This window comes from Protopterus annectens, chromosome 1.part1, assembly GCF_019279795.1.
Source record: "Protopterus annectens isolate FY-2018-M chromosome 1.part1, PAN1.0, whole genome shotgun sequence".
In the NCBI taxonomy this organism is placed as follows: Eukaryota; Metazoa; Chordata; order Ceratodontiformes; family Protopteridae; genus Protopterus; species Protopterus annectens.
This window is the reverse complement of record NC_056726.1, coordinates 94,551,013-94,623,101: the sequence shown is the minus strand read 5'-3', so window position 1 is coordinate 94,623,101 and position 72,089 is coordinate 94,551,013.

Genomic DNA, 72,089 nt, shown 5'->3' with positions numbered 1-72,089 from the left:
TCACTCAAAGAGTTTGGAAGTGTCCCAGGTTTATGGTAAAGGTTGGGCTCTGAGGTGAGGATCCAGTCGGATCAGTAGGCTTGTTTTTCCACACTGTCAGCTTTGTGGCTGAACTGCTTTTCCTCAATTTACCTTGGGCATTGTATCCATACCCACTTCCCAAATCCAGTTGCCATGAATAATCTGCACAGTATCACAGCAGTACACTTCCATCTACTGTATTATCTCTGCGAGGCTGAAGAAGGTACAGAAAATGTGATTACAAATGTGATATATTTCAGCACAACTTGCTGATGACATCCTTTATTTGTCAAACATGTTGTTTGAGTCCCACTTCATTGGTGCTACAGTTCCTTTTAGTGTAACAAGGAATCTACTGATTTAACCCATGTAGGAATTGTCTATGTTCACATCTTGATGGTATACTCATTACGTTAACAGTCATAGGTTGATGGAATTTGAAACAGTTGGGGAATCCCACGATCCCTCTCTGAATAATATCTAAAGATTAAAGCTATAAAGCATATTGCATTTACTTTGTACATATCTCATTGCTGGCTGCATATGATGAAGTATTCTGTGGCCAGGATTGCCCCTTTTGTTAGTTGTCATTCAGGTGCAAGTAATATATTTTTTTCAAACTACTTGTATGCCATGAGCTGAGCAGTGAGAGAGTGACCAAACAACGTGTGTATTCTCATAGAGTTAGTATTCTGCAAAATGTAAAAGAGGCAGGTGTATTCATATGCCAAGAAACACTGTATTCATCTGCATTGACTAAAATACAGTGGTTGTCTGCTTTACTGACATCAGATAGCATGTGCTCACTATAGCAGTTTGCTTCATATCTTGACTACATACACACAATGGAAACCTGATAGCCTGCAATGAAGTATCCCAGTAATTTGTGCCCCCTTAGTAGGACTGCCAGAATAATGACTGTGAGATGTGCATTTTCTAAATCATGTGTGTCAAGCAAAGCACATGAGCCAGAGTTCAGCAGTGAATCATGGCAGTTTGCACCACAGACAATTTGTTGCCTGAGCATTGTTGTAAATCATGAGACTGTAACACAAAAACAGTAGTTCATATGTACAAAATGATATTTTGTGAGAGTACACCATCAAACACAGTGATCATCTGTGCAATGCCATGACTTGTAAGTGTATACCACCAGACTCAGTGATTCACTTGTACAACATGATGGCTTGCTGGACTATACCACCAGATACAGTGGTTCATCTGTATAATGTGATGGCTTGTGGGAGCACACCAACAGACACAGTGACCCATCTGTACAATGTGATGGCTTGTGAGACTACACCAACAGACACAGTGGCCTATCTGTACAATATGATGGCTTGTGAGAGTACACCAACAGACACAGTGGCCCATCTGTACAATGTGATGGCTTGTGAGACTATACCAACAGACACAGTGGCCCATCTGTACAATGTGATGGCTTGTGATACTACACCAACAGACACAGTGGCCCATCTGTACAATGTGATGGCTTGTGAGAGCTCATCAGCAGCAGGCACAATGGATCATATGTGCCATGTGATGACTTGTGACAGTACATAACCAGACACAGTGGCTCATTGATATGATATGATGACTTGTGAGAGCACACTTTTTCTTTATCACTGCTTCTTTTACATGGTAGCAACAGCTATGTCATCTTCCTTGTCAGCTTCATTCTCATTAAGTCCTATAGTGAATTCTACCTCCACATCATAGGCAGGGAATACCATCATCTCTGCCATTATTTAACAGCTGGTCATTTAAAAGGCTTGCATGTCTTCAACTTCTTGAATGCCTAATGATGAGCATATAAATACACCTTTGTCATCTGTGCAATTATGTGTCTGTATTTTACATATCTTCCATTTTCAGAAATGACTGGCTCTCCAATCTTTATTTCAGCACAAAATAAGTTGCATTATATTCCGAAATAGTACAAAGATTTGCAAACTTATAAAATACATTGTTATGTAAGTTACATGGTGCTACATGAAAATGGAACAGAAGGGGAAATAGTTGTCATAATCCTCAACTGTCACTTATTTTGCCTTTAGTTGTGTCCTTTGTAAACTTTGTGATGTTATGGACATTACTGAAGATTATATTTGTTGTTGTGTCTTTCGGCTTTTCCCGGTTAGGGGTCGCCACAGCGGAATTCCGGTCCGTTAATGATTGACAGTAGATTTTTACGTGCTGAGTTGCCAGCTCTGATGCACAACCTTCAACGAAGGTACGCTCATTCACGCCTGTCTCCACATAGAAGACGCTTTACCTGAGAATCGAACAGGACAATGTCTTACTGTGAGACGACAATGCTACCGCAGCACCACCACCACCACAGTACTTAAGATTATATTTGTTAAATAGTGCTAAAGTTTAGAGTTGTAGACTTCTTATTCTTTAAGCTAGTTAAGCAAGTTAATACAAACCCTATTATTCTACTACTTTTTAAGTATATTTAAAAAGTGTCCCTGATTTACAACATTTATCCCTTACTATATTTTTCAGTGGTTTTATTTTATTTTATTTTATGTTATTTTATTTTATTCGATTTATTTTGAGATAAGAGGATGGGAACTATGCTGGTTGTGCTTCAGTCTTCAGTACCTGAGATATAGAGTTTGAGCCTTACACTCTGTTGTGAAAAACATTGTGACTTAGTGGCCAAAATCTTTGTCTTATGACCCAAAGGTATGAAGTCAGGTCCTAACATCCATTTATTGTCTGTGTGGAGTTTGTATGTTCCACCCATGTCTGTGTGGGCACTCTGGTAACTTCCCCCTCTCAAAAGCATACTGACGGGATCCTCTATACTATCTATCTGTGTTATATTGCCCACTGTCATCATGGTTAAAAAGAATATGGTAACTAGTTTAGGTATCTTCTTAACAAAAGGAATTTAAAAGAAAGGATCAGGTGTACTAAAGAGCAATAGTGACAGTAACATGCCATCCAAGTGTGGTCTCAACCACCGAAGACTAATGCATACCATATGTTACCTAGAGAAAGCATTGAATTATGCACCTAACGCATGTGTAGTATGTCCAGCCACCACCAACCTCAATAAAAGCACTCTGAAGACTATAAGCACAGTTCACAAATAAGGTACGCAGATAACATGCCAGCACAAATCAGGGCTAGCACAAAAGTAACAAATGTAAAATCATACCCAACTAAGACCATGACTATTCCAGTTTCACAAGCACCAGAGAAGTTACCATTAGATCTTGATAATGCAGATATGTCATTATTCTCCAGAACAAATGCCCACAGCAGTACAAAGATGTATTAGTAAGCAATGTCTTCATAAATCATTACCAGCTCAAAACTAAATGGCCTTTGATATAGGTTGCACCCCAAATTCTATCACACAAAATACTACACTCAGATGGAGGTAAAACCTGTACCAGCTTCAAGCATACGTACTTCCAGCTATGGATGAAATGGTACATGCCTGCTTAAATAAATACAGTATATCTGCTGCATATTCAATTTCATATATAGAAAATAAATTCCTGTATGTTGTAGTGTGTGTGTGTGTGTGTGTGTGTGTGTGTGTGTGTGTGTGTGTGTGTGTGTGTGTGCGCGTGTGCATGTGTGTGTGTTTGTATTTTGGGGTTGTAGAACTGTTTTGGTTGCAGAAATGACATATCTCTACTTAAAGGCCTGGGGAGGACCAAAATCATAGCCACATCTATAAATCATACACATACCCTTGCACTAAGCTATGCAATTATAGTGAATTTCAAAGTATATCAAAGCTAATACAAATGCTATTATTTCCTAAAAAAATGTTAAGAGCATGTCACTGGTCAGGTTACAAGCAAGAATAAGCAGAACATACTAGTAAACAATAAGTGGACTGCATAATGCAAAGCAAGTGTGTTATCTGTAATGAAATTGAAGCAAGCATAAGCAGAACATGCTAGTAAACAATAAGCAGACATAATGCAAAGCAATAGCATTATTTGTAATGAAATTGAAGCAAGCATAAGCAGAACATGCTAGTAATTAATAAGCATCTCAAGAACTGTTATCTGTAATGAAATGAAATAGATGTTGAAGTAGTCTCCCCTTCACACACATGTACAGCACAAAGCAAATCAAAGGTGATACCGGCTGCAGAAAGTCATATTTCTTAGTAAGGAAAGGGATTATAACAAAATGGCACTGAATAGTGTTGCTTCTTAGTTCAGAATAAATGCAGTGTAATGTAATATATCTGATGCATATTGCTGGTTTGAGAGAGGAAGCAGAAGACATCTGGTGTACAAATAACACACTCGTCTGTAAGCAAATAGGCAGTCACATTACATAACAGGTGTAAACAGAGGCATAATTAAGACATAACATACACTTTTTCAAAAGTCACAGACACAACACTGCAGCAAGCACAGCCTATGGTTCATCATCTGCCACCTCCAGGCAACACAGCAAAAATAAATGCTCTCTGTCCTTTATTAAAGGTCATCCAAGACACCTGATTATTAATGCACCTGCAGATTAACAAGGATGCTAACACAGTTGAGTAGGTATAACTGCTAATGCATTGCAGGTCTGTGTTAATGGAAAAATTAGCAGTACTTAAAGTCATTATCAAATCCCCTCCTGTGTCAGTAGCCAAGCATTGTTATCAGCTGAGTACATTTTTTCTGCCCACCTGTCACAAACATTATGTCTAACGGAGGCTAAATTAAGTTTGCAACTGGCTGAACAAATGCAAGCAACACTGATTTTTTTCATTACCTGTGTTGAAATATGACCTTAATCATGGTTAAACTGTATCACAGCTTTCAAAGCAGCATCTGAAAAAAGGTGTACAGATTGAAGTATATTTTATAGTTGTTGCACAGCTGTCTGACTTGGCATCTCATATAACAGGCATATTAAACTGTCAATAAATGGGAGGCTTGAATGCTATGGAATGAAAAATCATAAGTCAAATCAACAAAGAAAAGTTAAACCTCATATAATGGCTGGATAATGCAGTTAAGTAAAATAGAAAAAATATTGGAATTTAAAGGTAATGAAAAATACTGAAAATTCAGACTATAGTATTTCAAATAGACCAGATTTGTAAAGTTCACATTTTAAACTCACAATTTAGTAAAGCAAAAGTATACAGAAAGAAGAAAATTACTTCCCCATAACACAAGAAAATATATATGATTTAAAATTATTTACTGCAGGTATTAATTCTCCCCGGGATTCATGAAGCTTGCGCCAGGCGCAGGCATAGCGTTGGTGATCTAACGCCAAATATAGCCACCGAGTGATTCAGGTATGAGCTATTTCCACGTGCACTACCAGCGTACGCCACAGCTGCGCAGCTCCCAGCACACGTATGCTAATTACCCCATGTGCAGCAGTGTGGCATGCAAATGAAGGTATATAGTGATTCATGAAGTGGTGCAGGCGTAGCGTAAGCATGCAGAAATGTAAACCAAACAAAACAGTTTACATTTTTTCAAACATAAAATTGGAGCCATGCCAGTGGACCAAACTCACGTATTATAATGTTAATATATGCCAATGACTAAATATATAGCCAGTGGCATAAAAAAACATGCGCAACACATAAAAAAGAACATTTAATGTCATGACCACACTAACACAAAGTAAAATCAAGTATATCGGTGTGCAAATGGGATTACAATGAAAATATATTTATATGTAATAAAACTGCAATGTAACACATTTCATGAATTCCCCATAATAGTCAATGGCACGCATGCTACACCACAACCATGGTGCAAGGGTTGCTAAGGGTCTGTGACAGTGTTCTGCGTGGTAACTAGGAATTAGTAGTCAATGTCATGCAAATGAGTCAAGTAATACTGAATTGCAAAATCCCCGCCGGTGTAAGGATGTACCTCACAGCATATCAGTACAACACTGAGGTGTGGCCTGGAGATAAAGATGACATCAAGAGAGGGGTGCTCCACCTTAGCTGTAAGCACATTGGAACATTGCTAATCCGGGTTGCCTGTTGCTAAGCAAAGCTGCAGGATAGGGGTGTGGAAGTAGCCATAGCTTTGCTTAGCTGAGAGCACACAAGGTAACTGAAAGTGCATGTGAATGTGGATGAAAATACGCTCGAAACCCGGTAAATGGGCACTGTCCTCACCACAGCTGAAACAGGAAGGATACGGGAAGACAATAAGGAAATGCTGCAGCATGGTAATTGGAGTACAAATGAATAATTAACACCTAGTAACTCACAGTGGGCCATTGACAACAGCTAACAAGGCTGCTAGCAGCTACCTGCAGAACAGGAAAGGGGAGGTGCCGTACTGCAAAGAAAAGAGAACTGTCACAGCAGAACAAAGCAAACTTGCAGCAGATCAGCTATATAACACATTTTGCTACACAATCCTGGGTTGGGAAAGTACAAAATAAGAAAGCAGGCAGCTGAATGCATGCTTGACAATGGGAGGGGAATCGGGTTGAAAAGTGAAGTAAAGGGCAATAGATGAATCAAGGCAGCCAGCGTAAGGTAACACCGAAGGCCCCACAATAGCAGTAGCTGCTGTAAACCCCATAATTAAGATACCCTGCAGCTGGAATTGCACATATACACCCAATTACACCAGCAGCATCCATTGCACAATAGTATAAAGTGTGAAAGCACCTCACACACATTTGTGTATTCCCAGACACTCTGCACCATTGGTGTATACAAACGGGGAACTTTTAATATGTACATGTTAGGGGCTGCCATAGCTTTCATTCACCAGCATGTGTTGGAGACTGATGGTGGTGTGGAGGATGATGCTGACAACCATCTCAGGCACTGGAGGAGGAGAAGAGTGTTCAGACCCAGGGTAACCTGCCAGGGGCTACATGATCTGGAGATAGTAGAGCGTTACAGGGTGGACAGGGACACCATACAGCAACTTGTTGAGCTGTGCCAGCCATAGCTCAGAGCCAGAAATAACAGAGGGGAACCCATCCCAGTGGACACAAAGGTATGTGTAAGCTTCAGAATACTAGCCACAGTTACCTTTCAAAGGCCAACTGGGGATATCATGGGGATTTCACAGGCATCAGCATCCAAGGTACTCCACCACTTCCTGGATGCCATGTTACCACATGCCAATGAGCACATATACTTCCCCCAAATGCAGGAGGAGTTGGCCAGCTATATGCGTCTCTTCCACTGTGTGGCAGACTACCCGGAGGTACTGGGTGCAATAGACTACACGCACATACACATCAAGACACCATCCGGTGAGCAGGGTAGGCACTACATAAACTGCAAGGGATACCCCTCCATCAACTTCTAGGTCATGTGCAATGCCCAGGGCATTATCATGGATGTGTGTGCTGGCAGCCCTGGAAGCTAGCACAACTCCCACATCTGGCATGCCTCACAGCTGTATCAGGTATTTGCCAGGGGGTACATCCCATATGGCCACCTGGTGGGGGCTGCTGGCTATGCACTGGAACAGTGGATGATGACTCCCATCAGAAATGCACACACACCCATGCAAGAACGCCATAATGAGGCACATGCAGAAACTAGAATCATCATAGAGCATGTGTTTTGGATGCTGAAATCACTGTTCTGTTGCTTGGACATATCTGGTGGAGCCTTGCAGTACTCTCCAGGCACATGTGCCCACATATTCATAGTATGTGCCATGCTACACAATATGATCCTGCGGAAACAGCTGCAGCAGGGACAGAATGGTGAAGGCCCTCACAGCCCACCACCATTGCCAAGGGCCCCACAGGCACAGAGGGACTCAGACCACAAACACCCTGTGCCAGCCGCAGTAGGCAGACAGAGGCATGCCCAGTATGCCCATGCCTTGGCAAAGAGGGAACATATAGCACACACACTGACAGTGTAGACACATATGGACTGACACCCTTCTCCACCTGCATACACAGCAAACATGGATGGCACACACACACACATGACCACCTGTAAAGTGTCATGTATAGGTGGTCTACTGTGTGCATCCTACACAGGTAGCCCTCAACTATTGTACATACAACTGTCATTGGCACAAGGTAACTCAATACTTGAACAGTAAATTAAGCTATCAGCATGTGTCGATACTATATGTATAGGTTCATAGGTACCTAGGTAGGTACATGCTTAACTGCCCGAGGCCATTCATAAGCATAGCCAAAATGTGTCTGCTGTCGCCACCCCATTGATTAACTAACTGTCCCTCTGTGGAGCAGACCCAATTGTGGGATCCCTGGGGTGTATCCACTGTTCCCCACCCACTCTGCAATGATTCCCTGGAGCGTTAGTGAGGGGCTCCATATAATGTAATCAGGGATGTAATTCCAAATCATGGGGAGTATCCGTGACAGGAATCTGTCACCCCAGCATCTTCCAGTTATGGTTGTGCAAGGTGTAGCTCGTTACAATGTGTGGCTCACTGTGACATGGAGTCCCATAGGTGGAGCATGTCCATTAAGCCTGACTTGGACACGGCTTTGTTGGCCAGCAATTATCTCTGAGTAAATGAGATACCACTGAGTAATGCAAGCATTTATGCAGTCTGGCAGCATAGGACACATGTATGAGGGCATTATCCCTCTATACGAGGTATGTTCGTGGCCCTTCCAGCTGTCAGATGTGTCTTCTGAGGTAAATCCAACATGGGTTATCATACTCGATGATGGGATTGATGACTGATGAGTAAAGGGGCACAATAACCTAAGTCTGTTTAGATGCGAACCCTTAAGTAATCAGATTGCCTACATAGATGGATGTCCTAACTACTTTGCAGATATGACTGTCAAAGGAGAGATCACTATGTAATGTAGTCTCCACATACCCATTACGTCATTTGAATTATAGTGTCTGCCACTCATGTGTAAATATGTGTGTGTGTGCAGTTTCCCAAAATGGAATTTTCATGCAGTATGTGGCCTTTAGCTGGAGGCCATCACTCTGACACTCAGTGTTGGTCTATGTGAGGCCGCTTGAAGGACTTCTGTGACAGCTGGACTGTCAGTTATGGATCCCAGTCTGCAGTAATTGCCAAACACGGCCTGCTGTAGTCCACCTGTGTTAGCCTGTACCTATGAGAAGTATATGGCAAACAGTAGGGGTCCCAGGACTGAGTCTTGTGGGACACCAGTTGTGACTGGTTAAGAGTTGGACCTGGAGGCTGCTAGGCTTACCATGTGGGTTGTGTGTGTAAGCCTGTTGGCAAACCAACCTGTGATGTATGGGTGTATGTACTGGCTGGTGAGTGTAGAAATAATACCTGAGTGGGGAATGGTGTCAAAACCCTTGGCGATGTCCAGGTAGTATGTGTGAACTACCACACCCCACACCTAAAGTCTAGGTGACTGTAAGATGTCAAACTGGTTCAGTAGACATGATCTGCACTCAATCAAGTTGACCTGGGTTGGATCAAGTGTCTGGAGGTTACCATTGTCTGTGTTAATGAGTGCCATGAGGATGTGCTCCATAGCCATGCAGATCAGGCTACTCAGGCTTATGGGTTGGTAGTTACCATGGTCAGTTATGTCACCACCTTGGTGGAGTGGAATAGCTGTTGCCATGCACCAGTGAATGGCCATGTAACCTGTGTAGAGACTGATGCTGAATTGCTATATTAGGCGGGGGGGTCACATTGTCTTGTAGTATCTGCAGGATGCAGTCTGGGACACCATCTGCCTCTATTGACGCTCTATCATGCTGTTTGAAAGGGCCATTACCACCTGTGTGTCTCAGATGTCTGGGATACTGTACATTTTGGGTATTGTTGTGGGCCCAGTAGGGGGTGAAGCTTGCTCCAAATGTATCATCAAGTGTGTTGGTGATATCAGTAGGGTCAGTATATTCAGTGCAATATTGCATCAGCACAGTGCAAATCTGTGTGTTACTGCTGACATCCTTGACATAGCCAAAGAAGCCTTTGTGGTCATATTCCAAATCCATGCCTATTTACCTGTGGATGTCAGCCTTGGATGATTACATGAGTAACATAAGTATCTTGCTAATACTGGTCACGGACGTCTGCATGTCTTGAGATTTGTTGTTGTTCTGGACTACTGTCTTACTTCTGTTGTATAGCCTGTATAATACAGGGGTTCAGCAGACTGGTGCCCTTCTGTAGGAGTAGCGAGTCCTGGTTTACCATTGATGGCACAACCCATACATCTTTGTAGGTGCTTATAGAGTGCATTCATAATTCTGTCTGTATCTTGACCAGTGTCATCCCTGAGCATAGGGACTGTGAACCCTCCCACCTCTGTCATTAGTACTGTGAGTTTAGCTGTAGGAAAGTTATTTACTGTGTGTTCCTTGGGTGGAGGAGATGGTTGGGAGTGGAAATCATCAGTGAATAGTTCATGGTCATATCTAAACAGTGACCGGTTTACCTCTGCTGTAGTCCACCTGTTGCACATGTCAGTGATTACCACTTCTAGTATGTTTTCACCTCTCATTAGTCCATCTACCAACTGATACAGGCCATATGAGGTGATAAATTCCAGGAAGTGCCAGGTCTGTAAGTGAATACTTGAGTAGGTTCTCCAGTTAAGTGCAGGGTTGCCGACATTGACCAAAAACAGGGTGTCTGGTAGGACTGTCATGTTTACCACTGTCTCCAGATAGTTGTAGTGGTACTCCTGAGTCATGGAGGGTTATCTGTAGCAGCTCACAATTTGCATTGCAGTTGTGGCTGTTGTTAGCTGCACATGGATGATCACAGAGGTATCATGCTGCCCCACTAACTTGGAGGTGCAGGTATCCCCGATGAATATGGATACACCCCCTCCATGTCTGTGCCAGTCCATGTTCATTGGCTAAAATGTGTGTTATGGGTTGTAGTCTGGTAGTGCCGGTGTGCTCACAGGAGCCTTATACAGGTCCCAGTCACAGAACAGATGTAGATGTTGTCCATATTGAGGAGTGCTGTGAGTGCATGCATGTTGTGAGTACTACCCTTGGTGTTGAGTAGCCTAACCCTCATTGGTTCCGCTATTGTGCAGTTCATGGAGGTGAGATTCACCTCTGAGACCTGCCTAAAAACAGCACCTTGGGGATGCCAATAGCCTTGCCCATCATTCCAAAGCCTTGGGCTGACACATACAAGTTGGTATGGCATTGTTGCAGGCATGTATCCCATCTGTGCTTGTGTCCCATCTTTCCTGTAGGTAACCTACTGGTAAGCAATACAAAGCCTGAAACCTATACATGTCCACTAACTTCCAAGATAGGCTTTTGGAGTGATTATGTATCAGTAGTATGTATGCTATTGCTGTACTTAACTGTTGTCTGACTACATGGTGATTTTACACTGTATATTGTGATCAGAAAACTCTGTATAATCACATATGATGTTGGAGATAGCCTGCACTGTAGAGGTTCATAGATAGGTAGTAGGCTATCTGCCCAAGGGCATTTAGAAGCATAGCTACAGTGTGGTGGCTTTACCTGCACCATTGATGAAGTAAATGAGCCTCTGTCAAGCATAGCCAATAAAGTGATTCCAGGCAGATTTGCTGGAAGCTGTTGAAGACTGGGGTGCTGTAGGGTGATAGGGGCATATAGTGATCTCAAAAGGGCATGTTAACATGACAACCCAACAGCATTCAATTTCCCCAACAGGTCTTGCAGCTGTAAAACTGGAGTGGCTCCCCCACACACTGGCTGTATGTTTCTGGGACACATGATCCCAGGGGTGTATGTACTGTTGGCCAGTCACACATCAAGGTTTCCCCTGAAGTGTGTCAGTGAGGGGCTATGCCAAATATAGTTAGGATGTTAATGTACAGTCTCTCAATTCATGTCTCATGTCAGTATTTCGAGAAGCTCACTGGGTGTGGGTGGCTCCGCCTGTTTTGTAGCTAAGCTTACACATAGGATTCATAGGTAGAAGGAACCTTAATGTCAATAGTGTAATGGCTACAGCATTTGCATAATATCTGTGCAGTCCTGGTTCAAATCCCAGTAAAGTCAGAGATGATTTACATGTTACATAGTATACCTTAACTAAAGCTTGCATATATAGGCAGTATTCCACAGAATAATAAACATTTGGAACACACAACCGCTGAAATGTGCGTTAATCACCCTTGCACTATCAGTGCCTGCTCTGAGAGGTAAAATGACCACTGCCAGGATCAATACATGCAACCATGTACTCAATCTCACATTAACCTACCACTAAGCTACCTGAGATGTACCAACGGCAGTTGTGTATTCTGACAGGTTAAAACACAAAAGGGAGGAATGTGTGGAAATAGAACAAATCGCCATGTACCCAATGAAAGGTGTATGCTCTATAGATATATATAGATATATATATATAGATATATATATATATATACATACATATATATATATATATATATATATATATATATATATATATATATATATATATATATATATCTATATATATATATATATAGAGAGAGAGATATGTCGATATACGGGGATATACATATATATGTAGATATATAGATAGGTTAACATCTATATAACCATGGAGGTACATATAAATGGGATACCTACCAAATACCGAATGCTTGACATGCCGACGCACGTAATCATGAGGCTTAAAGACCGAAAGACCACAGTACCGAAACACCAGAAGCACGAGTTTTAAAATCCTGATGTTAGGGGACATTTAGTTAGTGCTTCTGGTGTTGTGGTTCAGGTAGGTTACTGTGTGTAAGTGTGTTTCTGAGGGCTGTAGTGTGTGCAAGTATGTGTTCTGAGTGTTGTGTGTGTTCCTGGGGACTGTAATGTGTGGGTGTGGGCGTGGGTTTGCTTTGTACGTCTGTTTGTGCGATATCGGAGGTAGAATATTAAAGTAGGGGGTGTGTGAGGGGGTGCAGCCACCCACATGGGGGTGTAGGGGGGCTTGCCCACCTGCTCATATGTAGTGTAGGATAGTTTGTTTGGATGTGGTGGGTAGCAGTGTGTCTGTGTGTGTGTGTGTGTGTGTGTGTGTGTGTGTGTGTGTGTGTGTGTGTGTGTGTGTGTGCGTGTGTGTGTGTATTCCATGTTTGTGTTACTTTCGCGAGTTTGACTGTCACTGTCGGTAATGTGGGTTATGGGAGTCTGGGCCCGGTACTGTGGGTGTCAGAATTGTGTGCATTCGGGATTCCGTAGGTATCCCGTATACAGCGGTTGAAGTGTTCATATATGAGTATAACATGGACCATAGCAATCACACATCCAGCCACGACCAAACTTTATGAACAAAGGATATGGAGAGTATATGCCTATACACTATTACAAATATGTCCTATGGACATGAGCCAAAGATAGGGTTACCACCTGTCCCACTTTGCGAGGGACAGTCCCTCTTTGGGCGGTTGTGTCCTGACCAAAAATATTAAAAATGGCAAATGTCCTGAGATTGTAGGACATAATTATGTCTCATATGTAATGTAATAGTTGCATAAAATAGTTATTTCTGTATCTAAAATACCTATATGTTACAAGAAACAGGATAAGCAACTAAACTGCTACAAGAATAAGTTTATATTTAGGCAAAAAAGGAAAGTTCTATCCTTTGTACTGACCATGGGTTTGTGTCGGCCTGTAAAATCTGATGTGTGTCCCGAAAATGTCCCACTATGGCCATTTGAAAAGGTGACAACCCTAGCCAAAGAGGGTCAGTCACCAACACAACTCCATTGACTGCAAATACCGATGACAGAAATACACAGACAGCTTTCATGTAGCAACACTTTATTACATTCCAATGTATTGCTGAAAGGATTCAAGGACTAACATCACCTGCATACTATACAGGAGCCAATTAACAGTGCCTTAATGAATCAGCCTGCAATTACCATAGTGTTAGTCCACTAAAAGATAGGTGTTCAAATAGGGAAGGAACCCTCACACACATATCTATTATGTATAAAAGCAGTTCCTACACACCTGCATCTGCTACGTACACCCACCAACATCTCCCCCACACCCAAACCAATTACATTACAAACTGTAATAACATCACAAATCATTCACTCACTGTACGACATCTGCAGAAGCCTTAACATACCTTGTCAGAGACATACTAACATGGCCCTTTGTGAAATAGTTGCTGTTATACAATGGAACAGCTGCTGATATTACCGGGTTTGTTTGCACTAATCCTATTTCAGAGGGTTGTGTGTACACCAGGAAGTGTTACCAATTACTGATTAACAGCACAGTATGATACACATGTACACCAAATCAAAGATGTCTGGTGAGCACACTGTAAACCACCTAACATTTCATGCATAGCCATACAGCCTTGAGCTGCCCAAACATCCTTGCCAGACTGAAACATCTGCAGAAGTATCAGGTATAAACAAACCCTGCATAGATAGCAATGTTCTGAAATATAACAGCTGTACTCACATGTAGAACAACATCTTCTAGCCATTACACACAATCCACAGGAGTCATGAAGCTAATATATCTCTGTCTGTCTCCATATAGCTGTTGAAATACATCACTAACAACACATCCAGGCCATCTTCCTCGAAAGTAAGGCAAAGGGAAAACATCCAAGTGGAGTACTCAGTTATACACCATTGTTGCCATGATATCAGCTAATGGAGTAGCTGCACAGCTGATGTGCATCTAATTAAATATTTTGGAACACCAATTGGTGGTCAGGATAGCACATGTTACCGATATTTAACTATAAAAGGATGGCTTATCAGACATTCAAACCATCTGTACATACCAGCAGAACATTACAAAGAAGACTGAAACATAAACTGAAAAGGATTGAAATAACAGTCAATGACACCTCGGGTTGCTAATAAGGTATGTAGAACACTCAGTATGTCTGTGTATGTAGTACCTGTTCTGTAATAATTATAAGTGTATGCAATGCATATAGAGGAAACAGTTATCTTGTAGTGATGTATTGTTGAGCATAGTAACGCTTGTAGTATTTATGTGTGTACTGCTGTAGGTCACAAGGCAAACACCGCATACACCACAAGGGATGCTATATAAGGGCCTTGAACCCAACAATTCCTCACCAGTCACTGTCAGTGGCAGGGTTGGTCCAACAAGTACATGCTATAACAAGGGATAGTATATGTTGATATATTGTAACAGTAGGCATATGTATGGGTGTATAACTGAGAATAACATGTTGAAGGTTGGTCTACTGTGCAATTATGATTTGCATTGTGGGATATTGTGCCAATAACTGTGCAATGCACAGTATTGTAGGCAGATATGTATTACATTTTACATTGCATTACTGTTATGTTAGGCAAACATTAGTTATGTCTATTGGCATTTACAATACACAATAACAGGATACATATGACTTGTAGTCACCCGACAGTTTATCAGCATGATAACAAAGTAAAATGGAGGAGCTAGTTAACTATCCATGCACATAAGACATGTAATAAGTTCAAAGGTAGGTACTAGGCTGTCTGCCCAAGGGTATTTATAAGCCTAGCAAGAGTGTGTTGGCTTTCGCCACCCCCTTAGGTTAGTTCCCTGTGCCTCTGAACAGCAGAGCCATTAGCTGAACAGCAGAGCCATTAGTTCCCTGTGCCTCTGTCCAGCAGAGCCACTGCAGTGATCCCTGGGGTACATGTCTGTCTCCCATCCACCCGTCAAGGTTTCTCTTGCAGTGTGCTAGTGATGGGCCCTGCATGATGTACATTGGAATCATGTTCCAAAGCATGGGGAGTCTCCGGGTCAGGAATCTATCCCTCCAGCACGTCCTAGTTATCGTTGTGGTTAGGTGTATATCCCTAGAACATGTGGCTCTCAGGGGCTTTTGTTTAGGTGGAGAATATCCAGCAATACTGGGTTGGACATGGGCCTTGTATGTCAAGCAGAGATCACCTGTGAGTATGCGGTATGCAACTGAGTACAGCTGGAGTTTCTTTAGTTGGGCTGCATAGGTCATCTGTTTGAGGTCAGTAATCCTCTTGGTGTGGTACTGTTGTGGTCTTTTAAGTTGTTGCAGTTGTCTTGTAAGGTACATCCCAAATGGGGGTGTTATGTCCTTTAATGGGTCTAATAAGTCATGACTAGAGAGGCACAATGGCCTCCTTTGTTCTGGATGTGAACCCATTTAAGATTAATGGGGTTACATAGAAGGATATTCTAACCACCTTGGCATTATGGTTATCCAAGGTGAGATTGCTATCTACTTGGGTTCCCAGATCCCTTATTACATTTTCTGTATGTAGGGGACTAGCACCTATGTGGTAGTTCATGGGTAATTAGTTTTATCCAAAGGGGATGACTGTGCACTTTTTGGCATTCAGCTTGAGGCCATGATATTGACACCAGGTATCCGTCTCAGTGTGACCCTTCTGGAGGGTGTCTGTATCAGCTGGGGAAACAGTTATGGCCCTAAGTTTGCAGTCGTCTGCAAACCTTTTCAGCCAAAGTACTCCTGTGCTTGCCTGTATCTCAGAGAAGTATATACCAAACATGAGGGGTCCTAGGACTGAGCCCTGGGGGACGCCACTTGTAACTGGTTTACAGTCGGACCTAGGGTATGCAACTCCCACTGTGTGGGTTCTGTCCGTGAACCACTTTGCCAGCCATCTCATGATGTAGGGGTTAATGTTCAGGTGGATGGGTATGTAGATAATACCAGAATCCGGAATGGTGTTGAAAGCCTTTGAGAGATCAAGGTAGGCTGTGTGGACCTCCTTACCCTCATCTAATGCCTTGGTAACTGTCTCAAAGAAGTCCACCAGGTTTAGGAGGCATGGTCTGCACTTAACAAAGCCAAACTGGGAGGGGTCAAAGGTATAGAGGTACCCAATGTCTCTGTGAATAAGATCCATGATGATGTGCTCCATAGCCTTGCAGACCAGACTAGTCAGGCTTATAGGGCAATAGGTCCCATGGTCCGTTGTGGCGCCACCTTTGTAGAGTGGGATAACTGTTGCTGTGCACCATTCAGGGGGCACAAAGTCTGATGTGAGGCTATTATTGAACATGGTGTGTAAATGGGGAGCCAGTTCATTCTGAAGTTCATGTAAAATACAGCCTGGGATGTTGTTTGGTCCCATGGATGCTGTGATATTGGCTTTAGAGAGTGCAGCTTTTACCTGCGTAGTTGTGATTACAGGGACACTGCATTCTTCCTGTATAGATATGGGCCCTTTAGGGGGTGAGAGGGGGGAAAGGTAGCACTGAACCTATCTGCCAGGATGTTGGCAATATCAGTTGGTTCTGTAATGTTCATGCCTTTGTGCTGTAACTCAGAGCAAATCTGGGTGTTGGCATTGAGATATTTGACATAGCTATAGAATGCTTTGTGGTTGTCCTTGGAAATAGTGGCAGTTTTGTTTCCGTAGCTAGCTTTGGAGGATCTTATAAAGCATCTCAGCTTCTTACTGAGGCTGACCAGGGAGCTCCTCCACTCATGGGATTGTACTCTCTTTTGCAACAGTTTCTTCCATCTGTTGTACAGTTTGTTTATGGCAGGGGGCCACCAGATTGACTTCCTTATTTTGGAGGATAGTATCTTGGTTCTGTTTGGGATAGCATGATCCATGTACTTGTGTAAGTGCTTATAGAGTGCATTTGTGTTGGATTCAGCAGTTGTAACTGTATTGTCCATCTGCATGGGTGTCATGAAGTTCACCACTTCTGTCTTAAGAAGCATGAAGTTGGCTTTGTAGCATTATTATACTGTGGTTTCCTTAATGGGGGGGGGGGGCAGGATGTGGATATCAAAGGTGTTTAGCTTATGGTCGGATCGGACCAACGAGGAGTTGACTTCAGGTGTGGAACACCGGTCACCATGTTGGTAATGCCTAGGTCTAGGATATTGTTGCCCCTGGTGGGTGTGTGGATAAGTTGATCCAGGGCATTAGATTTTATGAATTCCAGAAACGTTGATCTAATGAGTTAGAACATGAGTAGATTTCCCAGTTAATGGTGGGGTAGTTGAAGTCGCCCATTAGTAGGGTGTTTGGTTGAACCCTAATAATTTCCAGTACATCAAGAAAAGAGGAGTGGGAATCTTGGAGCATGGTGGGGGATCTGTAGCAAGCTATGATTTGGATTGCAGTTTAGCCTAAAGGTAGTTGCACTTGGATAACCATGGATGCATTGTGCTAAGCAACTAGCCTGGAGGGGTGAATATCCTTAATGAATATGGACACACCTCCGCCTTGTGTGTTTCAGTCCAGGTTACATGGCCAAAATGTGTGGTATGAGTTATAGCCTGGTAGTGCAGGGGTGCTCTCTGGAGCCTTGAACCAGGTTTCAGTCACTGCACAGATATCGATGTTCTCCATTACAAGGAGTGCCTCGAGTGAGTGCATTTTGAGATTTAGACTTCCAGCATTGAGTAGCATTACCCTCAGTTTGTTCTTGCCTGTTCCTGTTATGGTGGTGAATATGTTATTTGAACCTTGCCTAAAGAAGGCACTATAGGGGCAGCAAGAGCCTTAACCAGTATCCGGAATCTCAGGGGTGACAGGTGCAGGCCATCTATGGCAAAGCATCGTGGTCTGTTGACCATGTCATCCCAAGCAGACAGATACTGGATCCCCTTAGAATGACACCAGAAGCTTAGCCAATTGTTGAAGTCAATCATTTTGTCCTCGTACTGCGGTATCATTATGGGTGATGGCAAAATGCTACTCAGGGCTACGGTCATACCTGCCTGGGCTACAAGATCAGAGAGCTCTTCCATGTCTCTTTTCATGTAATCCTGGGAGGTACATCTCAGGTCATTCACACCAACATGGACAATGACAGAGTCATATTTGTACTTGTTGTGGAGTGATCTGAGTGTGTGGGTTATGTGGCGGATCCTGGTACCCGACAGGCAGCTGACAGTAGCCTTCTCCTTGTTTAGCCTGGTGAGTGGGACATCAGTGTGCCTGACTATAGAGTCACCTATGACTAGTGTGTTGAGTACGTTGATTTGCCTTATTGGTTGAGTGGCACACTGAGTCTGTGGGGTATGTGCCATTGGAGTTGTGTTGGGGGATTGAGGTTGCTTGCGTTTCCACTTTGGAGGTCTCTGTTGCTTAGACAGATTATTATTGAGAGCCTCCGCGAATGTTTTTGTGTTACTATGTGTGGATTATGGTGGTGTAGATTTAGTGAGACTATGTGATGAGTGTGGTGTGGTGCAAATGTTTACCTTCTCCACATGACTGTCAGGTTCATTCTTAGTTGGAGAGAGCTTTACCTCCAGTTTGGCTGGATAAGTGCATCTTTCACAGGTTGTAGTGTTGGGTGGTAGGCAGATAGGGTTGTCTGTGTACATGAGGTAATTTCTACATTGCCTCAAGGTGTCCAGAGTCATCAGATAGACAGGAGAGAACACTGGGAGCTGACACTTGGACATGCCTGAATATAAAACTATTTTCCCCTAGATAAGTGAGGAAAGTGAGTACAAGAGCTGTTTTACTCTAAGCAAGTGAGAAAAGTATGTACAAAAACTGTTAACCTTTAGGTAATGAGGAAGATTGAGTGCTATAGTAATTAGTAGCTTACATAGTGCTTACAAGTTCTGAACAAGTGCTGAGTATGAATAAGCAATCCAGATAGGGTCTTAGATAATGTAAACACATTGTCCCCCCAACAGGTACACAATCATATATCCATGTATTATACAGAGCCCCTGTAACTACAACTATGCAGGTACAAGCTGCACTCAGGCTGCATGGGACCTGTCCACAACCCAGGTTGTATCATACACATATGGCAAAACAAGTTGCTCTCCACATACACATCATGTAAAACATAGCTTCATGTCAGGCTGTGTACACACTGAATGATGCACACCAACAGGTATCACAACCCACAAAGGGGGAGACACCACTGATAATGGGAAGTACTGCACTACTACCCTGCTGAGTCTGGTCTGAAAGGCCATGAACCTTGATCAACTTGTTTAATGTCAGCAGTACAGATGTAGATGACAGTAAGGTTGATTTCACACTGCATATCATAACCTTGCCAGGTCATAGGACATCATCACCCATACTGTGTTCCACCTACACTCAGTATACTAGATGTACATTCCTATGTCACAGGAGTGTTTTGCAATGGGACTGCTGGCAGAAACAACACTACAGAAGGTGTCTGACTAATACATGCACATCACACCAGTGCCAGCTACAGTAAGACAGGGTTAATTCATTGTACTCCCCCTCATTGTAGTCTATACCATGCAGACTAACAGAAGGCATCTGCCTATTGAAGTATGCAAATGACTATGACCTAGGAGCAATAGCTGACTCAGAGTGTTGTGGACAACATACTGAAGGGGCTTTGTGGGTGAAGTGTGTGACATATGGGCACAATCTGACAGCTACATATTGCATTGTCACCCCTATGTTAATAACCCTGTACCCATGAACTACCACCTAGCAGTGGTCAACATAATGGACACTGTGTGTAAGGGATGCAGCTGGGCAGTTGTCTTTCCTGTGATAGTTACATTGCCACACATGTCAGGTAGTCATATGTGGCAACCCTAATCATGACAGGGTGAGAGGGGGTCAATGTGCAGCTTTGCTGGGCAGGAATGCATAGTATGGATATAGAGATCATTGTCCAGCCATACTCAACACTCAAGTAACCCATATCAGATCACATATTTCCTTTAAGGGGTATTGGCTATGTTTATATGGCCTACACCAGCCTTCCCAATCCCCATCTTCACTATGTAGCATGATGCCTACCCTGAATAAAGCCATGTCCCACCCAGTGATGTTGGACATGCTACACATACACATCCTGATCTCAAACACATTCTTCATGGACATCCACCTTCCTAGTACTGGGATCACCACATGCTGGACAGATCCTTGTCCCATACACTTTACATACTCCTGCCATACTATGCATTCCTGTCCAGCAAAGCTGCACATTGTCCCCCTCTCAGACATGGTGTGATGACCGCATGTTAAATGTATCATTAACCCTGTGGATCAGTTATATGGCACTGCCCCACCTGGCCCCAGAAACCCGCCTGTTGGCTACAGCTAGGTAACCTTTCACCTAGATTCACACATGACCCAAGGCATATAGCCTACTAGTTGACTTTGACTGTACATGCTATAGTTGATATCCAGCCCTGCAAATACCATCTGGCTAGCCAGTGTCCCATGTGTATCACATGTGCAACACAGGTGATACATGGCAGGATGTTGAACTGCTGTACAGTGCCGTGTAGATGTATATGGCAAAACACATACATGTAAAACCTTCCATGAGCAAGTCTGCAGGGTCACAGGTCATGTCTGTTAAGGCAGTGTAAGTCTTTATATGTGACATATACACAGCATCAAGGTCGACTGCATTAATGTGGACACATCCAGCCATGTGCTGATAGGTAAGAACACCAGTACAGGCAAACAGACATGCCCACATCAAGTCAGCATCCACATGGAGTATGAGCAACGTAATCAGGTGACATGCACACACATATATGGTGATAACATCCAATCAACATTGAGTGTCAAATGTGTGTGACACAAACATGTCAGTGGTGTCAGTGTCATGTAGATTTGCAAAGACAACTATTTAATCGTAATAAATGTGATATACATGTATGTTCAGCTGTAGCTCTGTACATCTCTGTGAGTTACTGTGACCTATCTCCATCATTATGTCTTCCCGGTATTCTGCGTACAAGGCTATCACCTTATACCCGCTTGGAGGATGAGGCCCTCATCCCATACCTACATGACGATCATGATGTCTTGTTCAGCCATGTGCCACAGAATGCACAGCAGCGGGATGCCCTGTGGAAGGAACTTCGCAGGAGGGTTAATGATGTGGGTGGCCACAACCACACATACCAGCAGGTGTGCAGACACTGTACAGACCTCATTAGACAGGCAAAACAGTGTGTGAATGCAATTGCCAGGTAACAAGGTGCAACAAGTGGTGGGCCACCAACCCAGCCCCAACTCACATGTACCGAGGAGCTACTGACCAACCTGGGGACACCTGAAGAACAACATCCACAAGCCTTAGCCAATATCATGGAGGTGGGTGTCTCTCAAGCACCAAGCCTGGAGTTGTCTGATAAGTCACTACTGCACCTATAACAACTATATTCCATATAGTTACTTGTCACTGTACAATATGTAATGTAACATCATATGCAAGGCATGTATACACACATGCCGCATACTATAGTATGCTACTCTGTGTATGCACACATGTGCATACTCCATAGTATAGTCTATTGCACTGGCGTATGTGTTAACATGCACATTTCACCCTGTAGCTATCATACAGGCATGGATAATGATCATACTGCTGTGTTACTCATATTTAGGTACCTCTGGCATTCCGCTGCAACAGCAGCCCATTGCAGGTGAGACTGTTATTATTTATCAGGCATGTTACTGCACAGATCTATCTGCCATGTGGACATTTACCACATGTACACATAATGTATGGTCCTGTCACAATATACAGGTCGGACCTGCAATGCATCACAATGGCTACCCATGTGCAATACTTGCAAACTATGTGAAACACCGACATGAAACCTCACAAACTGTCATTGCCAGATGTGTGGAAAGCTGTGCATACAATGGTGGAGGTGCTGTTCACTGTAGGGACATGTACTACAGATCAGAACTACACATGTGGGGAATACAAACAGTACTACACAGTGAGCTGGAGTATGGCCAGCCCACAGGATTCACCAGTGTGGATCATACCCCTGCTATGAATGTCACACAATGTGATGTGCTATCTGACATGTCCATGACATCTAGTGGGCTGGCTGCAACACTGCCTAAATATCCTGAAAAACATATCCCACATACCGAACATACCAGCCTTTGTCTGCATAACCCTGTCGTCAGTGGAGCATATGACATCTATGGGTGTATGCCATATGGGACAACACAGACATGTGAAATAGATGCCCGTCACAATCATTTGGCCAATACATGTGCACACATGGCCATGGAGGATGGCCAGAGACATGAAGCAACACACACAGTAGACGTGATGTGCTTGTGTGTATACCCTGTTGTACATTGGCTGCACATGGTCCAACTATGGCCTTTGTGTAATAGTTATATTGCAGATGTGGAACACTAGACATCCTACAGGCCTGTGCACATCTTGTGTAGGAGTGACATCAATCCACCACATAAGATGTGTTGAACATCCTGAGTGTATCACAACATGACATCAGTCACCTGTACAGTATCCACATCAGCCACAGATACAGTACATTCCCCTTGCTGGTGTCAGACATCAATGTCATCCTTGCTTTTCATGTGTGTGTGTGTGTGTGTGTGTGTGTGTGTGGGTGTGTGTGTGTGTGTGTGTGTGTGTGTGCGCAGTACACAGATGTCATGTGGGACATGGTGTACTGATGAGTTTGCCATGTCTGGCCATAGTTGCCAGGCAGCAGCAATATGGTTGCAGTTGTGCAGGGGTGTAATCCGTATAACCTTCAGTGACCTGTGTCACAAATTTCACATCATGGTTTAGTGTGTATACACCTCAGTGATGTGGGTCACATTCTACAGTATATATATATTGTACCTGAACACAGTCATGTCTATGAACTGTGTCTGTAACTCACACTGTATAGCAATAGAGACGCCTCATGATTCCCTGCAATGGCCATGCACATCAGCTAAATGTGCAGTATATCTATAGGGTAGACAGACAACACTGCATTGGGACACCATTACCCCACTGTATATTTGACAGGACACCATTGTGTTAAACATGTATGCATGTCATTGCACATGTCAGCAGATCACATGTCATACTACATGTGATTGTCAAGGTCATATGCCACACATCAGGCAGGTGTACTGTTAACCTGTGCTGGTCTACATGGTGTAACACAGGGATGTATGCTAACTACTACTATGATTGGGTAATTTGCATGCCTTCTGCTATGACACATGCATGCTGTTGTGTGCAACCCAGGGATGTATGATAACTACCACTATTATTGTCTGAGTTGCATGTTGTCTGCCATATCACATGCATGTTGCATGCCTTCTGTCATATCACATGCATGTTGGGTGCCATAGTGTATGTCAGTGTGTGTGTCTGTGTCTATTGTATAGATTGTAATGTACAGTTCTTGTCTGCCCCTCACAGGTGATGTAGGTGCATTCCCCTTCTGCGGTCCATCTGATGTTAGTGTGCCCACAGACTCTAGCAATGATGATGAACGTATGATTGAGGCATAGACAGGGTTGCCAGGGGCTGAATCTGTGCCATTGGTTGCCATTCCACCTATATTCCCTCATCCCTGCACACAGTTCTCATGCCTACACATACCCCATCACCAGTGGCCATAGAGGAAGGACAGTTGGCATGTGGTAGTTTGGAACAGGAAAGTGTGGGGGCTATGGAAGATGTGCCTGCACACCATGGTCTCAGCCAACTGACTAGTGATGCCCCACACAGGCACGTGGCCAGTGCTACTCATAGGAGGACCTCTTGCCAACATGCCCCTGCAAGACAGAGCGTAGCAGCTGGTGTCACCAGACGCATGTTTCAGGCTGTAATGAAGGCACAGACACATGCTGAACAGCACAACAGAGAAGATCAGAGGCTTCAGAGGGCTGCTGTCCATTCTTTAAACAACAACATCCAGGCAATGGTAAATGCTCAACAGCAGATTGGTGAAGCATTGGATAAACGATTGGGTGACATGGTTGGAGTCCTTCATAGTGGCATGACAATCCATGAGCATGAGCTGTCTGTGTTGGAACATCTGGTAGGAGTGAGGCATCGGGCATGTGGATGTAGGCCTGCTACATCACCTGTTTCAGGTCTACGTGAATGAGCTACATCACATGCTCGCTTCCATAGTGGCAGTAGCAGAAGCAGTGCAGCTGGTGCTGTGCTGTCCACACCATGACACAGCAGGCCACGTGCACGTGGCCCTGGACGGTCCCATCAAGGACACGGTTCCAGTCGACATGTGTCATCAGACAGTACCCAATCTGCACCTCTGCCTGGTAGTGCCCGTGCAACCCCTGGCAGGCACAGGTCACGTAGCCATGGCTGGACACCGTAAACTGTAAAGCCTGGCCTGTACAGTCTGCAGCTGTCAATAATACCCCAATGTAGGCCAGACACATGCCAGAACTGTGTGCATAGGTACACTCACACACCGGAAACATATGTAGGGCACCGCAACCCACTCATGTAAAACATCCACACACACCCAATTAGATCAAAGGCCCTAACCCACACACATGATGTCATCCAATGGTGCAGCCTAGGCCTCTGACAAACATTATCACCCTGTGCATATGATGATGCTTGTGCCGCATCCCTGTCATCCACAACATCGGTGCAGGGACATGCTCATATGGTCTGATGCACAGGGTGAACAGACTAGGAAGATAGGTGTAGATTACAAAAGATGTGTACTTTTGACAGGCAGCAGACATACCATGTAGTACAGATGTACAATGCATTTCATACTGTTAACAGTATGTGTCTTGTCGTCATGATGTTCTGCTTTCCTCCTTCACGTCTAATTGCATGTGCCGGTGGATGTCAGTGTTTGCAGTTAGTGTCCCATATGTAAATGTGGACTACTCACAGGTATGTATGAAAATACCAACATGCACCTTGTAGCTTCCACATCACAGTTAGAATGTCCCATATTCCAAACACGTCTACCGATCCAAGAGCATTATAGCTGTGTATTAAGCTACTGTGGCTACAGATGTGCCATCCATACTGGGTGACATCACAGGTACTGTTACATGGAGTGGTGAGGTAAGAGAGCGGTCTAGCTGATGACAAGGGTAGAGGCCAGTGGGAAGTGTGATGCCTCATTGGGAAGCAGTAATACACATTCCCATGACAGGATGCGAACACACAACTGCACCCACACACTCAGGTATTGACATACATGTATTCAGTGACACAGTAACACACCCACACACTCACAGATTCACTGACACAGTAACACTCACTCACACAGTTGCTAGTGTTGATCTGAGGACTCTGCCTATGTGCAAATCATCATTACAGTACTGTGCACCTACATGATGCACCACCGAGAATACACATGTACAGGTAATCAGTATGACCTAAGATCAGGGACATCAAAACAGATAGTAGATTGCATCGCCTGGATGGGGGGAGGGTCTTATCAGTTCACTATGGTAACATATATCCTTACTCCAGAGACCAGACAGCCATGCACACACACACACACACACACACACACACACACACACACACACACACACACACACACACACACACACACACACACACACTGTGGCATTCACTATTGAATACACCTATGTCATGCACATACAGATACCTCACATATGTGAGATACCCACCCCTGCCTATGTCCTGCTTTTGACATTGCAGTCTGTACAGATGTCTACAACAGTGTACAGGAGAGTGAGTAACAATTGAGATGTATTCCCCACCATACGTGACATATATGGACACACACGGAACCACACATGTCAGTACTGTGAATCAAACACCTGCCTATCTCATGATATGTATGACAGATTTACAGTAGTATTGCACTCATTACAAAGTGTACTGATGCTTCCTTTGGCAACTGTTCTGATATATGCACATGGGAGGTCTTAACTGTTACAGGTGTCAAGTGATATATGTTCGGTGTCACCCTGACCGCTGTCTATGTTGTGTGTGTTGCCCTTCAATTAACAAAACCATTGCTTACCAGTTACACAGGTTATTGTAGGACCACTTGTGACACACCTGTGAGCTGTCCTCAGCAAACATCCATCTGCAAAGATGCCCCACCACTTAGTTATGTCCACACATCTGTCCATACCTTTGGTGCATCTTTCCGTACTTTCAGCATATCACCATATACAGTTGGCAATGTTGAGGCTGCATTGCAACTGCATGATGTACTAAGACACACATCACCTGCATACATCAGCAACTGCACATGCATGGTATCTGAACGCACACCACTACATGTACATGTGTGTAGGTCCTACAATCCTGTCATTTGGGCATGTTTGTAGGCATTGCAATTGGTGGACATGTGTAATGACATACATGATCATGGACTGTTGTATGATATGATAGGTAGAATGGGTGACCAGTACAGAGGGACTGTTACTTCTGTCAATATTGATATCACACCTTATGTACTGTTAGTATTCAGCAGCCATGGACCTACATTCCATGTGCATGTGTGTAATGGCTGTAGCCACCTGTCTGCACAAAGGACAACAGCTATGCTGTTTACATACATGTTGTATGTGTGTGGCATGTACATATCCAGAGCAGGTACATGTATGTCATATCCAAACATGAGGGTGTTTACTGGTGTACAGCAACAGTCATCTGTTAATGCTGTAAATAACCGAGGGCCCCTGGTATGTGTACAGCTGACCTGGTTAAAGACAGTGGTATCATTGCATTGCATAACACATGATGCAACTGTGTCAGTACATGGGTACTCTGCTCAGTTAATATAGAGCTTGGTACAGTCCACTGGTCAGGGGTCATATGGTGGTGTACTATTATATGTCCTACCACATGTATGGATGTGGGTTGGTGGTCCGAGGGCATGGTGGTGTCCGAGGGTTACATCCTAGAATGCAACTTTTGATGCTGTGTCCTGCACCTGACTCATCTGTGATGCCTTTTGTGAGAGTACTGGTCAGTACACGTGAGTGGTCTTTATTTATGTGGGGACTCCACCACCTGAAGTTGTCTGTACCTGTGTTATGGCACACATGTCTGGTTCTGAGGTATATGGTGGTAGTGCTATTGTGCACTACAGAGCCTTCAGCCAGGTGTTCCTCACTGCACAGATGTCAGTACTCCTCATTGTTGGATCTACAGTGAGCAGCTGTGATTATGGATGCTACACATCTAGCACTGGTTAGCATAAGCATATAATGCAGTTGTCCTCTAGGTGTCAGGGTGTTATCCTTTGTTTAGGACATTTGCCTTGGAATGGCACTATATGGGCGAATGTGACTTAGGTATTATCCACACTCCCTTGAATCATGGATGCATGTGTTATGTGACAAAGGCCTGTCTACGTTCAGTCATGTCATCCCAGAATGACAAACACTGGACAACCTCGTAATTACAGCAGGACATTGGCTCACTGTGTTGGTCAAGCAGTTGCCACTCCTAGCAAGACATCACTGTGAGTGGTAGTATTGTGCTTGGTATAGAATGGTACATCTAAGGTGATGGACAGCAGCAGATGTTGTGTATAAGACCGGTGTCAGCTATATGTAGTGCAGCGTTCCTGCTAAAAATGACAACTACTAACACCAGAGTCCATTACAATGCATTCTTTACGTCTAACTGTAATAGCATGGCCACTGTAGCCTTCTGTGTTAAGAATAAGAGTGCATCCCAGACAGCCCTGTGCTACTAAGTGTATGAGCATGCCCAGTATAACCTTGTGTAGATGGGCACATAGTGCATTCTGAACAGCCCTGTGCTACTAAGTGTTTGAGCATGCCCAGTGACACCTTGTGTCGGTTATGTGTCTCTAAGTGTATGGGCATGGCCATTGTAACCCTGTATAGTGATAGTAGTCATCCATTCCACAGATAGACATACTCCAGGTCAGGATGGATTCCTACTTTAAACACACAGGTTCACAGGTATGTACATCTCAACTGCCAGCATTCCTGTTGATGTCCGCATTCCTAGAAGGTCATAATGACAACCTTGAAATGTGTAGTCTGTGTGGCGCGACTCATAACTATGTAGTATTGTAACAGTGATCTGTAGATAGGCAGGTGTTATGTTCCCACCACTGGCGTGTGTGTGTGTGTGTGTGTGTGTGTGTGTGTGTGTGTGTGTGTGTGTGTTTGTCTCCATCTGCCTGAGGACTGAATAATGCTTTTAGACTTCTTACACTCCATACAATTCCTATACCCACCTTTGGCAAGGCTGATTATGTCACCCACCTAAAAATACACCTCTGGGAGTGCTGTGACCCAGTAATCTCAGTAGCATGTTCTGTAACTGCGTAATGCTGTAGTGTGATAAAGTAGCTAGGTCAGTGTTTTAATCCCAGACTTGCCAAGTGTGTGTTTGTGTGTGTGTGTGTGTTTGTCTCTGTCTGCCTGAGGACCAAATAATGCTTTTAGACTGCTCACACTCCATACAATTCCTATACCCACCTTTGGCAAGGCTGATGATGTCACCCACCTAGACATACACCTCTGGGAGTGCTGTGACCCAGTTGTCACCCATCTAGGTATACACGTGTATGTGTGCTGTATCCCAGTATTCACCATAGTGAGTTCCCTAAAAGCGTATTGCTGCAGTGTGATACAGTAGGTAGGGGTTCGTATACAGGACATGGCAAGTGTGTGTGTTTGGCTGTCAGAGCCTGTGTAGAGGTGGCTGTGAGTGTCTAACTACTAGACATGTTGCGGAGTGGATTTTGTAGTTTTCCTATATGGTGTCCATCATATGACACATTGGCCACCTCACAAGGAGTACAGCTGCCAGTCAGCCACCAGACTGTGTTGGCAAGCCATACCTCTAAATCTGGCAAAAGGCCTGGTGAACAAAGTATGCAACCCTACTAGTACCCGGTATATATCTATACCCATGTGCCATGCACAACACACTTGCCTAGGATATCCCGCTATGTTTGCTAGTACCATGCACATTAATGACAGATAGTAGGCATGGTGTGAATGCAGTGGGCTGCAGAGGACATGGCACCCTGTACAGCAGTACAATAGGCACATATTTGTGGATATTGTGCCTCCACTATGTTCCCCACTAGATGCTTGCAACATATGTGGTGCCATCGAATGTGATCCACAGAGGCCATGCAATGCCGTACACATGTGCCCTGTATGGACCAATGCCACTGACACCAGGGAATACCTGTATTATACTATCAATGCAGGTGTAGGGTCGACCTGCTCACTATAAGCAAGTTTCGCCACACCAGGCCAGTATTGGCATATCGGGAGATAACAGTCTGTGTACACAACATGTGCCTACCAAACCAGGTACACCTGTACATGTCACTGTACACTACTGTGGGACATGCACATCTCAGGAAATGCCCATGTGAAGGACTATCAAACACAGACATGGCATGCATTGCAAAGCAATGGCCATACACATTGGTAACCAGGATGTCAGGGCAGATCATGCAGTACCCATCTGTGTAGGACATTGCAGACACTACACCACTGTACCGCACTACATACCATTGTCGGGTGATGCGATGCCAGGGATTACCCCTCACCCAGCCTTGTACAGCCATCTTGCACAGCCAACCACTACACCCCCATGAAGCAATGCATACATGCATGTCAGTACTGGCACCTTGTGTCTGCATGTGGGTTATGATGCTCCCAACCACAGTCACTCCTAGTGTAACCCTCATTGGCATACCAACAGATGTCAAATACTTTCACATGCCCTAGCCCATAGAACCTCCAGATATCCCCTGTGGTGCATGTAGTCCTGCGCATTACTGCAGTGTGGCAAACTTAGTATTTAGGTTGTGTATTTGTGGCTCTGGCAAAGAGTGTCAATGCGAGTCCATTAGAGAGTGTGGTTGTGGTGACAATGGCATCCATTCACATGGACAGCCATGTGTGCCTCACCTAATGTATGTCTACTATATCTCTGTTGCAGATGTCTCTCACCTACACTACAGCACAGCAACATGTCGGCTTTGTGGCACATGTAGTAACGTCATGCACATGTAATAGTCAGTCAGGGGTTTGTCCCCTGTACTGTTAGGTGTATGGCAGATGATGCTTAGAGTTAAGTCTCCAAGCACTTCTCTGGTGTACTTTGCCTGTCCCACCCACACAATCTCTGGTGGATGTGGAGGTGTGCACCTGCTCAGCAGCAGCATGTGTATTGTAAGTGATGAACATGATCAGGTAATGGCCTCTGCACCTATTGCAGTCCTCCTCTAGCTGATTGCATCTGGAACAGCTGTGATGGTGTTCCCATAGCCATTTGCATGATAAACACAGTACACTATCTAGGAAAAACATGTTGGTATTTGGCCATGGCAGTCACTTTGAGTGGTACCTGGATGTGGTGTTCTGAAACGGCATCACAGATGATATCTGGATGCACCTCAAACATCATACACAGTGGGAAATAGCCTAAAGACAGGAGGGTGATGTGCCACACATGACTACAGCATGTAAGTGTAACTATGCTGCATTGAGACTACTGCCTGTTTAACATGTTGTGTGTGGTAATGGCTATTCTGCATGTTTTAATACAGACATAACAGTACTCTGTTCATGAGGGACCCCCATCTGTAGGGCCATCTGTGAACTGGTCAGTGTGCGGAACCATTTGTTTCCTGTATTACACACTGAACACACATCTGTGCACAGCAAGAGCATAGTGTGAGGATTGCAGACAGTACATGATGATAGGGATGTGTTACTGCCATCACATCCCTGACTGGACATATGTCACATGAAACAGTGGTATGACAGACACTGTCTGGGGTTCCCAGTGACAAGCCAATAATGGGCAACTGTTCATAGCTGCGGTCACACGTCTACTACACATTGTACGGATGGCATGCAATATATATGCATGTGTTGTGCTCCCTCTGCAAATGTATGCCATCTGTTGTGTTGGGTTGATGGTGATATCTCTGCATACTGTTGTAGGTAATCCTGTATGCTGTTGTTTATCACTAAGCCATATGTGGGTTTAAACTGCAACACCATACGCTGAATGGGTTGGGAGGTCCCGGCAGAACCTCCTGTCCCACTTCAGCTGACCATGGCACCGGGCACCAGTACATGTGGGGCCCAGCCTTGGACATCAACCTCAGTTGGCTCTGCACCACCTTCTGGAGGTACCACCACTGAGGATGGGGCATGTCCCCCCTGGGACCAGGACTGGACAGGTAAATGTCTGCTGTCATGCCGTCCTGGACGTGTTGCATTGGGGGCTCACTAGGGGGTTCCGAATCCAGATACGCAAGCTCAAGGGTGGAGTGTCACATTTACAGGGTGATGCTGCCCCTCCTGGACAGCCCCCAGCACTGCCTCCTTTGCAGCTGTTTAGGTGCAGTGGCGGCTGCCCATGGCTGGGAACCTCCATCCCACTGTTCCCATGGGCTTGTGAATGGCGAACACCCATCCCTGTCCGAGGTGTATCCCCCCACATGCGTCATATACCAACCCTGTATGCTGTCTTGTCTGTGATCCTACCTTACCTATCCTCCACAGCCATACCTACTCTCCTTCCCCCACATCTGACCCTCACCCTACGGAAACATAAGGCCAATCGGCTCCTAGGGCAATATCTGCCCTATACATAGCTGTCCATTTCACACATGTGCCCACTGGAATCATGTAAGCCCTGTAATATGCGTCACAACATACTCCTGTTATCCTCACCCCTGTCCTTCAGGCACATGATCTTGGTATGCACATCACTCCTAAATGATCCAGGTACATGTGATGAGGATGACCCCATTGTATACACAACACTACCGGTCCCTCTATGGTAACCCCATTTACCTTTATCACAATGATGATGTTGCACACAGCACCTTGCAAGAGTACTTTTCACACATAATGATTGGACAGGTACTGTTGTGTTAATGTACATTACATGCACAGAGTGATGTATACAGCCACTGTACAACTGTTTGCGTGTATGAATGACACATGTCTGTCTGAGGGAGTCTTGAGATTACATAGAACAACACCACTACATAATACAGGCATCGCTGGTGTTTCCCGTTTCATTCATTTGTAATGCTTTGTCGCCACATGGTATGTTCCTGATATATCTCTATATATGTATGTACCTATATGCTGGACATAAACACTCACATACACATCTATATGATGGGATACATTCCTATACTGTTGAATGACTACGCTGTATGATATGTTTGTGGTACTGTCCATTGTCTGTATATCTGCCATGGTGTATTGGTAAATCACATTAGCTGTGTGTGCAGGGTCCTGGTTCTAAGCCTTGCAGAGGACGTTTATTTGGTTGCAGGGAAGAACAAGGTCATTGGATACGGAGGAAGTAAGGCACATTAAAGTAGATGTGAGTGTGTGTGTGGGTTTGCGCGGTGTTAAGCAATGCTAACCTCTGGTTACAGCTTCCTACACTCGGTTAGCCTCTACATTGCTTTACTACAGGATATGTACCCAAAGAATGGCGTACAGCTACAGTAGTCCCACTCCACAAAGGTGGTGCCACAACGGACCCGGAAACTATCGCCCCATAAGCCTGAGTAGTCTGGTCTTTAAAGCTATGGAGCGTATTATCATGGAACTCATAAACAAAGACATTGGGAGCTTCCAGACACTGGACCCTACCCAATTCGGCTTTGTTAAGGGCAGATCTTGCCTCTTAAACCTAGTTGATTTTTTTGAATCAGTTACCAAAGCCATAGATGAGGGCAAGGTAGTCCACACAGCCTACCTGGACCTTGCAAAAGCCTTCGACACAATACCCCACTCGGGCATCATAAATAAGCTTACCAGCTTAAATATCAACCCCTATATCACAAGGTGGGTTGCAAACTGGCTCAGAGATAGAACCCACATGGTCAGAATCGCAGGTGCCATGTCCGAATCCAAACCAGTTACAAGTGGCACCCCACAGGGCTCAGTTCTGGGACCTCTCTTTTTTGGTATATACTTCTCTGAGGTTCAGGCTAGCATGGGGGAATTATGGCTGACAAAGTTCACAGATGACTGCAAACTGGGGGCCATAATCGAATCTCCAGCTGACACAAGCATCCTCCAAAAGGGTCTCATAGAGACGGATGCTTGGTGCCAGAGCCACGGCCTCAAGCTAAATGCTAAAAAGTGCATAGTCATCCCCTTTGGGAAAAACAAGGTGCCCACAAATTACCATATAGGTGGTAATCCATTAAGTATGGAAGAAGTAATTAGAGATTTGGGGACCAACGTAGATAGTAATCTCTCCTTTGATAATCACGTTGCCAAAGTGGTTAGAAAGACCTTCTATATAGCCCACCTTATCACAAAGGGTTCAGATCTAGATCAAGAGAGGTCATTGTGCCCTCTACTCATCACTCATCAGGCCCATAATTGAATACATTGCCCCTTTGGGATGTACCTTACCCGACACCTGCAGCAACTGGAGAGACCCCAAAAGTACCTCACCAAGAGGATCATGGGCTACAAACAGATGTCCTATACAGCTCGACTAAAGAAACTCCAGCTCTACTCAGTTGCTTACCGCCTACTCAGAGGCGATCTATGCCTGACGTACAAAGCCATGTCAAACCCAGAATTAATGGACATGCTCCACCTCAAAATCCAAGTCCCTTAGAGCTACACGCCCAGGGACCTAAACCTCAGCACAAAAATAAATAGGACATGCTGGAGGGACAGATTCATTTCCCAGAGGCTCCCTCACTCTGGAATAGAATCCCAATTCATGTTAGACATAGCCCCTCGCTGACCCTCTTCAAGCAAAATCTGGACGCGTGGATGGGAAATCGCAAATTCACCCCTGGGATCTCTTCTGTGTCTCTGCTAGACAGAGGCACAGTAAACTAATCTTAAAAGGGTACCTTCTGTGACCTACTTTACAGAGGCACAGTAGGCTAATCTAATAGGGAGGCGGAAGCCAAATACACTCTGGCTAGGCTTATAAATGCCCTAGGGCAGATAGCCTAGTATCTACCTATGAACCTATGAACCAGTGCAATACTTGCAGACTGGTAGCCAAACAGGCTTAGATCCGCTCACTCCGGCACTTGCAAATGCACCGACATTGGTGCTTGCATCTGACACTCACACCCCTGGGTGGGAGCAAGTACCACAGTATTACCTTGTGATGCCTATTACATCGGATTACATGCCTAGAGTATTGGGAATGGCTGCCCATTAGGCAACAGCATGCCGTTCGACTGTACAGAATCTGTGACCTGTCCAGTGATTTAATCATATTATTTGTGTGTTCCTCTTACAATCTGCTCCCATCTAGCTGATACATGGGAACCAAGACTCTTCAATACAGACAAGTAATTGGGTTTTGAGACCCACATCCGTTGGCCGAGCCATGCTACCGCATACCTGTTATAGGGTTGCCACCTTTTCAATTGCTCAAAGTGGGACTAAGGGACTTTTATGTAGAGATGTCAGATTTTGCAGGACAAAACATACCCACAGCCAGCACAAAGGAAAGTACTTCACTGTTTTGCCTAAATAAAAGCTTAGTCTTGTAGCATTATAGTTGCTTATACTGTTTCTTGTAACATTTAGGTATTTCAGATACAAAATAATTGTTTTATGCAACTACTACAGACAATATAGGAAAGCTTTGTCCTAAAATCTCAGGGCATTTGCCATAATTTCAATTATTTTGTAGGACACAACTGCCCAAATGGGAGTGTCCCTCGCAAAGGTGGACAGGTGGTAACCCCAACCTATTATTCTATCATCTTTCTAAGGTAGTCGGTGGAATATGTGCTTTCTGTCACTATCAGACCTCTCATACGAATGGGGAAGAATGAACACTGAATCAGGGACACTGCATAACAACATCAGGGACACATTTAGAAGTTTGGTGCTATTAACTTGACACGCTGACAGACCTAGAGCATATTTATTCATACACATTGTCTGAGGTACATGCTGTTTATGACTCTTACATGTTGTCATTATTCATTACATGTATTCCACCCCCTTTTCTCCTAATATCACTAGTTCTAGGGGGGTTTAGGTGGGACAGAGTTAGATTCTGAGTCATAATCACGGACATCCCTGGCAATTGGGGACAGTTCAATGGTATGGTCCCTATGTGTTCCCCCAATGGTTTACTGACTATCCAGTGGATGTGCTCTTAGGGTTTGGGAGGTATGGGCATCTGCTATGTCCACATCAGAATATTACTTACATCCACGGGGCGGTCTTAATACGGCTCTGCCAGCCAACACCTGCACACCTAGGCCCATAATCGCATACCCATAGTTCCCCTACCTGCCACTTCTCTACAGCACTCATCCTTACTGTGGGTGCAGATGTGGTATAAACACACCACTACACACTGCCCACTCTCTCCATGTCAGGACTCATGTCGTACATTGTGTCGACCCATGTGTTATCAGGCTTGCACAACCTACTGGTCCATGTACGTCTACAGCCTGGTTGGATAAATCATTACAGGGCCTGGCTTCAATCACTAATTTTTGGTGTCCCACAAGGGACATCAATGTCCATGTTTCAAGTGTAGACCTTGCAGATCTCTCCCACTGGTAGTTTCCTGCCGGTGGTCTGGGAAGCATAGTGGGTCTCGCAGTGGGTGTGGCTGCTCATTAGGTGACGCCTCTGCCCAATGAACACATTCACTTGCATCCCTAGGGCTGTTCATATTGGCCAACATCAGCCAACACCTGCACGCCTACACCCATAAGTAGCTACCTATAGTTCCCCCACCCTCGCCTCCTTGACAGCACCCATACTTACTCTGGGAACTGGTCGGCTCGGGACACACCACTAAACGCTGCCCACTCTCCACTTCACAGGACCCATTTCATACAATTGTCTCAGCCTATGGGTAATCAGGGTTACCCATCCTTGTATTCTGAGTCTGTATACACCGCGGACAAAATGGATGATCTATCACATTCATATGGTTTGGCCAATTTTTGGGGTGTCCTGCAAGGGACGCTCCAGTATGTGTTCCATGATTAGAATCCACGGGTGCACTGTGCCCCCCCCCCAGTTGTATCCTGCCTGTGGTCTGGGGAGCAGTGGACACTTTACATTGATTGCGTGTATAGTTCCCGTGTCTGGCTGTGTGGGGGTGGGGGTGGAAGGGCATGCTGTGTGTGTCATGTGTCTTGCCTGGGCTCCTCACTCCTAAATATATGTCTATACATATATGTATATATATTTATATATATGTGTGTGTGTGTGTGTGTGTGTGTGTCTGTAAACCAATACATTCCCTGCACATATGCACTTACACATGCGTAATGGTGTTTATATATGCTTCACCTGCATACTAGTGCCTTATTCATTATGATACTGACACTTCACTCCAGTTATCTTGTAATTGGTATTTAGCACATTATACAGCAGACAGATGTCACAATATGTTCATGTATGGATTACCGGTGGTAATCGGAATGTGATACAGTGTGATTCGGTATGAGAATGTCTGTTCGTTAGGGGTTGCTCTAACGAATGCACTATTGCTGTGCCGCTCCATATGCATATATATCCATATACCCATGGCTCCTGGTTCCCCAAACACACCCCAGTGCCTCCCTAACACTGCTGTCATCCATTCTCCTGTCAGATTCGAGGTGTATCAACACCACTACACACTGGCCACACCCTACTCCTATAGAGCCATCCCATCGGTTTACTCACTCCACGTATCCTCTGACCTCCCATATGTTTAGTCCATGAACATTGGTGATGAGGGAGGTCGTAGGATACGTGGAAAGAAATACTATTTGCTATTATTGGGCTGACCCACATGGGACATGCAAGTGTTTATGGCAGGATTAGACTCTATACTTTATTACATCTTTACTTCCATTAACATAACACTACAATTCATTAATATGTATAACTATGCGGTATCGCACACGTTACACATGGGAGCCTAGTTATGTACGTGTTCAGCGTATTTCTTTTACAATTAGACTGATTAAGTACTTGTCGTTGCCGTACTGGGCAGATCACAGAAAGGATTCCATGTGTGGGGAAGCCCTCACATTGGATTATCGTCAGCACAGCACTGACTTTGGATACTGTACACGCCTCTGCGTTCTAGCAGTTTCGTCCCATCCCTCTTCTGCACAGCCTGTTATTCCATCTACTGTCAATGTTTGTAGGTGCACATTCCTATTATTTATGTCTACAAATAGAATGCATGTGTTACAGAGAATGTACTTCTACATATTGTTGTCTGCATGTGTGTGTATGCATATATACCTATTACAACCTCGCTGACCTCCACGGGGTGGTCCATTTAGAACCAGGCCATCCAACACTGGCACGCCTGGATCTATAATTTCATACCCATAGTTCTTCCACACCACCCGTGTTCAACTTACATGCATAACTTCCATTATCCACTTCTTAATGCAGCCATGACACACCTCTACACATTGCCCTCTTCAGAGTGTTAGGGGCCCTACACATATGTTGTCCCGCCTCACGTATTCACAGGCTCTCCCGCCATGTAATCTTTGAACATACCTGCCCTTGCTAGTGTTATAGATTACGGCCATTTGCGCTTTACAATTTTTGGTAGTCCCAGCATGGACTACTTTCTGTCTGTGTGTAAAGTAGACTTAGCAATTCAACGATGTTACTCCCACTGGTAAAACCCTGCCTGTGGTGTGAGTAGCAGTGCTCTTCTCACTCCTGGGCAGCTTATGCTGACAGCACTATATAATACCATAGTTGCTCTTGATTCCCTTCACATCCCTGGTGTATGCTTTATTTTTATGACGTTCATTCTTCATATATATATATATATATACATATGTGTGTGTGTGTGTGTGTGTGTGTGTGTGTGTGTGTGTATGTGTGCGTGTGTGTGTGCGTGTATATAAATATATATATATATATATATATATATATATATATATATATATATATATATATATATATTTATATGCATATATATTACATCTGTACATACGTATATACATTTTCTATGCTGGGCGCTGCTTACACCCGCTCATACGCACTCGCATATGCTTACTGTGTGTTACATATGTTTACTGCTGCTTATTTGTGCTTACTTGTGCCTTATTCATTATGACAGTACCACTTTGATTGAAGGGATGTGGTTAATAGTCCCATGCGATACTCACATTCACTTTTACATCTTTTAATGCCAGTTTTGCAGCAGAACAACATTCATTCCACAAGGAAAATGATATGTACTATAGTCAAACTTGAACCGTGAATGCCTGTTTTTAAGGTGGATACTCTAACCACTACACTATTTGTGTTCTGCTTCATTTATATGCATACCCATGGTTCATAGTTACCCGAACACACGCCACAACACTTCACTAACACAGCAGGCATCCATTTTCCTGTTGGGAAAACTGCACTACTACACATGCGCCATTCCCTACTGCTCTGGACCCATGCTGCATGTTGACTCACTCAAAGTATATTCAGACCTCCCAAGCCTATAGTCCTGGCACATAGGCTTGTCTGACTGTGGACCGGGACTGCCCTGTATCTGTTTGAAAGTCAGATTTAGCATGTGGACAAGGTTACTCCCACTGTTAGCATCCTACCTGTGGTTAGAGACACAGGGATATTGGTCAGCTTGATATGTCAGCACTAGATAATACAAGTGTTCTGCTGCTGTTTTCCTTCACATTCATTATGAATGCTTTCTTGTGCCTATGTTCATTCTGTATATATATATATATATATATATATATATATATATATATATATATATATATATAGATATATATATATATATATATAGATATATATATATATATATATATATATATATATATATATATATATATATATATATATATATATATAGGGTTGCCACCTTTTCAATTGCCCAAAGTGACACATTTTTGGTACAAACATCAGATTTTGCAGGCCGAAACATACCCACAGCCAGTACAAAGGACAGAACCTCACTTTTTTGCCTAAATAACAGCTTATTCTTGTAGCATTTTAGTTGCTTATTCTGTTTCTTATAACATTTAGGTGTTTCAGATACAGAATAACTGTTTTATGCAACTATTACATAAATATAGGAAATAATTTTGTCATTAAATCTCAGGACATCTGCCATTGTCATTAAATCTCAGGACATCTGCCATTTTACAATATTTTTACAGGACACAGCTGCCCAAAGAGGGACTGTCCCTCGCAAAGTGGGACACCCTATATATATGTGTGTGTGCATATATATGCACACACATGTACGCATGCATATACATTTATATGATTTAATTACTTTGATCATACTGTTGAATGACTGTGCTGTCTGCTATGTTTGTGATAACATCAAAGTTAGGTATAACTTCCATGGCTTAGTGGTAGATCACATTGATTGTGATGTGTAGGTTCCTGGCGTCGGGCCTGGCCGACGTGGTTTATTGTGTCGTTGGGCAGAACAAGGGATGTTGGACTAAGGGTGAGTACAACACTTGTCAGCTGTGGTTTTCCATTTAACTGCCGATTCACGTCAAGCAAAAACCTTCTGCATTCTTACTGTGATACATCACCCCAGTTCACATTTCAATGGTATTATATCATTATACAGCATAAAAGTAGCAAGATATGCTCATATATGGATTACGCATCATAAATGGTCTGTGCTGCAGTTGAACCAGCAATGTCTGCTCAATAGGTGGATTCTCTAAGTTAACCACTACACTATTGGTGTTCTGCTTCACTTATATGTATACCCATGGTTCACAGTTTCCTGAACACATGCCTCAACACTTCAGTAACACAGCAGGCATCCATTTTCCTTTTGGGAAAACCGCACTACTACACATGCACCATTCCCTACTGCTATAGACACGTCCCGTATGTTGGCTCACTCCAAGTATATTCAGACGTCCCAAGCTTATATTCCTAGGACATACATTCATATAATGGTCAGAGTGTTCAATTAGTCTTCTGGTTTTTGGCTCGTTCGACTGGTGACTGGTGACTGGGACTGCCCTGTACCTGTTTGAAAGTCAGACTTAGCATGTGGACATAGTTAGTTCCACTTTTAGCATCCTACATGTGGTTGGAGATGCAAGAGGTTAGCTCACCTTTGGGCAACTTGATATGACAGCACTAAATATTATGGGGGGTTCTGCTTCTGCTTCCCTTCACCTTCGTTATGATTGCTTTATTGTGACCATGTTCATTCTTTATATATATATCTGTCTGTCTGCCTGTACATACACATGCATATACACCTACATGCTTATTTACATTTCCCATACTGTTGAATGACCGCCACTTACCGTCACACATACCCGCTTACTTCTACTTTAAAGTGCCTTAATCACCCTATATCCGACTGCCATTATTGTGGCCATCATATAAAATTAGCCCTTGCATGGCTTGGACCCAAGAACAGGAACACCATAGTCACTGGTTTTACCACTAAGCCATCCATGATACATTCTCTATGGATGGTAATTAGGATATATGACTTTACTACAGCCATTCTACAGTACTGGCAATGAATGTGACAGTCGGGTGGTGTACATATGTATAGTACATGTTACTATTCATATGTTTCTGGGAGGCATATGTATACATTTGCAAGTATACATATCTATGAATTGGACACATAATTGACAACTACTTATATGCATGTATGTGTGATGTGTAGCTATGCAAATATAAGTATGTACGTTTATAGATATATGACTACATATCTGGAGTTATACATGGCCATGTATATGAACGACCACATACAGGAGGTACCTGTACCGTTTGTATACAGGGGTTGTGTGCATCATTACAGCGAGGAACCTGGACAGGGTATACAATTTGTGGACATGTACTATTTGGAAGATGGCTATGGGGAAGCTTCATGTGAACATATGAAAGGTATATATTCCCGATAATACACGTGGGGAGACATGCATCACGGTCAAGTGTTTAATCCCGGGTCATAGGTTCTGCAGGATCGGCTGGAGACTGAGCAGGGTTGTGGACAACTACTGCTCATACAACTTGTGTCCAGATGTCTACGGGATGGGACATTGTGTCGTGCCACCAAGTCTAATCTTTAGAACAGATACTTATCCCATGAGGGATAGACAAAAATTTTAGGGACCAATGACTTCTATTCTTTTGGCTTTATGAAAATGAGGGAGGGTTATACATGCAAGGGATACATAGTTTGCAATCCTGAGACTGCCTAGGGTGAGACTGCCTACTAGGTATGAGTAGGGGTCACTATGTGCAGATATGGTTGCACCAAGCTAGCAGCCCGAGTATGGGTGGTTTTGGTGGACGTTCAGGAAGGGGGGGTGTGCTGTGGGGGGGATGATGGGTATTCAATTATGTATCCAGGTGTGTTGGGGTTGGATGGCTCAGTTCAGGCCAGACCATTATGTGGGTGTGAGCCGGTAACGTTTCTGTACATATGTATCGCACATTTTAATGTTCATATGTTTGTGGGATTGTGTTCTGCAGTATGGCCTGTCAGGCTGCACTGCGGATGTTAATGTTTGTTCTTTGGCTTCCTTTCTGATTCACCCACTGCTCCCTCGTACACCTCCAGTTCACCTATTGTACATCCGATCCAGTCTCCCCTTGGCGAATTATTACATTACCCGTCAGCCCCCACCCCCATATTCCACACACACCATCCATCCCTTCTCTGGTTGATGGCCCATGGCACAGACAACAGAACACATTGCGTACACTATACATCTCTGGTACCAGTATGGTTGTGAGGACAACCCTAGCATTTTTGATCTTCCACATGCTGTACTTCACGCACATAGGTACACACAAATACTTATCTTTCATGACATGGTAGGTAGACCTGGATAATACCCGTTCATCTTTGGGCTGTCCAGACAAGGATGACCTGGACCACGAATGGGTAGATATTGAGCAAATGCTCTGAACATTGGTAGGGTTGCCACCTTTTCAAATGACCAAAGTGGGACATTTCGGGACACACATCAGATTTTACAGGCCGACACATACCCATGGTCAGTACAAAGGATAGTACTTTAGTTTTATGCCTAAATGAAAGCTTAGTGTTGTAGCAGTTTAGTTGCTTATACTGTTTCTTGTAACAGTTAGGTATTTTACATAGAGAAATAAGTATTTTATGGCACTATTAAATAAAATATGGGACATAATTATGTCCTACAATCACAGGACATTTAACATTTTTAATATTTTTGGTAAGGACACAACTGCCTAGAGAGGGACTGTCCCTCACAAAGTGGGATAGTGGTAACCCTAACCAATGGGCTAGGCTTAGCAAAGGGCAGCGGCATGCAAACATTATGCGTTTCGCTTACACTTGGTATAATAATCAACACTACAATGGAATATGGGCACGGGGTTTTAAATGTCATTTGTTCGAGGGACAGGGACTCAATATTCAGCTACGTGCCTTTGTGTTTACTTTTTATTTTGGTGTTCGCGAAACTGTCTTGTATGCTTTGCATACATTTCCGTATCCACGGACACTGACAGGAGTGATTATTATTAGAGGCAGGCTGTACTAGTCAGCATTTTAGGTTGTGCATCTGCAGCCGACATGTTAACGTCTCCGTGCAGCACTTAGACACGCCCCCTGCACTCGCGCACATTTCCTATGCACATAAACGTTGCGGCAGCGTGCCTTCATTAATACGCATGTGGTGCTGCTGCGCCATCTCTAGGCTGCATGGTTGGCGCAAGGCTAACGCCGTCCTTGCGCCGAGCTTCATGAATCCTGGGGTCTGTGTGTAATTTGAGAGTCCTACTATGAGATTTACTCCTGAAAAAGGGCTTTGGCATAGTGGGTTAACTACCTGGACATTACAATGTAATTAATAAAATGCAGAAAAATGGGTACATTTCGTACCCAGGCTGTAATACTACTCACAGAAATTACAAGTGTTTGGTTCAACTTCATAAGACTGAAAAATGGTGGAAAAACAGCACTGTAATTTCATGCAAGTCACAAACTGAATCATCCAGTGGAAGATTGGAGATTGTTGATGCATATTAAGAGTATACTGGGGGAAAAAGAGGTGAAGTGGCAGCTATCATTAGATGCCACCACATACCCTGGTTTAAATGACAATATTCCCATTAAGCCTGTCCTGGTAGCCCATTTATGAATTCATAGTATAGGTTTTAATAAAGGAAATTACTGAATTAATATATTTGTATTTTATTTGTACATATTAAGAAATTATGCAAAATAGTTTATGTAGCACAGGAGGTTTTATTCATTCACATGTATTTTTTTAAGAAGAAGTTTATATATTTACATATTTATATATTTATGTGTCTCTTTAAAAGTAATGTAGATGCTTATTGGTTTTTATTTATTGTTTGTTCACAACATTCATGTATTCTGAGGAAGTCAACGTTGGTGTTGATGAAAGCGATAAATAAATAAATCAGCTTGTGACAAACTTTCAGTTATTTTTTATAACTTATAGTGTGATCCACAGTGTACACTAGTGGGTGTGTTTGGATACAACTATTTGTTTTTTTCTTAGTCAGTTCCTGATACGCTTAAGTTGGTTTACAGATTGTTGATGCAATTACATCCTTCCATCCATCCAGCTTCAACCCCTATTTTTCCCATTTTGCACATGGGGGTCAGGGTGTCATTTCAACAGTGTCAATGATGCTCAAAAGTCTTAACAGCAGAGAGCAGCTGCATTTCCCGTATAGTATTTACAAGATTTCAGTATCTCAATGAATTCCCCTTACTTTGAGTCAGTGTGCAGAAATTGGAATCCTCTGCAAAAATGATTTAAAATGATACAGCAAGATTTGATTTCACTATAATAAACAGATAGATGTTACACTTTACTGTTTACACTTTTGAAGATTAAACTTAGGGGCCATGATCTTCTGTTATACTTCCACAGAATCAGTAATACAACCTGCTACAAACTTTCACCTGGATAAATGCAGTAAGCAAACACACAGGCCTGGGATTCATTCACAAGCATGTACACTTTGTGCTTTGACTACACGATTTGTGCATGTTAGCATGATGAGCAACAGTGCTCATTGAATATGCAAGCTGTTAAAGAAGCCTATACGTTTAGCAGCACATACCCAGGGCTAAGACATGCATTAGTGGGCAGAAAAAAAGGGGAACGGAAGCTCAAGCACCCAATGAAAACAAAAGGTGTTGCCTGCAAACAACCTAGTGAATAATTGTGCGCAGACAGCATAATGCAAGGCAAAGGCAACGTTAATGAAAGAATTAAGATGCAGGAAAAGTTAAATAGGGAAACTGTACACTGATACAGGGATTAGTGTACAAACAACAGAAAGAGGAACCTAAACAGGGGATTGTACAGAGATATAAATTATTACTCAACAAACAAGAAGCAGGGGAAGCTGAACTGGGAAACTGTAGTTAGGCAATAAGGAGCAACTTGGTCAGAAATAATTCTTCATATTGATGTATTAAAGGTAATCTTCTTCAATGCTTTGACACATATACATAAATGAAAACTGAAATGCTGTCAAATGATGTACGATGGGCACAAAACAACAAGGTAACAAAGGATACTTAATGTGATACATGTGTATCAAATGCTGATTTCAAAAAACAGCTATTACAGAAGATACATAAGTGTATATCTGCATATATTGCAATTATTGCATATCAGATGTGCATACAGAATACCTATCATAAACAGAAGTATGCTACATTCTTGAGTTCATAATACATCCACAGTGTGTGAACGTGCAGCCAATTTAAATACAACTAAACACACCAAAGGCTCAGATAGTGTCAACCTGGCACTCCAGATACAAGAGAAACAAACCAGTTGCTTGAATAAAAACACCACCAATGAATACTTTTCAAATAAATGTATTTTATAACCACAATGAAATGGCAGATAACAGTTGAGTGCTTTCAACCCTCTAACCATGGAACTTCATCAGAACTGTTAAATTAAGTCAATAAAACTTGTTTATAATTTATTTAAATGGTCATGTGATGCAGAAATAATTAAGAAATAAAGAAAGTAACTCTGGCACCTCATTAAATTCCTATACAGTATGCATTATAAAGTGTTCAATAAAATATGTTTCTTCCACTGGAAATACAAAAAAGTTCAGAAGTATATACACCACAGCCACGACATGAAGAAATACTGTTTTATTCACAAGTAAAAACTTTCACAACAAACGTTACTTCTTCAGGCATAAGAACAAATATTTAATGAACCAATACCTCTTTATATAGCACACACCATAAAGTGTAAATAAGCAATTAAGGATGCTAATAAATATTTAAAAGGGCAGTACTTATAAAATATAATATAGAAACATATCAAAACATATAAAAGCATGTATATAAACAAATTACTTTATGCAGCTACGAAGAAATTTTAACTCTGGTTTCACTGTGAACATTGTGTTTAATCTGGGGGGGCGGGGTATCCTCTAAAACTCAAAATCCATTTATTTTCCTGATTCTCAGTCAAGGTTTATATATCACATAATCGAACTTCCAAAATATTGAACACCATAAGGTCGAACTTGAAAGTTTGAAATGTGATAACATCGAAAGCTCAGAACAGCAAATTTTTTTCCTGGGGAAAAAATTCACTGTTCCGAGAAACACACACACACACAACACAAGCACACCAAAAACTATGTCTAATGTGGGGGGCTTCACCCCCACATCCTCTGAAGTGGGGAGCTGTGCCCCCACATCCCCCTACTTAAATATACCAACTCCAAGATCACACCACAGTGGAGGAAATAGCGAAGCCACAGAACAGCCCACCGAATTCTTGTCCTGGGTAAGAATTTGATGTTCCGTGGCTTCAATATTGTCAGCGTTCGAGGTTTCAGTTTCAATGTAATGCCATTCGATGTTGTGCAGTTTTGCGGTTATGATATAAACCCCTCAGGCATACTAAAAATATCCCCTCCCCTACGATATGAAGTCATATTTACTAAAATCAAAAACTTAAAATTATGGGCATTGCTTGTATCACATATATGTTTCAATAAAACTAAAAACAGTTCACAGTGTTTGAGCAGCAAATAGCAAACAAATTGTTTCAACAGTACATATAATGCAGAAATTGTCTTCTGAATAGACTCACTGTAATCCAAGACTGAATCTTAAATCAAGTCCAATGTAGTAGCCACAAAAAGACACCAGCTGTTGTTACATTCCCATGCAAATGGAATGTTATATATCCACCAGCAATGAAAAAAAATCCACCAATGCATGATCCAAAGTCCATTAAAACAGAACTTTATTATTAACACCACCAAAAAATATAATAACAAAGTAAAACATGAGAGCAGGTTTAGTTCTTTCATCCTAATAAAACATTTGGACTTCTTCAGAATCTGCCATCTTTTAGCTCTCATCCTTTTTTATACCCAATGGTTAATAAGCCTTAATTAAATAATCATTTCATGGTCTGTGGTTTCTTAAAGGTATGTTAAACAATATGCATAAACTGCATAAATGGATTAATATAAAAATAAAAACACAACAATATATGTAAAAAGAACCAGTTGCATAAACGGAACACTAGCGGATGGCGTTACTGTGGATCCAAGTAGTTCGAGTAGTTCAGTACAAGCTCTTCACTTCCATTAGTACTAATAGCTCCAATAAACTCAATTTTACAAAATGTAACAGTAAGCAGCAGTCAATGATAAAATATATCTTGATAAAAAGTTCCTTATAAGTAAATGAAGCGACAGTCTGAAGACCATAAAAGGAAGTTTTAATCACAGAGTTAGCGCTTTCACCGTAGGCTTTTTCAAACTCACAAAGGTGTCCTTTTATTCATACATCTTATAGGAATAAATGCATTCTCATAGGTCAGACAATAAAACAATTAATGCTAGTTAATAACAATCTTAAAAGCATAATATCCTTATAATAGTAATATATACTTAAAAACACATATAGATTAATATAATAATTAAAATCACATTTCTATAGATTTATTAAGACAAATACTATATAGCAAACTTTAACATAACATAAAATGATGTTATTAGTATAATATTGAAATTAATATGAGAAATGAACCACTATTAATATATAAATTCATCAAAAAAAAATTATATTAAATAATATAGTGTTGATACCTTATATTAAAGCATGAAAAAAAAGATTAAAAAGAAAAAGAATAAGTAATTAAACATGATAGATGAACATATTTTAGTATATAATATGAATACCATGTTATTTAGCATAGTATTTCATAGATGATTTTTAATATTCATCAATAGTAGTTTAAATTTCACAACAGTATTAATTTTCTATACAACTTTTGATAGTTATGTAGTATATGCTATAATAGATAGTCATGCTTTAATATAAGGTATCAACACTATATTATTTAATATAATATTTTTTTGATGAATTTATATATTAATAGTGGTTCATTTCTCATATTAATTTCAATATTATACTAATAACATCATTTTATGTTATGTTAAAGTTTGCTATATAGTATTTGTCTTAATAAATCTATAGAAATGTGATTTTAATTATTATATTAATCTATATGTGTTTTTAAGTATATATTACTATTATAAGGATATTATGCTTTTAAGATTGTTATTAACTAGCATTAATTGTTTTATTGTCTGACCTATGAGAATGCATTTATTCCTATAAGATGTATGAGTAAAAGGACACCTTTGTGAGTTTGAAAAAGCCTACGGGTGAAAGCGCTAACTCTGTGATTAAAACTTCCTTTTATGGTCTTCAGACTGTCGCTTCATTTACTTATAAGGAGCTTTTTATCAAGATATATTTTATCATTGACTGCTGCTTACTGTTACGTTTTGTAAAATTTAGTTTATTGGAGCTATTAGTACAAATGGAAGTGAAGAGCTTGTACTGAACTACTCGAACTACTTGGATCCACAGTAAAGCCATCCGCTAGTGTTCCGTTTATGCAACTGGTTCTTTTTTCATATTTTATTCTTATTTGTTGCATTAGGAACAATACCTGTTTGTTGATCGTGCTTTTGATTTTTACAACAATATATGTGAATATGTATACAAGTGACCAAATATTTTATAAAACATCTTCTTCATCACTGTATAACAAAACTTTTAAAACACTTTAAAACAATGTGCTACAACAAGACTTATAAATAAAACTCCTGGTGCTACCAGGCAGTCTCCCATCCAAAAACTAAGCCCAACCCTTCTTCGCTTCCAAACTCAGCCCATTCAGAATGGTGCGATTACAAGTTCATGTTTAAAAATGTATTCTTAAATTAAACAATTATGTTAAAAATTCAAAACTTTTAAAACAATAATAATATGAATCTAAAAAAATAAAACTACTATTATTATTTTTATGAAAATGTTATCATTATTAGAAAAATTTAAATAAACACCATGAATAAATGTTTACAAGTGTTTGAAGTATATTCAATCAAGCACTTAATACAACATTCCATACAATTCTCATAAATCCAATGATTTTATTTTTAACACAGGAATAATAGAAGTGTGTTTAATCCTGGTAAAATGGTGGTATTACATCTTAACTGCCACTCCAATTCTTTCCTTTCCATATCCATTTCCCACACACCGTTCTTATTTTGCTTGTCAACTTTGTCCAAAATCCCAAACTTAAAACCTCTGTATTTGTCACAATTTAATGTGTGCCTGTAAAGAGCATTGTTTTGATTTTTGGTTTTAATTTCATTTAAGTGCTCGTAAATTCTCTTTTTAAAGGCTCTTTCTGTTTTTCTAATGTAGTAACTATCACACTGAGTGCAACCAAGGGTTGGGAGGGTGGCCTAATGGTTTAAGTGTTTGCCTTACAAATACAAGGTGCAGGGTTCAAGTCTCACAAGGGATAATCGGCTAGGCTTAAAATGGCTCGCAAGGGCAGTTAGCTTAGTACTAACCTATGAACCTATATTTTAATGTAGACTACCCGTGATGTGTTACAATTTCCATCCCTAAGTCTCAAAATCATGTTCAGTGATGTTAAATATAACTAGATCTGTTCTAAAATATAAGGGTAGATATTACACATCCCACATGTTCTGGTGCCTTTATTAAGATAATTGGAACCAAATTTTGCTAGGTGCTCAAACCAAAATTTCAAATTGTGGCCTGATTTGTTCAGAAATATGGGCTGTCTCCAACTATACAATATACCTCATCATAAATTCTGAACATTGCCCAATTTCTGGTAACAATGTTCCTTATATCTTTTGAATAAGGCCCATAAGGAATTATCATAGCATTTAAATATGCATCCTTTTTCAACTGCAATTTCCTTAGAAAGTTTTTGAATGGTTCTTGCATTCCTAGCAGGGGTCTATATCTAGTACCCCATCCCTCCTTAACTTCCACAGTCACTTTGTTTAATAAATCTATAGGATATCTCCTTTCTGTGAACATTTCCAACAATTTAACTACATCTGCCTAAAAAAAAATGAATATCTGAGCACATCTAGTGGCTAGTGGCTCTCACTAACAGTCCTTTAAAGACATTCTTCTTAGTATGTTTCAGATGGCAGCTGTAAAAATCTAAATAACTATTTGAAAATGTCTCCTTCCTGTGCATTTCAGATTCAAATTTTGTGTCACAAGGTTCTTAGATAATTCCACATCCAGATAATTTATATTTAAGTCAGAACATTTGTAGGTGAAACTAAGAAACTAAGGTAATTCAATAATATACTTAATAAATTCATCCCTGATCTCATTTGTTTATTTCATCCCAAAAGTGTAGGCACAAGTTCCAATGATTCCTGTACTTACTTGTCATAATGTATTCCTTTTCCCATGCATACAGAATAATATTTCCATATATTGGGGCAGAACTAGTTCTCATGGCCACTCTAGATATCTGCCTGAAATATTCACCTTCAAACCAAAAATAATTACACTTCAAAATCATCTCCATCAAGTCACAAATAAAATCTGTCATAATGGAATCTAATGTACTTAGTTCATAAACTGTCTCCCGGAATATTTAAGTTCCTTCTTCAAGGGAGATAGAAGAAAACAAATCCAACACATAAGCAGTAGTGAAACTACTAGAATCACTATAAAATTCATGTTTCACTTTTCTTAAAAAATGCCATGAATCCTTCAGTATATATATTTTACATTGCTTACACGTTCCTTAAGCATCCTATCAACAAAACTCCTAATGACTATGTCATTGAGTTATGTTCATAGGTTCATAGGTGTGTACTAGGCTAATGACTAATGGCCCTGGAGCCTTTACAAGCCTAGCCCAAAATAAAATTGCCCAGACACCGTGGCACCTGATGTTAGTTCACAGTGCCCATATCCAGTAGGGCAACTAGAATGATCCCTGGAGTGAACTTTCTGTTTCCCATCCACTCGTCAAGATTTCTCTTGAAGAGGGCCAGCGAGGTGCTCTGCTTGACATGAATGGGAAGCTTATTCCAGAGTATGGGCAGTCTTTGGCATATAAACCTGTCCCTCCAGCATGTTCTGCTAATTGTGTGTGGTGCGAGGGATTGGGATTTGTTTAGGTGTAGCATTTCAAGTAGGGCTGGGTCAGACATGGCTTTGTAAGTCAAGCAGAGATCACCACTAAGTAGACGATAAGAGACTGAGAACAGCTGAAGTTTCTTGAGTTTGTCCATGAAGGACATGTGTTTAAGGCCTAGGATCCTTTTTGTGAGGTACTTTTGTGGCTTCTCCAGCTTTTGTAAGTGTCTGGTCAGGTACATGCCAAACGGGATGTTATATTCGATGATTGGTCTAATGAGGAATCAGTAGAGAGGGATGATGACCTCTTTCTTCCTGCATGCAAAACCTTTGGTTATAAGATGTGCCACATTGAAGGACTTTCCGACCACAGTGACAATGTGGTGGTCGAAGGTGAGGTGGCTGTCGACCTGGGTGTCCAGATGTCTTGTGGCCTCTTCAGTGTTCAGTGGGCTCCCATAAACATGGTAATTCATGGGAACTGAGTTTTTTCCAAAGGGGATGATAATGCATTTTTTGGCGTTAAGCTTCAGGCCATGGTTATGACACCAGTCATTGGTCTTGGAGAGACCCTTTTGTAGACTGTCTGCATCACTTGGGAAGTTGATAATGACTCCTAGCTTGCAGTCATCAGTGAACTTGGTCAGCCAGAGTCCTTCTGTGTTGGCCTGGACTTCTGAGAAGTAGATGCCAAACAGGAGAGGGCCCATTACTGAGCCCTGTGGGACTCCACTCATGAATGATCGACAGTCTGACTTGGAATCTGCAACTTTTACTCTGTGGGTCCTGTCTGTGAGCCAATTTGCAACCCACCTAGTGATGTAAGGCTTGATGCCTAGTTTGGTGAGTTTATCAATGATACCTGAGTGGGGAATGGTGTTAAAGGCCTTGGCCTGGTCGAGGCAGGCTGTATGCACTGCCTTACCCTCATCCACAGCCTTGGTGACTGCCTCAAAGAAGTCAACCAGATTCAGCAGGCAGGATCACTGTGTGGGGTCAAGAGTTTGAAGATTGCTTATATCTTTGTTATGCAGGTCCATGATGATACACTGCATAGCTTTGCATACCAGACTCATCAAGGCTAATGGGGCAATAGTTCCCAGGGTCTGTAGTTGCTCCCCCTTTATGGAGTGGGATGACTAAAAAAACTATTAAAGCTGAAATTATTAACCTGTATGGTAGTTTCTCTATACTTTTGTGTACTTTGGGGATTCCAAAAACCATGGGTACTACTGTGTTCTTGTTATGCAAAAAAATATATATTTTCTCATTAATAGTCCCTTCTAATAATGAGTTTCTGTAAGAATAAATACATTTTCTTGTTTGCTAAATTATCTTCATTAATGGAAACCCTTTCGTACTTCTGTGTGTCACTCAAAATTGTATTCATACTGCTTATATAATCCATTTTGGCCACTGAAACAGTACTACCACCTTTATCAGGCTTCACAATTCTTAGGTTTCTGTTACTTTGAAGTAGCTTTATTAAAGCATTTTAATCTCTAGTTATATTCTGGTATTTCTTTTTTTGATTTTTCAACACCTGATGTATGTTATTTATTTATTTTATTTTACATTTGTTAACCGGGGGTGTCTGACTGAGCCGAAAAGGCCCTTTTTCAGCAGAGGACCAGGGAGAAAAGCTCCACAAAGAAAAATTACAGAAACATTTAGTTATTTAGACATGATTAGTATACACACAAATTACAGGAGACATGTTTTTACAGTGGTATGCGGCACATAAACAGTTACAGTGGAGAGAACAAACAAAAAAATATTAATTTTAAAAATAAAGGTAATTAATAGATTTGTGGTGTACAGCTGAAATTTGGAACATAGGTAGAATACATACATAGTACACAGGTACAGTACATACATTGTAGATTAGCCAGTGTTTGTGAGTAAGATTGAAAACTATTATCAAGTGCTCTAGATTTTGTATGTATGTGTTATCCGCTTTCACTAGACTGGGGAGCAATCATGGCACTGACAACTTTCCTTGAGATGTTGCCTGATGAGGTCTTTAAAGGAGGCTTTGGATGATGTGTTTTGAATGCTTGTAGGGACAGAGTTCCATTTGTTAGCCACTGAACTACTATATAGTGCATCTCCAAAGCTATTGTAGCTGTTGGTGACTTCTAGTAGTAGTTTGCTTGATGATCTAAGAGGCCTTTTGGCTGAGTGATGTTGTACTAGGTTTTTGAGGGCAGGACACTTATTTGGGAGGTAATAGATAGAATGACAGAAGCAGAGCTGATTGTAGGTTAGGAGGTTGGGCAGTTCAAGCCAGTGGAGCTGTCTCAAAGCAGTACAGTAATGAGTTCTATATGAGCAATTTGCAGCAAAGCGGGCAATTCTGTTATAGCAGGCTTCCATTTTGCTTAGTTCAGTTTTGTTGAGATTAGTCAGAATGGGAGATGCATAGAGTAGGGTGGATAGAAGTTGGGAGCGAGCAATGGCTGATCTTGTGTTGTTGGTAAGAAATGGTTTGATACGGTAGAGCGACCCCAGTTTGGCATGTACTTTTTTAATAGTTAAGTTGAGATGACTATCAAATTTTAGGTGGGAGTCTATTATTTATATATATATATATATATATATATATATATATATATATATATATTATATATTTATCTATTATATATATATATATATATATATATATCTATATATATTATATATATATATATATATATCTATTATTATTACATACCTTTTCAAAAGTGGCCACCACAGGGAAGAGGGAGGGTTAAATACACTTTTTCATTTTAGTATATCTACATTATTCTCAGTTTGAATTTCATTTCCATTGCATTTCTCTTTAAACAGAAGGTTTAGATTTAATTTTCTTGTAAAAACATTTAAGTCTATTAAGACATCAGCTGCATTAGGTCTTCTCACAGGGACAAATTTCAAGTCTTTTAAAATAAGTTAAAATAACTCTCTGTTATGTTTAGGCTGGTGTAATTAAATATTTTATATCCCTCATATGCATACACTACCCCATTCTCTGGTGTCTTAATTTTATGGCGCACACTGTTCATTTTTTCCATTGTTGCACATTGTTCCATCTCTTCCCCCTCCCTCTGCCTTTCCCATGAAACCATTGTTGATTCTGGGGATGGGGGGGGGGGTCTCTAACAAAAAAAAATTTGTCTTTTTGTTTTATGGTCTTTCATACCTTCTAAGGGGAGGATATACCTCAGATTCATTAAATTCCATGATTTCATCAGAATCATATCTAACTACATTACTTCTAGTATTCCCCTTGTTAAAATGCATACTTCCCCTCTATTCCCTTGTCTTCATTAGAGTTTTTAAAACTACCATCCTGTTCATGTGTTTCTTTACTTCCCTGAGCTCTCTGTTGTGAAGGTAATGGATATGCTGTTTTGTTCTTGTAGTCAAACTTGTCCCTTAATAATTTCTTCTGCTTCCTTTCTAAGTTGATTTTAACTTGACGTTAATCTTATCAAACACTTTTTCATATCTGTCTACATTAAATTTGAACAATAAATCATGTGTTATTTCAGAATTCAAAACTTGAACTTCTTCCAATAATTCAGTAAAATCAAAAACTTAAAATTATGGGCATTACTTGTATCACGTTTACATTTGTGTATTGAGTTAGTATCTACACCCCTTATAATTTCTGACAGTATTTCCTTATTACATTCTTAATAAACTTTGTATTTTTGTCATAAGTAAGAAAGCCATGACAATTATTGTTTTTTTATTAAGCTTCTTTCTAGTTCTGGATCTATCAGGGAAAATAGATGGATATAGACCATCCCTATCTTTCAATATTTCTTCTTTAATATAATGCAGCCTTTCACTATTCTATCTCCTGTTAGTAAAATCATCAGCCATATTATTTAACTGTTGCACTAGCTCTTTTTCCTGTGTGTATAATGTACTACGTTTAATTATTTGATTTTTAACAATGTTATCAAACATAAAACAGAGGTGCATACTATCATGTGCCTGATAGGTACATTTCTTGACCTCTTTTTTTTATATAAAAATATATCTAGTTGCCCTTTAACACTTTGGAGCAAATTGACTCTTTGTTCTTAGTTACGATCAAAATACTAAGTTTATTAAGAATGTAGTAATCAACCGCTCCATATCTGAATCCTACGTACCCATGCTATGGAAAATATCCCACATCATCCCCCTCCACAAAGGTAGCTCCTCCACCAACCTCTCCAACTACCGCCCCATAGCCATCCTCTACCCCCTCTCCAAGATACTCAAAAAATGCATCAGCTCACAAGTCTCCAGCTTCCTCCTTAACAATAACCTCCTCTCCAGTACTCAGCATGGTTTCAGACCACACCACAGCACAACAACAGCACTCCTCTCCTTCACTAACAATATCCTCCATCACAAAAACAATGGCCTCCTCTCCTCTGCTGTATTTTTGGATCTATCTAAGGCCTTTGACATTGTGTCACATGACCTACTTGTCTCTGCTCTCTCCAACCTCTCCTTCTCCACACCAGCCACAAACTGGTTCCATAGTTATCTATATGGCCACCAGCAGTCCGTTGTCTGGGAAAAGTGTCTATCCCCTTGCCACCCTGTTACTCTCAGGGTTCCCCAAGGCTCCATCCTTGGCCCCCTTTTTTCTCCCTTATCACCAATAACCTACACACTGCCACCAAGCATGCCTCCCTCATACAATATGCAGATGATTCCACCCTCATCTGCTCAGCCCCAACTCTAACAGAACTCCAACAGATCACCCAAGAATAATTCTCCTCAGATGAAAGCTGGTTATACAATGCCCGACTTCTCCTCAATCCAAACAAGACCAAACTCCTCATCTTCCAACCCTCCAAATCTACCCCAAACACCCCCCACTTCATTCTACAGGCCAAGGACAATACCACTATTTCACCAACTGTCCACACAAAGCTACTCTGCGTACAAATAGACAATAATCTCAAATTTGACACCCACATATCACTAACTATAAAAAAAGTTCACAAAAAACTGGGCGCCTTATATAGAAGTCACCAATACCTCACCAAACCAGCAAAAATCCCCATCGCCAGATCCCAACTAATCTCCACCCTACTCTACGCATCACCCATACTTACAAATCTTAGACAGTCAGACCTAAATAAACTTGAATACTGCTACAATAAAATCGCAAAGTTTGCCACTGGAGCCTCCTACCACAGCCACCACTGTGTCTCTCTTAGACACCTTGACTGGCTCGAGCTCCCACAACTCCTTCACCTAACCCAATTCACCTTTGCTCATAAACTAGTAAACCACCCTCTCAGAATCCCATCTCTCCACACAATTCTCCAACCTTACCACTCTTCCAGGTCACTACGCTCCTGCAAGAAAAATCTATTCCAGGTTACCAAAGTCAAAAACTTAGCCGGTGAATCATTATTTTCCTGCGCCATATCCAAGCTCTGGAATGACCTTCCCACTTCCATAACTACCCTTCCTTCAAGCAGGCTTTTTAAGATTGCACTTAAAACACACCTAAACTCTCATTGGCTTTGTCCTTGTCCTAAACCTGACAACCCCCCCCTTCCACCCTCTTCTCTTTAACCCAGCATAGATAGAGCCTCCCATACAGTACAGCATTAGAAAAATGAATCAAAGATTACTCTGCTAGGAAATCCTTTCCAGGATTAATTAATTCTTGTGTATGATTATTGTCTATTAATATTTGTTTAATAATTGAATCTTGAATCTGTATTACTGTTATTACTGTTATACAATTGTTTTGCTATGTTTCTACTCCTTCACTTGATATGTAACAAGAGCTACTACCTAATGGCACCTAATGTGCACCTGTATTCTTTCTTCTTCTCCATGTCAGTGATCACCAATAATGTATAAATTACTGATTCTTATGTACACCATTTATCACTGTTCACTCTGTGGAGCTTTTCTCCCCGAGCCTCCTCTGAAAAAGGACCTGTGTCTAGTCGGAATTTCCCGGTAAACAAATATAAATAAATAAAATAAACAAATAAATAAGTAAGGAAATACTATCTTAAGTACCAGAGCTGAAGGATATTTATGTGGAAAATCCAGCTTTTAGTTATAAGAAAGGTGAAACTTTGAAAAATAATTTATATTATAAAGAAAAGATAAGACGTAAGGATCAGAGAATAGGTAAGAGGGGACATATAAATGTAATAACTGCATGTTTTGTAAATATATTTATACACAAAACATTTGTTCACCCAGTTAAAAAGATATTTTTTATATACAAGCACATGGAAATTGTAATACTAAGAATTTAATATATATGGCAATGTGCACAGAGAGCCCCCCCCTTTTTATATAGGAAAAACTAATCAGTGTTTCAAAAATTGACCCCCGGATTTACTAATTTTCCATGCAGGGCTAGCTCAGTCCTGCAAGGAAGTGACTGTTTAGGAGCAGGACGGCAGCACGCCGTGCATATTAATGAAGGTGCGCTGCCTGAGCTCCAAATCTTGCACAGAGCATGTAAGAGTACAAGGGGCATGTCTGAGAGCAGAGCTCTCAGAATATACTCGGCCTCACAAAGAAGAACAGCAGAAAGGCCAAAAGAATGAGTGAGCCCACTCATAGGTGTCCGCATACTCCCAGCAACATCCCCCAAGTGTACAACATCAATAGTAAATACAAACAAAATAAACATACCATTTTTTTTTTATGAATCCGATTAAAGCTAACCATAGGTGCACGGGTTTGCCTATCGTTTAACTATAGTTAATGCAGCTTAAATGGCTGAAGAGGATAACAAGGAAGATATATTCAAATAAAGCAGTATAACAATAGTGTAGTGGGCAGAGCATTCGCCTTACGAGCAGGCATTTCTGGTGCAAGTACCATTGCCACACATTCCATTTTCCATGTCAAATCACATTATGACCAATATTTTAGCTGCATAACCTACTAAATAACATATATTTGTGAACTGGACTATTGCATTAAATGGAGATGTGAGGTGTCAGTGTCATAATGTTTCAAAGTCTACAGATAATCATGTGTGCCCCATACAGTATATATACACAGGAATCATGGATACAAATTGAAGGTAAAATGTCTAATGAATGATAACTCCATACAACTTCCAAATCCCCCACCTTCCCAAGAACCATTAGACGTTACTGTCTAAATTAGTGCAGTGGTAACTGGGAGTAAACACTGGTAAGCAAGTGTAAGCACTATTAAGCAGTAGTAAGTGGGACTAAGCATATGTAAGCACTAGTAAGTGGGTTTAAGCCCATTTGCACAGGGGTAAGCAATGCGCACACAGGTTAAGCAATATTGAAGCTAACTCTCTGTAAGCATATTTAACTGCAGGTTAGCATTACCCTTGAGCAAACCCATGCAAACCCGCTTACAAGTGCTTAAAAGTGCCTTAATCACTCTGTATCCAACAACCACTGTACTGCCCAGCAGCAAAATGAACAGCCTTGCAGGTCTTGAACCCAGGACCCTATAGTCACAGCAGTTAACTACCAAGCCATCATAGCAGTACATAAACGTGAGGTATCACCAAACAAACCTTCACTATAGTAAAATCAAACTGTACATGTGAAAGTAATCAGTATACAGTCATATGTTCTATAACATACTACATAACAGAAATATGTGAACTGGAGTACTGAAGTACGCCCAGATATGAGGTGTAAATGTAATAGAGTGTTGAAGTCCCCTAGTAAACACAAGGACCTCATACAGTGTACATACACATGAATCATGGATGCCAGACATATATATATATATATATATATATATATATATATATATATATATATATATATATATATATATATATATGATGTAATGAATAATAAACCAATACCAAAAAGCAAATATAATGCAAAGTCAAATTTAAGCAACACTATGCATTGCACAGGCCAGCTTAGGATGTGTAAGCAATGTGTGGGCCAGCTAACTCAATGTGCCCAGTGGTATACCCCTTTAAACAATGCCAACCCTGAAGTGGTGAGCAGGTCAGGCATCACTTATGCCAACCTGAAGTGGCATAAGGGGGATCTCTTGGAAATGTGGATCCAAGAGGCTAGGACAGCAGGGGCTGTCCCAGCTGTGTATATGTGTCACTCCACTATGTGTGTAATAATTGCCAGCTCATGTATATTATGGATAGGTATGGACACATATTCCTCTTATGTCCTTCACAGCAGCAAGTGAGCGGGCCATGAACCAGAAGGCCCATGGCTGTCACCTGGAGAGGTTGTGAAGTGAGGCAGGTTAGTAATACTCTTGCATGTACTGTTATAGGAAATAAATCTAAAAGTATTAGTAAGGTAATTACCAGTATTAAATCTGTATTGTTTAAAGCAAGTACTGCATACACTGGACAACATGGCAGAAAGTGTCTCATATAGTTTGTATGTAAATAAAAGCATAATAGCCTGACTGTAAAGGTCTAACTGCTGGACTGCATGTGTATACCCAGGTATCATATGGTAATGTGGATTTGCAATCACTTAATAGTACTGTTGTATTAAGCACTGTTACCCACACTGTGCAACATAAATAAAATGTGTAGGAATATCTGTATATGACTAGTGTAATCCCCAGAGGTCATTTCGTACAACTGAGAGACACATAGACATAAAACAGGGAAAAGGCAGACAACAAAATCCAAGTAGTACACACAACTGAGACGCGAACTGTTGTATTTTAGAACACATAGTCATGGTTTGAATCATGGGAATGGTAATAGTCTGCATACAGAATCATACCCCACAACTCTACAGATATGCCCAGAATGTCCAGTAAATTGGCCCATATCTGCTGCCTGTCACCCTGTCCCCCTGTGAAATCAGTGGGATGATCCCAGAAATATAGGCAGCTAACAGGAAATACAACTGATTGACACACATCTATGAGAACAAAGCTGGCACACTAGCAACTCCCCCAAATATTATGAGAGTAATAAGCCACATATGTTCCATTTACACCCCCATGTTGTCAAGCTGTGACCAGAGTGTGTACAGTAACAGAGTGAGATGTATGTGCATAATACTAATGTGAAATCTGGTACTTTGTGTGGCAGCATTCAGGTAGTGTTAACAAACATTGCTCCCACAGATACGTTGGATACGAACACTGTGCCGAGTAAAACAAGCTTGATACCCTGTACTGGTACTGTTTACTCTGGTATTGTATGGAATTGTGAGTGTTGCAGTTGCTCTGAATAATAAGGTATCACTGATCACAGTCACCCACACTGTGCTACATAATATAACTGTAGGAAATCTTGTATAAGAGTGTTGTAAGTCACTAAAGGTTGAAGTGGGCAATAGTCTAGGTATGTCCTGGTTCACCTGCATGTGGTCAAGACATGGCCAGCATCTGTGCAGAAAGAGATGGACAGGTATGTGCACAACATCAACCTGGAATCTGGGAGTATGTGTAGAAACAGTTAATTTTAACAAACATTTCCTCCACAGGTATTCCAGGTAAGAGGTGTATACTGCAGGTAAAACCAGTTAATGTATAAAGATGATGACAGCCATATCACTGTCCAAACTGTAAGGTACAGATAACAGCACTGACTAGGAAAGTAATGCAAACTACAGGAATATACTAGTTGTTAATTGACATCCCCCCCACCATATCTCCAACAATAAACTAAATACCCACCTCAACTGGTATGTGATGACTTCACTGCTATGTTGGGACATATGTCCTATTGGCTGATAATTATTTAAATCTGTTTTTGTGCATGTGCTATGTTGAAATACTCCAACATTGGTGGCATGGTGCCATTAATGTACCTTCATGCTGTTATTACCACTGTGGTCCCATATATGTATGTGTTCCATTTCCTATGCAACTGTTCTGTATCTGGTGTGTGGGTTAATGGGAATATCTATGCATGCTGTTATACCTAACCCTGGAATGTGTTGACTATTACTAACCCACATATGTTGATACACCATAAACACCATAGCACATGTGGGAATGCGGGTCCCAGCGGACCCAACTGTCCCACCTCAGCTGGCCGTGGCACTGGGCACCAGCACATCTGTGGTCCAACCCAGGACCTCCTCATCTGTTGGTCCTGCACCACCTTTGGGTGGAACTGCCTCAGGGAATGGGGGTCGCCCCCCCAGGGAGCGGGTGCAGACAGGAAGCTGTCACCTGTTGCCAGATCCAGATAGTGGTGTGTAGAGAGCTCGATCAGCAGTTTGGAGATCTTCTACGTCAGATTGAGGGCCACGTGTCATGACTAGAGGGTCGACCTGGCTCTCCAACTCAGCCCCAGCACAGCCACCTTCGGGGCTGTGAAGATGCAGTGGTGACTGTCCATGGTTGGGGATCTCAGTCCCACTGTTTCCACTAGGGGGCTCAAGGGCTTCTGATTTAGCAACACCCCTCCCCATCAATGTGTTTACCCCCCACATGTGTCATATACTGCCCCTGTATGCGTCTTGTTTGTCTTGTCTGCCTACCTCCCCAAATATACCTACTATCCCTCCCCAACATCCCACTCTCACCTGAAAAAAAATAGGTCAATCTGTTTCCAAAAAAAAATATCGCCCCATACATAGCTGTCCATTTCACACAGCTGTCCACTGGACACATGCAATCTGGTCTATTTGGCATCACAACATATTATTGTTGTCCTCACCCCTCTCTCAGGGGTTAGAGTGTCCAAACCGACCTCCAAATTCAGTGTATATGTACAGCTGTTGCTGTACAAGAAATGGGCAGCTGTGGACCTTCCCTACACGCTCCTGCACATCCCCTAGCTATTTTCTCCACTGTCTTTCATTTTTTGTGCCACTTTTTCACCACTTTCCTCTCAACCCTTTTTTTTCTTTCAAAGAAATTAGTGCGGGGGTAAGCGGGAGTAAGCACTTTTAAGCAGCAGTAAGTGGGTTTCAGCCTGTTTATGTGGGGGTAAGCAATGCCTACACAGGTTAAGCAATTTAGAAGCTAACTGAGTATAAGAAACTGTAACTGGAAGTTAGCAGTGCTTACCGCCACACAAACCCACTTACAACTGCTTAAAAGTGCCTTAATCACTATGTATCCAACAGCTCCTGTTCTGCCCAGCAACAAAATAAATAGCCTCTGCAAGGCTTGAACCCATGACCCTGCAAACCATAGCCAAAGTGATTTACCACTAAGCCATGTCAGATACACACAACTCTAATGTTTTCAAAAACATATCATACAGCCCAGTCATTCAACAGTACAGGAAATGTATTTAAACATGTAGATGTATGTGTGTGTGTGTGTGTGTGTATATATATATATATATATATATATATATATATATATATATATATATATAAACATATATATATAAATATCTATATGTCTATATATATATATATATACATATATATATATATATATATATATATATATATATATATATATATATATATATATATATATATATATATATATATATACAGACATACATCTGTAGATAAAAATGGGAACATAACAAAAACATGTATGTCCACATGCACTGTTAATGGGGTTGAGGGGGCCCATGCAACATATGTCTTGTATGTATAGATATGCTCCCAACAGCCAAATACGTCTGCCCTGCAATACACTACCAATTGATGCAGATCCCATAACCAGGACCTGACACAACATGGGCACAAGATGTTAACAGTACTCCATCCCACCTGTATGATGTCAGGCTGGTATCAGCAACATATCATGCAGTACAGTGTGGCTACCATAGGGAATGTACCGTGTGGAAGCAATCAACATCCCTAGAATACATATACACAAACACATATATGCAGATACAGATATATATATATATATATATATATATATAGAGAGAGAGAGAGAGAGAGAGAGAGAGAGAGAGAGAGAAAGAGAGATATATGTAACTACACATCACACACAGAGATATGTATAGGAAGATACATATGTTGAAGGTGCACACAATACGGAATAGCCACTATGCCTACAGTTACCACCTTATCAACTGAACACTGTATGAGCCATCTATGCAAATGACAACTGTTGCGTGCAACATATAACCACAGAAAGGTCAAAGGATATAACATCACACACAGGTGTGCATACATGGGTAAGCTTTATTTGTGTACTATTACAGTTGTGTATGCCATGTCATATAGCTGTTATATTAATGCAGTAGTCTGGAAAGGTTTACATATGTTGCTTCAAGTAGTACAATAGTAAAAACAGACTGGACCACAAGATACCAATCAATCAACAGTACGTAATGCAGATGTATAGTCTAGCAGCCTCTATCTACACTCTGTACATAGTCCCTAGGGGGTAAAGACCTCAGCTGACACAATGGGATGTATCTATTACATAACAAGGCATAACTGACACCATCACAATCACACTGTCAAACAGAACAGTCTGTATGGCAGGAGGCAGTAAGCCTGCATTTACCCAAGGTGAATTATATGGTAATGTACATCCAGATACCTTAAGGCAGCTTACCCCTGATACCCCCACATGTTGTAACAGCCTAGGTTAGTTATGATGCACCCCCCCAGACTCAATAATACAGGGCCATATACCACTGTTACATACACTGGCCTCTCGAGTGCATAAGGGCACACATGTATTGTGTAGGTGAAGTGCACACATATATGGACACAACAGCAGTGAACTGATGGCAAGATTGGCAGCATGATGTACTCACAGCCCACTACATAACAAACCCTGACAGCATGTCATATGTACAAAGCCTGGTATGTAGGTGGAGGACAGAGCCTGGAAAACAGACCCATATGTGTAAAACTGTTGTCATACACTAAGCAAGTCACTGGTGTTACAGGATAGTCAGCAACATACCCTTAGTCAGGAATATGAAGTTAGAAACAGAAATGGATGTCAGCATGTACTGATAACACTCAACACACACACTGCCAGTGATATATCTGACACAAGACCTGTGTTGTGGACAGACAAAATATAATAGGCACACCTCTGGCCATCAAGAGGTTAGGCTCACAGTTGAGAGCTATGCAGACAGACTGCATTCCAAGTTAAACTAGTATATACACACAAACCCTGTAACACCAGTGCTATACAATGCATACAACAACACTACTCACACTCTGTCTGTAGTTCTGGAACCTCCTACAAATATGTAAATGACCTGAGTTTGCATGTTCTCCTGTAAGAGGTATTGCTACCTGCTGTCTGTAACACTGATGCCCACACACAGGAAGGATGTCCATCATACAGGAAAGGTAAAGGGACCACGCCCACATGATGTAGGGATTTATAGTATTTGGATGCCATGACAGTGGCAATTGGAAGTACTACACAGCCTGCTGCATGTAGGTAGCAAGTGGAGGACACTGATTGGTGCAGAGGCCATCACCTGATCATGTGCATCAATTTCCATGTTGCAATCTATGCAAAGCAGCTCATTCTATTTACTGGAGAGAGACTGTGAGTGAGAGAGAGAAAGAGAGCAAGAGAGAGTGTGCGTATAAGGCACAGAAATAAAAACATCCAGAAGAGTCTGCATTCCCAGAACAGGTATGTGAAGTATATATATGTATGTAATTGACCATAGTACTTCGTCCATAATAATGGGATAGATGATGTGGAATGATTTAGATGTGCCTTCAGGTGTTGTTGTTGTAATGATGTTCCGCTGAACAACTGCTAAGGACAATAGAGTCCGTCCCTGTGGGTAGTGGGCCATACCCATCAACCGTGCAGAGCAGCACTGACTGATAAGATGTAAGCCATCATAGTGTGTGTTATGCAATGGGAAGTATGTATATTACGTGGCCAATAGCTGGTGGTGGAGGTAATGCCATTATGATGGACATGTGGGTTCCACAGCCCACCTCTTGCAGGATACTCAGGTTAATCTGTATTGTAGCATGCAGAAATGTCATAGGTATGAAATAGGGTTACCTGCAATCTGGCCCTACATATACCCCCTAATATCAGGCTGTGTCTATATGTGGTACCTGTCTGTGTTGTAGCAAGGCAGAGAAGTGCAGCTATGCAGGAAGGTGTTGTGAGATTGTGGACCTGATGTCTGAATGTACCCCACATATAGGTATGCATACGTGTGTGTGTATATATACATGTATGTCCACAGATATACAGATACCCATGTGTAGACACATATATGAGCACATATATACATCACATATATCTACACATATATAGATATATATATCTATATGCACATGTCTACATATATACAAACACACACAAACATATATGTATGTAAAAACATGTCCCCTATATTACTACCACAGTGCTGCATGCTATGTGTGAGGAAATAGCACACATAGCAATGCACACAGATATCTACAGGTGTCAGTGTGTGCAACATGGATGGGTATGCCACATGTGAACAATTTGTTGAGACCACATTGCCCTTGTCTGTGAAGTATGGAATGGGAATATGGGGAAGTATGGCAGGTATAGTTGTGGAGGTGGTCAGGTTGGTAGATATAGAGGACAGCCTACAGGGGTGGTATGTGACACATGTGGTAGGTAAACACCCTCGATGGTGTGTGTGGTCTGTGATGTGGATGCCCCATGGGCCCCAATAGGGACACAATGGGAACAAGCCTTACACCAATTGCTACTCGCAACAGCAGTCCACGTCCTGATGGTGCCTGGCCTGGATGCTAAGCAGGAGGAGCATCTGGGCCCTGTGAATGTGTACTGGGTGCCTCAAGATGATGTAGCACATCCCACATGTGTCTGTGGAGCCTGTTATGGCAAAAAAACAGGACCTGACCTCAGGGGAAAGGAACATGTCTGTGTGTGCCCCCGGTGGGGGACAACATCCCCTGGGTTGCTTCCACCTGACAGTATTGTTGGACCAGTACATGAGGAGGCCCTAGGGTGGGTCACACATTTGATGTTGCCTGGTAACATGGGGAAATGAGTTTGGAGAGGTGGTTCTGCTGGACAATAGTATATATACATGCTATTGTATCACTGTTATAGAACATATGTCAGTAGTAATCGTCTACACAATCCCAGAACATGTCCAACAGCATGCATAGATAACCACAATAACACAGAATGTCAGATGTGCAGCAAACACATAGCAAGCATACCACAGGCATATATGGAACCATTGTGGCCCTGACAATGGCATGCAGGTTAATAGTCTGTAACAGGCCAACAATGATAGTGTCCACGCAGGGAACATGGCTACAAACACATTGCACAAAGCGTGGTACAGTACAATATCTGCCCCACTGGTAGGTATGCTGTAGCAATACCTATTGAGTTGTGTGCACAGTTTGTTGTCGCTGATATGGTGGGGGGTTACAATGATGTGTATTAAGAACTGTGGTAACCTTGCAGCATGACTTGGTCACACCTGTGTCCATCTTTATGTCTTTCAGTCACAATGTCTCATGGAAGGCTGCCAGCCTACACAGCAGCTGAGAATGAAATCCTACTTAATGAACTACTACAGCACTATGCGATCCTGTTTGGCCGGGCCACCCATGATCAGCAGGAGTGGACCAACCTGTGGAACGACCTAGTCCACAGGATCAATGATGTCGGACTGCACAACTGCAGTTATGAGCAGGTTCAGTATCATTGTTCTGACCTGCTTCACAATGCCCGTCAGTGTGCTGCTGCAGTCTGGGGGGGGATCACCTCACCACAGGGGGAGGCCATGCCATCCATCCCCCCATGACACATGTGGAGGAGCATCTGGTCAGCCTTGTGGCACCTGCTTGTCCAGCCAGCCACCAACCGCTGGACACCATTGTGGAGGTGGGTGCCACCCACACACCAGCCGAGGAGTGTGCAGGTAAGGCCACAGGGCACATCCATAGATCACTGTTGCATATACATCTGCATTGGTACAGGTAGATCATGCATCTCTGACATGTCATAGATATATTTTGTTGCTGCATAGTAGTGATAAACAGATGTCCATATGTGGTAGTATTGTAGAAATGTACTGTTGATGTATTGTAATACTGCACCCACCCTGTAGCAATGCCACAGGTGTGGCCACTGACTTTGCATCTCTCACCCTGTTATGTAGGGCCCTGCATGATACCACCAAGGCAGCAGCCTGTAGCTGGTGAGTATGGTTTATGTAGATGCTTGCCAATACACTGGGCATGTAACGGCAATGGTATATTCCATGCACACATCTAGCACACCTACCCAGAATGCATGCTGTACATGTGCACATATTGTTGCTGTGAAATGCACGACATCACAGGGGTGACCATGATGGGGTATTAGAAAGGTATGTCAGACACCTGCATGATAACTAACATCCTGTCATTGTGGAATGTGTCCACAAGGAGTAACAGAATGGTGGAGACATGGCCTACAGTAGGGACATGCATGAAACAACAACCATATACAGTGCATCACCAGTGTATATACCTGTAGGACAATGGCAACTGCTGCAGAGATACACTATGGCATAAGGCATTACAGTGGTCCACATTATCAGCTGGGACTAGGCTGTAACATGTGGTGTTCAGTGTATGAGACACTGCAAAGTGACACACATGTATACAGCTTACTTGTCATGCATCTGCAAAAAGGCTGAAGGAGGGGGTGTCAGCATGACACACCAGTGCATTGCAGCAGGGATCCTAAGGATGCTAAGAATGACTGTATCTGCACATAGGTTCAGGACCTGTGGCAGCCACAACCCTACCACTACAGCAATAGTGACGGCAGAGTGTGAACACCAAGGGATGTGCACATGAGTAGATCTTGCAATCATGCAGATTAGGGGGACATGTGTAGGGCAGACTGAACATACACTGGCAAATGCAAATGGCCCATGCTGGTATTCCCCTGCCAGGAGTAGTGACAGCTGTAGTACACACAACAAGAGGTGTGACAAATCATCCTGATAAGGGTGTGCACACATATGCCCACATGGTGTGTATGCATTGTGGTCAGCATCCACACACCTAAAACACTCCATAGATACTGCATGTGAAAGTACAGGACATATGTCACATACTGGGCTCATGTACTGTTAAGATATGCGGTGATGTGTCCCATGGCAGATCAAGGATGGGTGCATCATATCAATAAGGATGTGTACACCCCCCCCATAGCCATGGTATGTTCTGATGGTTGTCAGTGTAAGAGTATTGGATTGGTCATACATGGTCCGCTGATGTTGAGAGCTGTGAATCAGACATCAAGCATTCACAAATGACATCTGTCCACATATCATGCCAAGGTATGTGTTGCTGGAAAACATATGGGCTGTGAGCATTTAAGCTGACATAACTGACACAGTAGTACACATTCAGCAATGGGCTGTGCACCTGTGATGTTTGGTGCACAGTACATGGCAGGGTGAAGAACAGGTGCACAGCAATACTGTGTACATGGGTGCAGTGGTATCCAAGGGAAGGGGCTTCACCTAGTGACACAGCACATGCATCACACACATGTACATTGTTGCTAGCATGGATTAACTATAGCTGCACTGCATGCTGTTGGGTACCATATGTTATGCATGTTAACAGATGGGTAATAGGAGGACTGTGTGTACTATCATTGTGTAACCTCACCTGTATGTGTGTGTGCATCCTGGTGGGTAGTTAGTTTGTTTGTAGGGTCACTATGGTGAAGTGGAGGGAGGTCGATGCATGTAGGATGCATGTGTGCATGTGTGTGTGTTTGTGTGGCTGGCCATGTATGCACATGTGTGATTGTGGGGTGATCATACAGCAGTACTTCCCTCTGGGATCATGCAGTACATGGACATGGACTGCCACATTACACACCAGGAATACCTGTCATGTGTGTAATCACAGGACAGCTGATAGTATAATATGGTCTGTATCATGGAACAGGCATTGTGAGGTAAGGTAGACACTAGGTACATCCTTAATATCGCATTCAGCAGAGAGGTCACCTACAACCCATGTATGCAGCACTACAGCTGCATTGGGGAAGTACTAGTCAACACCAGGGAGTGTATCCATATATTACAGTTGTCACATGATAGGCTGATTGAGCAGCATATCTGGCATGTACTGAGTATTACATACTCATGGCACACCGGTGCATTGATATTATGGATTGAGCATAGTAGCCCACACATATAGGGGCCATGCACATGATGGCCAGACATACATAGGGTGAACACTGAATGACAGCAGTGAGGCCATCTAAAACCACTACACACAGGTCAGGCAGGTAATGTAGTAACAGGTTTTGTGTTGTGATCACTTGTGTAGGCATTTAGAGGACTGATATGTTAATGAATGGTATCAATGTGTGTATGTTACCAAGTGTGATGCAGGATGGGGTACACATGGACATATACGTGGGACTGTCTGTAACGTCATGGACAGGTAGGTATTACGGCGATGTGTGTGTGTGTGTGTGTGTGTGTGTGTGTGTGTGTGTGTGTGTGTGTGTGTGTGTGTGTATGTAGTGTTAGGCAATGATATACAGGTTTTAAAATGCGTTTATTGTTTTTCCCCACAGGTGGCGAGGTGGGTTAGGGTCTCTCCTGCATGCAATATGATGTTTGTGTCCATACAGACACCGAAGATAATGATAACACTGTTGAGGCACAGGTGGGCTTGTCAGGGGCTGACACTGCACCATCATTTGACATCCCCCTTTTAGCCATCCCAACCCCGCACACAGTTTCAGTGCCTATACATACCCCATCACCAGTGGCCATAGCAGAGAGACAGCTGGCCTTTGGTGGCAGTGCACAGGAAAGCGTGGTAGCCATGCCTACTGTGTCTGGTCACAGCAGGCATAGCCGGATGTCTGGCAAGGCACCACATAGGCAGATGTGCCAGGGTGCTCATGGTAGGGCCACTGGACATCATGCCCCTGGCAGAGGCGACATAGTTGGTACCAGCAGGCACATGTTTCAGGCTGTCATGGCAGTACAGGCATGTAACATTAGGATTTGTCTACTACTTTTTAGTGAATGTATCTAATTTTCAGCTTACATGACACTATCTGCCACCTAGGTGATTGATCAAGTAGACATGATGACTTGGTAACTTGTACCTTGCTGGTTTTGTATAGGTACTATTTTTCTAATAAGTTTACTTGTAGGCACTTAAGTACTAGGTAGTTTGTAACATACATTTTTATTTTTATTTTTATAACTGAACCTAGGACTAATTTATCTCTGCCATTTACACGAAAATAAATGACGGATTTGGTGTATTTTGGTTCCTAATGTTAAACTAAAAAGCCTGTGTCAAACTGTACATTTTGACATAACTTTGCTTTTCTTATACTATTTTAAGTACTTCTTAACCACGTTAAGAAACTATTCATTTAACTAACACTTTGTATGTTGAATATTGTATAGTATTTTTAAAAAAAACGTTTTTAACTACTCCATACATTTATGCATCAACATTTTTATCTTTATTTTATTTTAATTACTAGCCCTTGAATAACATTATCCATGTCCTTTGTGGTTGTATTCATTCACTTTACGTGAGCATTGTACTAAAAGGGTTATTGTTCCCTTAAACAGTTTCTAACTAAATTGCCACGTAAATTACATTGTTTTAAAAACACTTATGGCAGTAAACTTTTTCTTGTTTGATTTTTTGTTCTGATGAAGCGGTGACCTGGCACACCACGAAAATGTGTTTTGTTTAATAAAGCGTTCAACACTACTTTTGGGCGTGCAGACTCCTGGATTTATACTTTACACCTACCAGTTACTGTTTTTAAGTGCAGTACATACTGCGCTTGCATTTACCTGGACAGAGGAAAAGTAGGTTTGGTCTTTTTTGTCGTACATATGGAACATTACACCAGACAGGGCCTGAGGCTACAGAGGGCTGCTCTCACATCTATAATCGACAATGTCCGTGAAATGTCTGGTGCCATCCATGCTTATACCGAGATCATGGATAGATGGCATGGTGAGATGATGGCCCTCATCAACTGTGGTATGTCTGTGCTTGAATGTGTGGTGGGGGTGTGGCAATGGCCACATTTACATAGGCCAGCAACACCAACAGCTGACAATGAATGTAGATGTGCTAGGACACCAAGGGGCTCCCGTAGTGGCAGTACCAGCCCCGGCAGTGCAGGGGGTTGCTGTCCACACCACACCACAGCAGGCCATGTGCACGTGGTCCTGGCCAGTCTCAGGAGAGACCTGGTACCAGCAGACATTTCTCATCGGCAAGTGAGAGTAGCACATCAAGGCCTGTACCTGGACGTGCCCATGGAATCCCAGGTAGGCACAGTCCACGTGTCCATGGCTGGAGGCAGTGAACTGCCCACCATGCCAGGTACGGTCTGCAGCTGTCCATAAACACCTGTGTAGGGCAGCCACATGGCAGAACTGTGTGCATGCATACCCACACACTATACAAACACACCTAGGGCAACCCCATTCCTACACACACCACATCACCATGCCCAGCTCATCTCAGTACACCCCTCACCCACACACATGGTGTCAAATGTATGGCCCACCCTTGGCCTCTGGCAAACCAACAACACACCCTGTGCATATGATGATACCTGTGCCACATCCCTGTCATCTATACTATCAATGCAGGGACAGGCTAATATGGTTCTGATGCACACTGTGACTGTACTACAGTGTACCACAGCACTGCAGTGTAACATGTTGCATGGAGTAAAGTGTAATGCATATATGTCAGGTAGTATAGCCATTCAGCAATGATGCATTATAGCTGCTAGTAACACTGGTTGATTGTGGTCTCTATAATGTTATCCATTTGTGTTGTAGGTGTACATGTGTCAGCACGAGGATGGTCTGCAGTCATATGCCACAATGGGGTATGGCACTGAGGTGACACCATGACTGTGACATATCTGGGGTACAGTTGAACACATGTCACAGGTTAGTTTAACGGTTATTGCCTGTGCCACATGGACAGGCGACCTGCTGGGGTGTGTATACCCTGCAACCTGATGTAGACCCATCCACATACATGCACACTGTTACTTGGCAACACTGGGACTACAGCCCTACCTAGGTGTAGTGATACTGAAGTGTGTG